We start from the raw sequence: 72,089 nt of genomic DNA on the forward strand, positions 1-72,089 counted from the left end.
GTACTTCTGGAAGTTGTCATTTTCTTGGAAGTCACCTAATCTCCTGGTACAGCAAGAAGCAAGCAACCATTGCTCTTTCAACAACAGAAGCAGAATATGTTGCTGCTGCTGGCTGTAGCACACAAATGCTCTGGATGAAAAGTCAGTTAGAAGATTATCAAATATTTGAGAGTAACATTCCTATCTTCTGTGATAATACTTCTGCTATTTGTTTATCTAAGAATCCTATATTGCATTCAAAAGCTAAACATATAGAGATTAAACATCATTTCATAAGGGACTATGTTCAGAAGGGTGTCTCATCTTTAAACTTTGTGGATACAGACCATCAGTGGGCTGATATCTTTACAAAACCCCTGGCTGAAGATAGGTTTAAGTTCATTCTGAAGAATATCAGTATGGATTTATGCCCAGAATGAGAAGATGAGAAAATCTTATGTATGGCTATCTTCTGAAATGAGATTGGATTAACGTTTTATAAGAAGTTCTGATCTTAAATCAATTAGAAGTAGTGACTCGTTTATTACTAACGTTTCATTGTCTAAGTTGATTCAGAATATCTTTTAAAGCAAATACAGCTGTATCTAGCTTTCCAGATGGTAACACGTGTCTACCCTATTTGGACAAGCATGCGTGCAGTTGAGGAGGCGCCTTTCCTAGGTAACTGTTCTATCACTTCATTTGTCATAATTTCTCTCTCCTCTTGTCACGTAACATTAAATGCCATTCATCATTTCTTTTATTTTTTTTATTTTATATTCTTCAAACGTTTCAGTTTTCCCTCTTTCATTTCCCTTTTTGCGTTCAGTTTTCAACGTTCACCATCTTTCTCTGTCTTTCTGCATTTCTGCATAAACCCTAGTTTACTCATCTTCAACCTAGCATTCATCATGAACCCATCTTCTGTAACTCTGTTTGGTTAATCAATGAAAAGCTTATTCTGCATAACTCTTGTACTTCTGCTTGTCTTATCAATGATTATTTGTTTTTCTTTCCTTTGTCGAATGCTTACATCTGAATCTTTTACATTCTTTTTGATGTTATGACAAAAAGGGGGAGAAATAGTGATAAATGATTTGATTTATATTAGCAGTTGCCGGGAAGAAAGCCTCCACATTACTAACAGAAGCTGCAAGCTTCATATGTTTCTAAGTTGTGTTGTTGCAGGAATTGAAGATTCAAGATCAATAAGCAACAAGATGAATCAAGTTCTTGGATTCTTGAAGCAAGCTGAGTGCTATGAAGCTTCAGAATTAGAAGCAAGAAGGAAGAATGTTCAGATATTCTGATGATAGAATATGTTCTGATACATTCTATATGGCTTATATGGCTCTGATACATATTATGTGTTCTGAAACATATTTTATGTTCTGATTCATTCATGCTGACTTTTGTCGTTTAGTTTTGTTCTGTAACATTTCAGGATGTAGAGATGCTCTGATGATGCTCTGGTACATTCAACAATGTTCTGATACAATCTAGCATGAAGTGATGTAAGAAGAAATTCAATGTTCTGAAGCTGTCCGATGGAAGCAGAAATCAGAAGCTGTGAATGTTCTAAGGATCAAAGAAATTCAAGTTCTGAAGCTGTCCGATGGAAGCAGGAATCAGAAGCTGTGAATGTTCTAAGGATCTAAAGAAATTCAATGTTCTGAAGCTGTCCTATGGAAGCAGAAATCAGAAGCAGTGAATGTTATGAAGTTCAAGCATATGTGAACGTCTCTACTGAAATACTCAGGGAAGTCTTTTATTTATAAAATTCTTCTAGTATTAATTTCAGGGGGAGATTATTCATCTCAGGGGGAGATTGTTAATCTCAGGGGGAGACATATTCACATTATGTTTATATGCTTATGCTATAACTGTGTAATTGTCTTTTGCCGTCTGTTTTTCTGATAGCAAATTCATATCATTTATATATGTTTTTGTCATCATCAAAAAGGGGGAGATTGTTAGAACAAGAATTGTTCTGATCAATAATCTTAGTTTTGATGATAACAATGTATATGAATTTTGCTCAAGATAATGTGGTACTCTAATCCTATGCAATTTCCCTTTCAGGAAATATATAAAGAGTATGCACAAATCAGCGCTAAGAAGCTTTGACTCAGAAGGTTCAGTATGCAACTTCAGCACATGGTATGGCAAGACATCAGAAGATGGTCAAGCAGAATCAGAACATGGTCTATTAGAAGCATCAGAAGAACTTGAGTTCAGAAGCAGAAGCACTGAAGTCATGGAATCACGCTCAGAAGCATATCAAGATCAGAAGATCAGAAGATGCTCTGCACCAAGCTGTTTGTACTCTGATGATTTTCAACGTAGTATTTACAAAGAACAAATCAGAATCAAGTACTAGATGGCAGGCTACGCTAACTGACAAAAGGAACGTTAGAAGCTATTAAAGGCAATGTCAGTAGTCACAGCAAAAGCAAGGCTCGAGGTAGTTGACAAAACAGTGAAACATTAAATGTAATGCTGTACGAAATACGCAAAGCATTAAATGCTCCCAACGGTCATCTTCTCAAACGCCTATATAAATGAAGTTCTGATGAGAAGCAAGGTTACCAATTCTTAACAATTTCTGTGAATATTAACTTGCTGAAACGCTGTTCAACTAAAAGCTCAGAAACTTCATCTTCAACCTCACTACATTACTGTTGTAATACTTTAGTGAGTCTAAGCTTAAATCTGTAAGAGAAATATCACAGTTTGTGATTATCGCTTTTAAGAAGCAATTGTAATACTCTTAGAATTTGTTTACATTAAATTGTAAAGGACTAGAGTGATCGGGTTGTGATCAGTATACTCTAGAGAAGTCTTAGAAGGTCTCTAAGCAGTTGTTCCTAGAGTGATCAAGTTGTGATCAGAAGACTCTAGAAGACTTAGAAGTTGTCTAAGTGGAAAACCATTGTAATCTCGTGTGATTAGTGGATTAAATCCTCAGTTGAGGTAAATCACCTTGTATAGGGTGGACTGGAGTAGTTTAGTTAACAACGAACCAGGATAAAAATACTTGTGCAAATTATTTTTATCTTACGAGTTTTGAAACTACACTTATTCAAACCCCCCCCCCCTTTCTAAGTGTTTTTCTATCCTTCAGAAGATTCACAGAGTTTAACATGTTGTAAGATACTAAGACAAAATCTGAAAGATAAGTAATTCAGTGTGCCATGTTAGTAGACTCTGAACCAGTTAGTACTGAAGAAGCTCTCAAGATATGGGAGTTGATTAAGCTTCAAAAGAATAAGAAAGCCATCAATGTTATATGAGTTTGCATGATAAAGCTAAATCCAAATGGATAAATTAGCAAACACAAAGCAAGGTTAGTTTCTAGAGGATTTCTATAGAAATCCGGTTTAGGTTACTTTGAAGTGTTTGCGCCTGTAGCTAGACATGAAATAATCATATTGGTGATTTTCTATAGCAGCTCATAGGAATTTGCCTCTAATGCATTTAGATGTGAAATATGAATTTCTGAATGGTCCTTTATAAGAGGAAGTTTATGTGTCACAACCTCCCGAATTTGTGAAAAAAATCAGGAAGGGATGGTGTATAAGTTGCATAAAGCATTGTATGGATTCAAACAAGCTCATAGAGCTTGGAATCTAAGAATTGATTCATTTTTCAAGCTTCAAGGATTCATAAAATGTGAGATGGAGTATGGGGTTTATGTTCAACATACCTCTGAAATCAATATGGTTCTGGTGTGTCTCTATGTTGATGACATATTGCTAACATGTAGATGTTCTGATGATATAGTCAAGTTCAAGGTGTTGATGAATAAGTTTGAGATGATTGATCTGGTAAATATGGTATTTTTTATAGGGATAGAGATTCTATACTCTAAAAAAATTATCAATTTTGCATCAGCTTAAGTATGAATTTAAACTTCCGAAGAGGTTTGAGCTAAAAAATTGCGAGACTGCAATCATACCTGCTGAGACGAATCACAAGCTAGATTTTGATGCTGAGAGTGATGATGTAGATGCTACAATTTTTAAACAGTTAGTTGGCTCATCGAGATATCTTTGTAACACCAGACTTGACATTTGCTATGCAGTTGGAATGATGAGTAGGTTTATGAACTAGCCAAAGTGGTCACATTACCAAGCCGCTGTCAGGATACTGAGGTATATTAAAGGGAGTCTGAGGTGTGAAGTGTTGTTCCCTTTTGATGTTAAATCTGACTCAGAGGCGATATGCTAATGAGACTTTGATGGGTGTCGAGACAGAGTTAACAGAAGAAGTTCTTCTGGATATTTCTTCAAGTATATGGGAAGTCCTATTTCTTGGTGCTCCAAGAAGCAATTTGTGTTTGCCTTGTCAACTTGTGAAGCTGAGTACATCGCAAGTGCTTTGTCTGCGTGTCAAGCTGTTTGACTTATGAACTTATTGCATGATCCGAAGATTAGGGTAAGCAAGCCTGTGAGGTTGATGATTGACAACAAATCGGCTATAAGCACTGCCAAGAATCTAATGTTGCATGGAATGAGCAAGCACATTGACACGAAGTATTATTTTTTTGAGGAATCAAGTTCAGAATGGAGTGCTAGAAGTTGTGCACTGTAGCACTCAGAAGCAACTTGCAAATGTGCTGACAAAAGTTGTCAAGACTGGACACTTTATTCATTTGAGGATGAAATTGGTGCTGTAGATATTAGATGGATATGAATTAAGGAATGGTGTTAGAAGTAATTCGTATTTAGAAGTTGTTGTTAGTCAGAAGTAGTAGCTTTTGAGGTTGTTAGTCAAAAGTAGTAGTTTCTGAGGTTGTTAGTCAGAAGCAGTAGTTTCTGAGGTTGTTAGTTAAAAGGTTTTTCTAGAAGTTGTTCTTAGTTGTTATCTTAGCTTAGCATATATTTGTTTGTGCCTATGTGGCAGTTTCATTTTGTGTATTTACACAAATTTGTTACAGTGAAATTATAACTGAATTTTTTCACCATTAAGTGTTTATTACGTTTTTCTCTCTTTACTCTCTTCTTCCATTTTTATCTTCATCTTCATCTTAAACCTTGTGCACCAACAAAATCAAGTTTTTACTCTCATCTTTTTAGCTTTTGATATTTAACCAATAATTTTCTTTATTCTTTATTAAAAAATCATTTAAGTGACTGTTAAAAATGTCTTTCTTTTTTTATATATTTAATTTAGTTTGTGTCAAATATAACTTTTTGTCAAATGTATTTTGTCAGTGTGTTATATTAACTACATTTGACTTCTTGTTTTTTTTTTAATAAGAATTTTTATTGTTTTACTAACTTTTGTTGTTGTGAGGGAATAATATTTTCAAAATTCAAGATATACTAATATCTAAAAATAATATAATTTGACCAAATTATAAAAAAAACAATTTTTTTGTTTTTTTTTTAATTTGGTCAAATTATATTAAAAGAATTTATTGCCATTTAATATTTTTGGCTGGTCTTTTTTTCTTCGTTTATTGACATATGAGTTTTTTCTTATAAATACAGGTATTTGTTCCCTCATATATAGATTATTTTCAAACCCAAAGAAAAAAAATTAAACGAAGGTACAATGTCTCCATTTAACCAAAAAGTTGTGGTGATATGTATGTTGATGCTGTTATCCATGCAGTACGTTCACGGTGTTCATGTGAATGTTGTTAACTCAACTGGAAATCTTTTTAGAGTTCATGTCAATGTTGTTAACTCTTTAGAAGACAATTTAGACTTAACTCTTCATTGTAAATCTAAAGATGACGATCTCGGAGTTCATCTTTTGCATCATGGTGAAGGCTTTAGTTTCAGTTTCCGTCCTGCATATATTATTGCTCAAACATTATTCTTTTGTTCCTTTGCATGGAAGGATGAATTACATTGGTTTGATATATACATAGATGGTGATAAGGCGAGAGCTGATTGTGATAATTGCAATTGGAAAGTATTCAAATCTGGACCATGTAGAACTCCAGAACCAAAGTCGCCTACACCTACACCTATTTGTCTTCCATGGAATAAATCACAAAGAGTGTAGTACATATTTTTAGTTGATATTATAATAAAAGTTGATCTCATACTATAGAGAACTCAATGTGTTGTCTTAAATCTTTGTTTGTTGTAGTTCTATCTCTCATATTAAAATTTTTTTTATTCTGTTATTTTTCTCTAGCGAGTTTTATTGTTTTAGTACCTTAACTTTCTTTTAGACATTGCCTAGTCACAATTATGGAGGTTAAAAAAGTTTTCTGACATTTAAGCGACTTTGATTTGTTTTATATTATGGGATAACTTTCCTTTAAAACTAAGTTTATCCGTGGAATTACTACAATATATATATATATATATATATATATATATATATATATATATATATATATATATATATATATATATATATATATATATAGTTTAAGAAAAAAAAGAGGCTAATATTGTACTTTCCAAAAAAGTTATTTTCTAAAGGCAAGGAAAATTATATAATAAATTCATGTGCTTAAAACGGAAGGAATCCGACGTATTTCATTGTGGGTAATAGGCAGAGCCGTCTTTGAGGGTGTGCAAGGCGACCTACAGCACATGGCCTCACATTTTTTCATGTTTAAGCTATGGCATAAAGGGCCTCCAGTTATATATTTCACTGCTAATTTACGATTAAATAGGGCCCCTTAACAAATTTTCACGATTTAATTAAAAATAACTTCAGCTTCTTACACAGGGCCTCTCAAAAGTTTGAGACGGCTCTGGTAATAGGTTGAAACTATAACAAGTGAAATTCCTTCCAAAAGAGGAATTTGTGCCTTTTTTGGCTTGCAACGGTGTGGATGCTTTGGAACACAAAAAACAACTTCATCTTTAACAATACTAGAATTATTTTAGATGACGTTATCATTAGTATTAAATTAGTTTCTTGGATTTGGTACTCTATCGGTCTGAAAAGTGGCGGTATGTCGTCTTTTTATTATTGGTTACAAGCTCCATTGGAGGCCTTAAAAAGTGGCTAATGTAGTCGTTCTTTGGTTATGTATTGGATTGTGAGTACCCCTAGTACTCACCTCAAATATAAATCTAATTAATCTTGCTTATAAAAAAACAAATTTTTTTTTGAATATCTAGCAAAAGAGAATACACTACTAAAAACATCTTGTTCAGTAACAAAATTAGATATTAAAGAAGTTTAAAAATCAATTACTATAATGTTTAGCGACCAATAAAATCACTGTCAATTTTCAGAATTATATATATATATATATATATATATATATATATATATATATATATATATATATATATATATATATATATATAAAGGGATATTTTTACTCCAAAAGTAAGTTATCAAAACTTACTCTTCATCATGACCATTGATTCTTCTCAATCTAATAATTAAAATTAATTAGTATTATTTTTTTCTCTCCACATTTAATTACTTATTAATTTTAGGGTTAAATATGTTTTTGGTCCCTATAAATATCTCAATTTTGGCTTTTAGTCCTATAAAAAATATATTGACTTTTAGTCCCTATAGAATTACTTTTGCACTCAATTTTAGTCCCTTTACAGGGACTAAGACTCAGTGCAAAAGTAATTTTATAGGCACTAAAAGTCAATATTTTTTTTATATGGACTAAAAGTCATTTTGGGTAATTTTATAGGGACTAAAAACATATTTAACCCTTAATTTTAACCCTTAGATTAAAAAGATTCAATGGTCACAATGAGGAGTAAGTCTTGATAATTTACTCTTGGAGTAAGAATATCCCTCCTCATATATATATATATATATATATATATATATATATATATATATATATATATATATATATATATATATATATATATATATATATATATATATATATATATATATATATATATATATATATATATATATATGAAAATACAACTATGGCACATGTTATATTGTTATATAAGGGTGTCTAATAAAAAAAACTAAATTATCTTCCGGATCATTTAAGTTATTTTAATTGTAACAAGTTACTCCTTTATATTTTTTTTGCTACATGTGGGTCATTTATAAAAAATTAGTTAAAGCCGGTAGATGAAAATCAATTGTTAAAACTTGAAGTAAATCTTTTATACTTAGGGTCTGTTTGGTAAAAATAGCGGTTGACTGATAAGCTAGCTGATAGCTTATAGCTTATGACTGAAGGCTGATGACTGATGACTTATAGCTTATGACGGATGGTTGAGACTGATAGCTTATAAGCTCATTGAAGTGTTTGGTAAAATTAGCGGTTCAATTAACTTATAAATGTAAAATAACATAAAAGATATTTAATATATAATTATTTTAAATTAAATTATAAGGGTTAAAAATGGATTTTAATTAAAATAATAAGGATAAAAAAGGAAGAAAAAATAATAAGCTATAAGACATAAGCTAAAACACTATTTGAAATAGCGTATGGAAAATAAGCTATAAGCTAGTAAAATAAGCTATAAGCTCGTGATGAAAAGACCGTTACCAAACGGGTCTAAATTATCTTATGAGCTTATAAGACATAAGACATAAGCTATAAGCTCGAAAATATGTCTTACAAAACAGAGCCTTACTCTTTGAGTAAATATATCCCTCCTCTCATATAAAATTTGAAATATAGGCTACATTTAAAAAAAAAAGTTTGGAAGATTTTTTAATAGTAATTTTCAATTGGAGATTTTTAATTGTGGTAACTGAATATTATTATTATTATTATTAGGCTAAATTACAGTTTTGGTCCCCCTATTTTAGGTTTTTCACGATTTTGGTCCCCCTATTTCCTTTTTAAACAATTTTGGTCCCCCGTCCCAATTTTGTCCATGAACAGTGCATAAACAGTACATATCCGTACATGAACAATACATTTCCGTACATGAACAGTGCATGAACAGTTGCATCAAAATTGGAACGGGGGACCAAAACTGTGTAAAAAGAAAATAGGGGGACCAAAATCGTGGAAAACCCAAAACAGAGGGACCAAAACTGTAATTTAGCCTTATTATATTATTATTATTATATTATTATTATTATTATTATTATTATTATTATTATTATTATTATTATTATTATTATTATTATTATTTATAATAGTGATAGATGAATATTGTATTATAATTATTACTTATATAGAATAGGAAAACCCTAACGAGTGCTCCAGGAACGCTCTTTATGAGTTTAAAAAGGTATATTTTTGTTTGAAAATACTTGTATTTAATGCATTGAAAATTAAAATAAGTGGTTTTTCTAAATAATCAAAGGTATGTTTTTCTTTGAAAGACTTGTATGCAATACAATATTTTTCTTTATATGAAATCCTTAAAGAGTGCCCTTGGAGCATGACCCTTTATAATATTAGTAGATGAATATTATGTTATAATAATAATAATAATAATAATAATAATAATAATTATTATTATTATTATTATTATTATTATTATTATTAATAATTATTAACGTAGGGTAAATTTAATATTTTTTTCTGGCTTATCACGATTGGTATAGTCCAGTTTGGGAGTCAGTTCTCGCATTAAGTAGATTCAGTCTTCTCTTGATCGTAGTTGTAGGAATCGAACTGTAGTCTTTCCTTCCAAGTCTAGGGCCAATCACCACTGGACAATTGGTGGTCAATTTAATATTAAAGATAAAAAACAATTTGACCAAATTAAAATAAAAATAAAAAATGCTATTAAAAAAATTTATTGCAATTTAATGCTACTATTCTTGATTGATCTTTTGTCTGCCTTTATTTACATGTGTTTCTTTTTATAGATATAGGTATTTGTTTCTTCTTATATCAATTATTTCAAAAGATAAAACAATTTGAACAAATTAAAAAAAAAGTTGCTATTAAAAGAATTTATTGCAATTTAATATTCTTGACTTATATTTTGTCTGCCTCTATTTACATATGCATTTCTTCTTATAAATATAGGTTTTTGTTCCTTCTTATATCAAATTATTTTAAAATCCAGAAAAAAAATTAAACGAAGGTATAATGTCTCCATTTAACCAAAAAATTGTGGTGATATGTATGTTGATGCTATTATCCATGCAGAACGTTCACGGTGTTCATGTGAATGTTGTAAACTCAATTGACGGTCTTTTTAATAAAATTCATGTCAATATTGTTAATTCTTTAGAAGGCAATTTAGATTTAAATCTTCATTGTAAATCTAAAGATGACGATCTTGGAGATCATCTTTTACATCATGGTGAAAGATTTAGTTTTAGTTTCCGTCCTAAATGGTTTGCTAAAACCTTATTCTTTTGTTCCTTTGTATGGAATGGTGAATTACATTGGTTTGATATATTTATAGATTGGGACATGCCGAGAGCAGATTGTCATAGTTGCAATTGGAATGTATACAAATCTGGACCATGTAGAACTCCAGAGTTGCCTACAGATAAACCTATTTGCCTTCCGTGGAATAAGCCACAATGAATGTAGTAATGTTTTTAATTTTAATTAATCATAATAAAAGTTGATCTCATACTATAGAGAACTCAACGTATTGTCTTAAATCTCTGTGTTGAAATTCTCTCTCTCTATCTCTTATATTAAGAAGGTTTTTTATGTTATGTTTTTTGTCCCTAACGAATTTTCTTTTTTTTAGTTCTTTGAACTTTTTTAGATTCTGCTGAACTTTTTTTAGATACCGCACTTATCACAACTATGGAAGTCATAAAAGTTTTTAACATTTAACCTACTATTAGATCATTTTACTTTAAAAATTAAAAAACCGTACATACATATGGGTTCTGGTTTGGTACTGATTTGGTACGCATACTTTTTCTTAGATATAAAAAACTTGGATCCATTTATAAAAAAATTAGGTGAATAATAAACTTTTTCCAGCATATAAACTATTTCCTGCATATAAAAATTTGGTACCCATTAGGATTGACAATGAGCAGAGTTTGTGCAGGTAATATAGTTAGGAGTAACGTGCCACAACTATTCGTTTAACTCGGACCACCTTAAACTCACATATTTTTAGTTAATTATAGTAATTTTAATTCTTGATGGTTTTATTTTATACATTTATTTGATAATATATGAAATATTTTTTAAGTAAATTTTACTAAAAAAATACTTTATAAAAAATAATTTAAAAAAAGTGAAAATCTAATTAAAACGTAAAAAAAACCTATTAATCTATTAAAAAATAAATGTTCGCCTTGTTTTTTTTGGCGGGCATAAGGCGGAGTAGACGGCTCGTTTTGCCACCTCTAATTATAGTATGCGTCCCCATATCCGTGATTTGAAAAAATTCGTGATCCGACTTCATACTTGCGTGGGCACCAATATTTATACTCATACTCGTATCCTATGGGTACCTCAATATTCGTACCCATATCTGTTTATCAGCGTTTGTAGTAAAATTAAGTTAATAGTGATATATATATATATATATATATATATATATATATATATATATATATATATATATATATATATATATATATATATATATATATTTAAATGGATACACATGCATTTTTATATAATTATATAAATAATTTAAATATGTAATGCGGGTATGAGATGGGGTGGGTAGTAAGATACCCGTATCCGCATACATATTTGTTTATTTTAATGAGTAATTACCAGTTCCGTACTCGTACCTATTTTGCGGGTTTTTTCTATCCGCTGTGAATATTTTTTTCCGGATACCTATGCCAAATTGTCATCCCTAGTACTCATGAATTTAAGTTGAATACAGGTATCCCCAGTGCAAATTATATTAAAATTTTAATTTATTTTAAAATAAAATAACATAAATAACATGACATAATTTCAATTTTAGTACTTACAACAATTTTCTTCAAACAATGGTCTTCGTAATATTTTTTTTCCCTATTTTTAATCCCTCCCGTTAGATTTCACTTACGGAGACTTACGTGGCACGCCACGTGTCACGCCACGTGTCACGTCACGTTGGTTAAAGTCAATACAAAAGAAAAAGAGACAAATTGCTCACAAATCAAATACCTCACTCCACCTTCTCTTCTCTAACCCCAACACGGACTCATCATATTCACATCAAATTCCTCATCATATGCACAATTAAAAATATTATGCATTGTTTTATGAATTGCCAATGGAGAAGGTTAATAGGAAGAACTTTATTGAGTATCATTATAAAATCAGGTTAATTAGTTCAAATGATTTTTACTTCTTGTCGTGATTTTAAGATCTTGCCGGTTCAATATTTCAATTCTGAATTTTACAACATTGTTATCCCTATCATGTAGAATATTTAAACTTGTAATAATAGGTTATTATATAATTGTTTCATCTTAACTTGGGATTATGTTCTTCTCATGTATTTTTTTTTACTCAATGAGCAGGTTACATTCTATAAAGTTAAAGTGAGACTAAGCTTCTCTTACTGTTGAATGGGTGAATGTGTTCAATGAAATTTTTTTTACAGAGTTTCATTAAGTCATAAAATATATAGATTTATTTGAGAAATATAGTATTTTTATGGATAGTATATTACAATCCAATCATCCGAACAAACGTTCATTGCCATGAAAACAAAAACTAGTATCTACATTTGAAAAACATTGAAACAACAAGACTATGAGATTTCTATGTAGTTCCTTTGGCAATATTGTAAATAAAATGCTACATTAATAAAACATATCTAAATTACACATGAGAAGTTTATTCTAATGTGAAACTTTAAACAAGATCATAGAATACAGTAGTTAACTGTAGTGGAGAAACTCTTTGTGGAGTTGGTAAAAAAGGCCACAATATATACAAAGGGCCTTGTTGCGCGATATCCAAGTTTTATTCTTGCCTGCTATTTATTGGAAACAGTCTGTTCTGTTTTCAATAGAAGCAAAAGCCTCCAGTCCATTCAGTTGCAACAAAAGCATCGTGGCAAATCCGTATGTATGTCGTACCGTACTAAAACAAAAAATTATTGGTGTGGTGTTGTTATTTAAAACGCTATAATTAAAGTGCAAGAAACTAGCATGACAAATCCAACGTGAAATTGCAAGAAACTAGACAAGGAACAGCACTATCAATACACAGTTGAAATAGAAAGATTGAATTAAAGTTTATCTTAAATATGTGTCTTTAGAGAGAAAGAAAGATTGAAAGAGAGAAAGAAGAAGAAAATAGAAGCGTTGGCTTGGATGATGGAATAGAGTGAGAGAAGGTGGAGTGAGGTATTTAAATTAGTTTTTAAGTTTTTTAAAATCCGGCTCGTGCGGCGCACTGGCCAAGTAAGATTGTTCCGCTTGAGAATCGAACTCGGTATTTTTCGAATACGTCTTTGAACGGGACTCCTTGCCAATGGAGCTAAACCGCTTGGTTTGCTATTGGGTCTATATTTATATAAAAATGTGTCTATATGGTTAGATATTTTTAATAATAGTGTATTAAGATTATTTAATAAGTGTTTATAGAATAGTTGCAGTACAACCACTTTAATATTTAAATATTTTTAATGTTAATAAATAGTATCTTAACCATAACATATTATATTTGTCATGTCACAATTATTGATGCAGTGCATAACAGATATAGAGGAATGCTATACTTACATTTAAAATTTACACCTCAAGCCTACACTGTATATATTATGTGAGAGTATGATACAATTAAATGCATGCACAAACTTTTAGTTGGAAATAAAATATTATAAAAGTGTATATTTTTGTGTAAACTTAGCATTCTTGATAGATATAAAAGATTATAATATAGGCTTAATTAGCTATTCAGGCATAGTAAAACCAGCAGTGCAGGCGGGACATATAAAATGAAGATTGTTATTAGAAGTAATTATATTAAAAAAAATGAAGAGTGTAAGTGACTCATTTATATTATAGATTTAAAAATATACTTTAACAATATAGACAATTATACTAAATGGTAGATTATGACACGTAAATTTGAGCATTTCTTTGTCTTCAAAATCAGTTTGTTAAACAAAATGAGACCAACCTTATAAAATTAGTCCCCTACAAAGCAAATATATATTAATTGTTATTTTATTCAATAAAATATAAAAAACACAATTTATCAATAAACAGGAATGTAAAAAAACATTTATTGAAAAAAACATTTTTTTAACAAATTAACTCATTGTATATATATTTGAAGTTAATTATTAAAAATATTAAATAATATCATAAATACAAATTACTTATTATTTATAATGATCTATTTGTTTTTGTATTTATTTCTAAAATCTTTCGTCTTTCAGACTTGGAAAATAAATTTAAAATTATAAATATTTTTTTAAATTATAAATAAATAATATTGTAATATATTTTGTATATAATTCTTTAAGTGTTGGTTTGTTTTTCTCAAACAAATTTTAAAAAATATGCTATATTAAATTTTAAAAGAGTAAGAGGTAAAAAAATCTAAACAATTAAAATAAAAAATTTTATAATATTAAATGACATATATTAAAATATTGAAAATATGAAATTTAAAATGTATCCATTTGGTTTTAACTATTTAAAAAATTAATAAAGTTTCTAAATAATTATAATTTTAAAGTGTTTTTAAGTAATAATAATTATAGACAAATATCATTCAGTATATTACTTCTATATGGTATCTGTTAAGCCTTGTGCATAAATAGCAAAACAAAAAAAATCACGATCCAAAATGGTGACTACCCCATCGTCCACCTCCACTCTTTCACAATGTATTTCTTCCATTTCAAAAGATCTTATGGAACTGAACACCAACACCCAACTTCCCATCAAACTCAATTCAACAAACTATCTTGCATGACACCGTCAAATTCATTCCCTCCTTGTAGCTCGCAAACTTGATGGATATATCACTGGTGAAACCCCTTTGTCCTTCTCCAACTATAAAAAATGTTGTTGATGGTAGTGAAATCGACAATCCTGAGTTTGACCTTTGGATTCGTCAAGACAAATATCTATTACACATGTTGGTTCTACAAAACTTAACTCATCCCTACCTTACCGTAACCTTGTCCTTAACAATGTCCTTTATGCTTCTGGTATCACCCAAAACCTTGTATCCGTCTCTCAATTATGCAACACTAACAATGTCTCTATTGAATTTTTCCCTTCTTTCTTTAAGGTAAAGGATTTGACTACGGGGGCGTGACTTCTTCAAGGTCTGAATGATTCAAATGTCTACAAGTTACCAACATCTACATCTCCACATGCCTACTTCGTTACTTCCGTTCCTCTGTCTACGTGTTGGCATAATCGACTTGGTCATCCATTATCTCAAATTTTGCATCACATACTTAAATCAAATAATATTCATATCAAAGTTTCTTTCAATAACTGCAACCACGGTATGGCAAATAAAATCCATACATTGCCTTTTCATAAATCCACTATTTTTCAGCTCTAATCCATTAGAAGTTATTTATTCAGACGTTTGGGGACCCTCCCCTTTTATTTCCATAGATAGTTTCAAATATTATATTATTTTTATCAACCACTTTTTTAAATATGTGTGGTTGTACCCTTTAAATTTTAAATCTGATGTGTCAAGTGTCTTTCTTATTTTCAAAAACCTTGTGGAAAATAAATTTAATTGTAAAATTAAAAGTTTCTACTCTGACAATGGTGGAGAATTCATTAAACTCAAATCATATTTTCAAAATAATGGAATTAACACTTAACCACTCCACCCCACACACCAAAACATAATGGCCTTTGTGAACGAAAACATCATCACTTACTTGAAACCACAAGGTGCTGACTTCATCAAGCCTCCCTACCACCTAATTTTTGGTCTTTCGCAGCTCAAACAGTTGCTTATCTCATTAACCATCTTCCAACACCTACGTTAAACATGCACTCACCATTTTTCACTCTATTTGAAACTCAGCCTAATTACAACAAACTACAATCTTTTGGGTGTCTTTGTTTTCCTTGGCTAAAGCCATATACTTCACATAAATTTCAACCACTGTCTGAACCTTGCATTTTTCTTAGTTTACAGTTTGTCTCAAAGTGCATATATATGTTATAATTATAAAACCAATAAATTTTACAATTCTAGACATGTCCAATTTATTGAAAATATTTTTCCATATTTTGAAAAATCTTCACAGAAGCATACTCACTTAAATTCAAATGATATTAACCCCAATCATTCCTCAACCCACCCAATCCAACCTATCCCTTCCTTTAACTCTTATCTTACCTTAATCAACCTCACCACTATCGATCTCCACCCACACATGTTGATAATCATGAACTTATTACCTCACTTAATAATAATGAGCCCATAAATACACAAACTATTCACCATTCTCCTACAATTCAGCCACCAAAAACTGGTCACCAAATGCAAACAAGATCTAAAAAAAGGAAATTTCAAACCCAAACAACGTGAGCAGGTCCGCAGGCTCTTAGTATGGCTTTTTACTTTTCTGATCCGTCATGATAACAACTCGAACTCAACTTCTATTCTTTCAAGAGCAAGAGAAAGGCACCGAGATCCCGCCGTCGTTTGCCCTATGCCAATAGGATCAACTTAAAATAACCTGCGTAGTAAACTCCTTGTTTGTTTTCTTTCCGATAGCTGCCATTTTTAAATTTTTCAAGTCAAGCGAGAAAGCAAGTGGAATAATTAATACTTTACTTTTTTCGGCCATTTCTCAGCAATAGCTACCTGAATGGAAGCAAGCTACGGGGATAAGAAGAAGAGTGTTCGAAGACTACAAGTTGAAGCTAAGACCAATCTAAGCCAATATCCCATATCCTTTGCCTAAAGCAATTGAACCAACATGTGTATCTCAGGCAATAAACTCTACTGAATGGCAACAGGCAATGACATATGAGTTTATGACTCTTATGTGTAATGGTACATGGACACTTGTTCCTCCATTACCTTATTACAATGTAATTGGTATCAAATGGGTTTTTAGATTGAAAATAAATCCTTATGGTTTTATCTCTTGCTACAAAGCAAGACTTGTTGTTAAAGGATTCCATCAAAGGTCGGATATTGATTTCAAAGATACTTTTAGCCCGGTTATAAAACCTCAAACTATCAAGAGTATTTTTTGCATTTCTCTCTCAAAAGGATGGTCTCTCACACAAATGGATGTGAACAATGCCTTCTTGCATGGAATTATTGGTTAAAATGTCTACGTGACCCAACCAACTGGTTTTATTCACTCGTCATTTCAAAATTATGTTTGCAAATTAAAGAAAGCATTATATGGTCTTAAGCAAGCACTAGGTGCTTAGTTTAATGCCTTAAAAACATTCTTACTGCAATATGGTTTTGTCAACTCCAAGAGTGACACGTTCTTGTTCATCTATACTTTCGGTTCTACAACCGCCTATTTTTTAGTGTATGTTGATGATTTATTACTATGCGGTTATAGTTCTTGTTTTTTAGATCAATTAAAACAGGCACTTGCAGATAAATTTTCGCTCAAAGATTTGGGTCCGCTAAGCCACTTTCTCAAAGTTGAAATACTACCAACCAAGACTGGCTTATTCCTTACACAACACCATTATATCAGAGATATTCTTCTCTGAGCAAACATGGGTGACTGCAAACCTGTGTCCACCCCATGGTAACTTCCTTCTTCTCACAACCTAAACCGACTCCATGTCATGTGACAGTAAGGATTTCCGGAGTATACTTGGTGCTTTACACTACCTGTCAATCACACGCCCATATATCATATTCCTGGTAAATAAACTAGCACAAGGGACGCAAGCTCCTACTGTGACAAATTTGCAAGCCTTGAAAAGAGTGATGCGCTACCTCAAATCCACCATCTCCAACGGGCTTCATCTCACGAGATCTTCAAATACACACCCCACTAGCTTTTGTGATGCAGATTGGGCGGGAGACACAATCGATAGGAAATCAATAGGTGTGCTTATTTAATTTATTTGGGGTCCTAATATCATTTCTTGGTCATGCAAGAAGCAACCCCCAGTTGCAAAATCGTCAACCAAAGCCAAATATCGTACTATTGCAACCACTATCAGGAATTAATATGGTTCAATGTTTAATATTTTAAAAACTGATATAAAATATATTAATTGACTGCTCTATTAATTGACTGCTATATTAATTGATCCATTATGAACCGATTATTTATATTTATTTTATTGATTATTGGATAAAAATTATGTCTATCAACTTAATATGTATTAGATTATCTATCAATATAATTAATGTTTGTTAGAGTAGTTATACAAAACTACTCCTACTAAAACTTAGAGTGTGTTTGTTTCAAGGTTACAAAAAATATTTCCAGGAATAGGACTATGAGAATTCAATATTCCTATGTTTGATTCAAGTTTTAAAAAATTATTCCAAGGAACTTTTTATTCCAAGGAATCTTATTTACACATGATTCTTTTATTTTTATTCCAAGGCTTAAAGGATGGGAATAAAACATTCCCATGGAAATAAGTTCAACCAACTATAACTTTCCGCTACAAATTACATTTATTTATTTTTTATATTTTAAATTAAACAAATTTATAATTATTCCGTGGAACCTTAATTTAAACCAAACAAATAAGTGGAAATAATAATCCTTGGAACAATAATCCTGGAAATATTATTCCAAGGAATATAATTTGAAACCTTGAAACAAACACACCCTTAGAGTTTTTCTATCAGCAAAAAAATTGTACAAAGATGCACATGATGTTAAATAAGATAATAAAAAATTATTTTAAAACTCTAACATTGAAATAAATATATAAGAAGAAAATGATAATGAAGAACATGATCTTTAAGATTAAAATGTAATTATCTTAAAAATCGTAATGCATTTAATTAGTAATCAATTAATGCACTAATTAACCCCTTAACCAAAAAAATGAGTAGAATTAATATACCTCAATTTTTTCATTCATTTTATCGGAAAATGAGATAATCATGACACTTTTTTACAAAATTGATACCACATATTTTTAGAAAAATCCAAGCAAATACTCAAGAAATCCTTATCCACATATTTTTAAGATCTATGAGAAAACTGAAATATTCAACTGGTAAACAAAATATACAAAAATATTGTTAGATTAAATGTGAAGACATAATTTCACATTTGTCGAACCGGGAATTTGGACACACTTCCACCCACCTATTATTAAATCAGTAACTACAATGGTCCATGATCACTTTACACACATCAAGAATACATAACTAGTTGTTTCATGTGATGATTTTCTAGGGTGTGCGGTTAAGAATCCTACATACACAACAATAACATGAACACATACATAGCCATTGCTAAAACATCACAACCAAAATAAGCTCAAACCTGAGTCCAAAATAAAACAAAACATGAATGATAAACATTGCAGAAAAATAAAAAAAATGCAGAAAAACACATTAGCTCAAACCTGTGTATAATTGTGATAAATGAAGAAAAATAAACCTTGCATAGTTAAACCTGAATGATAAAAACACAACGTTTGCAAAGCTCAACCAAAATATTTTTTTTGCAATTAAGGAAAAATGGAAAAAATGAGTTATACCAGAATGATAAAAATGCAACTTTTGTAGAGTTAATTTAAACCAACATCTTTTTCTGCATTCAAAGAAAAATGGAAAGAATGAATTAAATCAGAATGATAAAAATGTAACATTTGCACCACCGACAGTGTTTTAAGAACCAGACCGGACCGACCAGTCGGACCGGTCGAACTGGGAACCGGCCAGGTAATCAGTCTAGTTCAATTGTTAGATCGAATATGTTACTGAGCTTGTGTGAACCGGTCAAAATTGGTGTAAACCGCTAAAACTAGAAAAATCGATGGTTTAATTGCTTTTTGAAATTTTATTAATTTTAAAAAAATTAAAATGACGCCTTTTTGATTATTTTAATAAAAAATAAAATTAAAAAAATGAAAAATAAAAATAAAGATGTTGCGGATGCGGTTGATTTTGTTGCAGATGGTTTTGATATTGAAGAAGGAGATCCTAACATTGAAACAATTTTTCCTTCCTTGAAATTAAATTTAGTAGACAATGAAGTTATTTTGTTATAAATTATTCAAATAGATTACGTTGTGATTAAACTTTGTTTGCAATTATACTTTGTAATTTTGTACTATTTTATTATATGTTATATCCATGTTTAAGTTTTGAATTTAAATTATGAACTTGTGAATTTATTTACGATATGATATTTTCAAAAAATTTAAGTGCTAGTTATACTTTCTAGAGACTGAATCATCTGGTTCGACATGTTTTATACCTATATAGTTTTGTTATAACGACTGGTCAATTCAACTAAGTTATCCGATTTAATCCAGTTTAGTCACGTGGTTCGACCAAGAAACTAGTGACCCAGTATCCTCACCGGTTTGATGTTTGGTCTGTTTTTAAAACACTGCCACCGATAATCAATCAATAAATCCAAATAAAAATACTCCAACAATTTCAAAAACACAAACACAAAAACAATTAAAGTTCCGAGAATTTTTATTCACAACAAAACTAAAAAACACCATAAACAACAAATTATAAGGAAGAAGAAAGGAATAGAAACCTTAGTTGGACTTGATGCAGGAGAAATGAGAAGTTTTGAATCGGTGGAGAGCAAGTAGAAATCAAGAATAGTCAAAATAATTGAAAATTTCAACCCATAAACTCAGTTAAAGCTCAATTTAAAAAGAAGTAAAAACAAATACCACTACTAACACAATACCAAAAAATTGATATGAAATCAATAATTAATCTATAATATCAAAACATCCCAATCTAAACCTTTTGGACAAAACAATGAGCTTTACCTTTGGATTTCAACATATATATAATTTAAAACACGAGTCGTGATAGAGGAAAAAAGTGACAAAATCATAAATTTACCTAGCAGATTAATCATGAAAAACCAAAATCCAAAATAGATAAATAAAAGTAAAAATCATGTTTACAAATAGATTAGATTCAACCTCTAAATGTGAACAAAAAATTAACGTGGTTGGTACCCAAAAACATGTTTACAATAGATCTACCACCACAAACCACATACCTCCACAAGACTACCAGAAACGTCAGATCCGCCGTTTTGTCGCCTATCCTAATTGGTACCCAGTTTCTCCTTCCTTGTGATCTTCAAAACGACACTGTGGCAAAGAACATTCCAATCTTACTTTTGGGTAACAATAACTTTTGGAGTTAATCAAATTTTAGTCCTCGAATATAAGAAATACAAAATTGAAATTAGAAGAAACAAAAAAATTCTTAACCTTTATTCATTTGATGAAATTTTATCAAATCAGTGTTCCTCTAGCTCTTACTTTTCATCATGTTTTACTCATATCGAGAAAATCTACGCAAGAGACCCACAAAATTCATTCAAACATAGCGAATAACAAGAAGAAGAAAAGATAATGGAAAGTAATGCATATAGAAAATAAAAATAAAAATAAATTTACTGAAAATAAAAATAAATTTACCAGGTTTTTAAAGTGAATAAATGGATTAGACTATTGAGTTGGGAAATGTGAAGAAGGTATTGTGATGTTTAACGGTTATGAGCAAATACCTTCTTATCCTTGATCTCACCTGACAACATCTTTCCCAAATAATGCATATTGTGATGCATCAAAAACTCCACCTGCTGCAGTTATGTTTTTCAATTTAAATTAGTTGTGTTTTTAAAAACTCTCATCACAAAATCAAAATCCTAACCAAAAAATCACCATATCAACTATAAAAACACTAATCACAAAATCCAAACCCTAATTTTAAACATAAAACCAAACAAAATAGAAGCAGATACAATTTATAAACCCTGACTTTCTACCATGCTATTATTCAAAACCACAGACACAATAATCTCTAACAACTCATCCAACAAACCGATACAAATAAAAAAAATTCATAACAAAAAAAAAATCTCTTACCACATATGAGTTTTTCTAACAATACCATACTTTCTCCACAAATGAGCCACAGACGCTTTCTTCCCTCTGTCCAAATCTGAAGCAGAAAGAAGAGATAAGAAAGAAGAAAAGGAAGAAATGGAAGAGAGAAGAAAGAAGAGGAAAAGGAAGAAAGGGAAGAGAGAAGAAATATGAAATAAGAGGAAGAGAAAGATGATTTTGGGAAAAGAGAATGACATGAAGGAGGGAAGATAAAATTGGAAAGGTGATGTTATGAAAATTGGTTTCTATGAAATCTGAATAAAGGAAAACAAAAGGTTGACATGGCTTAATATGGAACCAACACAAGGGTAGATAGGTATTTTCCAGAACCATCAAAGTTCTTATATGATAGATAAGTTTAACAATGAAAATAATACTACATATGCTAAGTAAAAATGTGAATTGAATTTTTGATTTTTTTTAAAGTTTATTTTAAAGGCGGCGAATACATAAGAAAAGGTGAAAATATTGAATAGTTTCATGTGTCCTAAACAAGGGGAGACTAGGTCAAAACTCTCTCAAGAGAAAGTAAAATCTAAAAAAGGCATACCTAGCCTATTCTTTACATAGTATTATCTAATGTCCAATGGTAAAAAGTAAAAAAAAAAAGTGAAGGATGTAGATGTACGACCTATATTAACGAAAAATCCACACAACTATTTCCTTCTCTAAATATATGAGTAATTAAAAAGGAAATGTTTAAAATAATCTTTGACAACCTAGCCACCTAGGTCTAAGTTGCCAAGGAATCAAATTAACAAAAGAAGAGACAAAAGCTTTAATCACAAAAAGAGAATCGAATTCAATCAAAAGCTTGCTTTAACCCTTATGTTTGGCTATTTCCACATATCTAATGGCTGCACAATACATAAGAGAGAGAGAGAGAGAGAGAGAGAGAGAGAGAGAGAGAGAGAGAGAGAGAGAGAGAGAGATACTAGCATCTAATGGTTCAATAAAAGCCAAGAGAAACAATCCTTTGTTATTCCTGAAAATACTCCCACTTCCAGCAGTAGTAGGATTTGTAGTGAAAGCTCTATCCACCTTACATTTTATCCAATTTCCATTATGAGGAGACCAAATAACCTCCTTGATAGAGGGATCTCTAGGAGGGTGAATAGTGACATCAAAGGCCTTGATATTAGAGAATTCATCCAACCCTAGAGGGATCCGTAGAAGGGTGAATAGTGACAAATAAGATTTCACATTATTTTCATACAAAAGTTAAAAAAATCACAAATACGAAAATGAATATTGGCTAGTCAATAATAAAGAAAAAATGAGGAGATTTTTGTAATTAATAATATTTTTGAATAATATAATATTTAATCAATATCTTTAAATTATACCTTATATATTTTACTTAATGAAGTAAAAAATATTTATAGAGCTGAAGTATTTCTTATAAAATTAGTATCAAATATTTTTTAAATAATGTTTTAATTCTATACAGTAAAATATTTTAAAGTAATAGGTATTTTAAGCCTATTTCTTAACAAATTAAACACATAATGTAATTAAGTTTAAAAATATAATCATGTTCAATACAATCAATTTTTTTTTGTGTAAGCAGAGATTTAATATAAGGGAGAACTAAGAGTTCTCTAACCTTTTTACATGATAAAACGGGCAATACCCGACAAAAGAGAAAAAATTACCCATCAATTACACTACGAGAGAAAAGAAATAGGATCTTTGCAAAACTCATAGAAGGAATAATTGGGATGGGTAATTTTGCCACAAAAATACCACCTCCATGCCAAAATCTTTATGTTCTAAACCGTGTCGTTTAAACTCCATCCCTCTCCCCGGAAACACCATTTGTTCCTTAACAACCATAAAGACCAAGAAGTGGCAAGCCAAACAACATCCGCCTTACTAATCTTGACTCTATGTAACCAGAAGAAGTAATGTTGTTCCATAAAACTTGACAAACATTCCTCCTCCACACTAACCAATTTTCCCACCCAAAGCGCAACTTCGGACCAAATACGCTTCATCATACTACAAGCAACAAAGAATGGTTCCTATTTTCTATACCAAAACCACAAAACATACACTTGAGATTATCTAATTAAAGAAAAATACCTCTATACACCAAAAGCTCCTTAGTGGGAACACTATCTAGAAAGAGTCTCTAACTAAATGCCTTAATTTTGAAGGGCACTTCCACTTTCCAAAGAACCCGAAACGCTTTCTCATACTTGTTAATGGGACCAAAAGGAATTAGATCATTCGAATAGAAATCATAGCATGATCCCACAGAGAAAAAATGAATAGAAATCTTAATTATAGTATAATATAATATAATATAAATATGTTCAATGCCATAAATTTATTATAGTATTACTGAGTATTATAAAATATATCCTTCTTCTCATACATTCCGTTTCACGTGACAAACATCTAAATCTTCGACAATATCTAATTGATCCATAATATTGAACAAAAATAGATAAATATTAATATAATTCTCTTCAATACAATCAACTGAAAAAGTGAATTAAAACTTAAAAACTAATATGATATAATCAACTTCAATATTATGAATTTATTATGGTAATACAATTTTTATTCATTAAATTGATTTATACCATATCAACATTAATTATATTTAAATTAGTAATAAACTCAATCACATTTTATTAACAAAATATATAATATTTTTTATTATAAATTCAATCTTAATTAACAAAAAAATCACAATATTGGAAGGAAGGGAAACTCCTATCCCACGATATTAGCAAATATTAGCAAATGAAAGAAAATTTTTTTTTAAAAAAAAAGACAAAAAAAAAGCTGAAAAAAAATTATAAATAAAAATTTAATTCATGAAGTTATGTATTTGTTTTGAAGTAAATATATTTGTTATTATTTATGCTTAAAATATCATATCTTCGTTAAGCATGCAAAAACATATAAGGTGTTTTATATGAAAATAGAATAATTGAATATGAAATTTAATAATAAGATAAATAAATATGCAAATAGTTATTAGAAAAAAAATCTCTTATTGATTGAAGTTGTTATATATCAATAGCATACATTGTAAAAATCCAAAAAAATAACAAATAGGTGAAATTGGTAGAAAAAGAAGTGAATAAATAATAAACATAGGATTAAGGGTTGTTATAACCAGTGCCGAAGGCCCGTTCTAATTTTAAAAATGGGCCTAAATTTGGAATAAAAAATACAATTATAATAAATAAAAGTGGCACATATAAAATATATAATTGTATTAATAAAACAAATTTAATTATAATTATTTGGAATTTGATCAATCTCATTTTTTTGATTGTATTGAATTTTTATTATAACAATATTTTTTATTTATTAAATTTTTTATATTTATTTACATATTTATTATTATTAATGCAAAAAAATTGAATTTTTTAAAAATTTAGCACCCTTTAAAACTTAGGACCGTGTGCTGTAGAGCCTCTTTCTCATGCCCAGGGTCGGGCCTGGTTATAACACTGTGTAAGAATATAAAAAGATATAATATTTTATCATTGTTTTCATATGCTATTATTTATATTATTATTATTATTATTATTATTATTATTATTATTAATTCCTATTGTTTTTTAAAAATTTATTATCCTACGAATTAATAGAAAAATAGTAATTGATAAACAAAAATAAAATATTGAATAAAATATTATTTTTATGACAGTCGGAAAAACTGAAAAATTAAAAAGTAGTATGTTATAGATTTATAAAAAGTAGTTATTATAAAGTAGCAGTAAATCTATTAAAAGACTTAATAAAGTAGTTGTTCATAAAAAGAGTTATTATAATCTATAAAGAGAATTAGAGTAATATTAAAAGAGTAATTATTTTAATAAAGTACTATCTAACTATCTACTAGAATTAAGGTAATATTAAAAGAGTAATTATTATAATAAATCTATAATAAAAGTAGTAGAATAATATTTAGAGTAATTATTATAAATCTATAACTATCTACTTGAATTAGAGTATAACTATATACTAGAATTAGAAGGAAATAATATATTTAGATATTATTATAATTTACACCAAAATATATTATTATTAGAATTAGAATAATATTAAATTTTAAAATTAAATTAAATATAGAAATATTAATATTTTTTTTGAGTTATTATTTTATAATTGATTTAATATGTTGTCTTTATTATAAGGATAAGTAAATTATTTATATAAAATATATTATTTAATTGGTCTATGTAGTATTTATGATTCTAAATAAATAAATGTGACTAAATCTTTTTTAAATAAAGTTAAAATATAGAAATATTAATAGTTTTCTAAATTTTAGTATTTTATATTTTAATATATTGTCTTTATTATAACCTAAAAATGTATTTTACATAGGAGTATCAATTTTTTTTATCTTTCCTTAATAAAAATGAGGGGAAATGAGATAATAAAATAATGTCAAAGACAAATATAATTTTATGGTACATTATAATATTTTAGAATAAGAAGTATTAAAAAGATTTTTTTTATTTTTTACATTTAAATTTATTTATGTAAATGATATTATTTTTAAGAGTGGTAATTTATATATATATATATATATATATATATATATATATATATATATATATATATATATATATATATATATATATATATATATATATATATATATATATAACTGTTATCAAATAAGAATATTATTTTAAAAATATTTATTTTACAATCAAAATTGAGATATTTTAAGTAAAGAATGAAAGCTGTTAATTTTGTTTAATTTACCTCCTCCTTGTATTGAGTTTCTTTTGATTAATGAAAGCTGTTAATTTTGTTTAAAATAAAAAGTTATTATTACAATGCTAAAATGTAACTGATTTTTTAAATTTCTATTAAGTGTCACAATCAATTGATGATAAAAAATAAAAAATAAATATTAAATTATAAATCTTGACTGATCTTTTGTCTGCATCTATTTACATATGTGTTTCTTCTTATAAATATAGTTTTTGCTCCTTATATCAATATCAATTATTTTCAAACTCAAAAGAAAAAATTAAACGAAGGTACAATGTCTCCATTTAACCAAAAAGTTGTGGTGATATGTATGTTGATGCTGTTATCAGTGCAGTATGTTCACAGCGTTCAAGTGAATGCTTTAAACTCAATTGACGGTCTTTTTAATAAAATTCATGTCAATATTGCTAACTCTTTAGAAGGAAATTTAGATTTAACTCTTAATTGTAAATCAAAAGATGACAATCTTGGAGTTCATCTTTTGCATCATGGCGAAACTTTTAGTTTTACTTTCCGTCCTAAATGGTTTGCAAAAACCTTATTCTTTTGTTCCTTTGCATGGACGGGTGAATTTCATTGGTTTGATATATTTATAGATTGGGACAGGCCGAGAGCTGATTGTCATAATTGCAATTGGAATGTATACAAATCTGGACCATGTAGAACTCCAGAATCAAAGTCGCATACACCTACACCTATTTGCTTTCCGTGGAATAAGCCACAATGAATGTAGTACATGTTTTTAATTTTAATTATAGTAAAAGTTGATCTCATACTATAGAAAACTCAAGGTATTGTATTAAATCTCTGTTTGTTGAAATTCTCTCTCTATCTCTTATGTTATGTTTATTGTCCTTCAATGGAACAAAAGAAGGTTTTTTATGTTATGTTTATTGTCCCTAACGAATTTTCTTTTTTTAGTTCCTTGAACTTTTTTTAGATACAGCTCTTATGACAGCTATGGAAGTTACAAAAGTTTTCAACATTTAACTTTATTATGAGATAACTTTACTTTAAGAATAAGTTTAGCAGTGGAAATAATACTACATATGCTAAGAAAAAAAGGGTAATTGTATTTTTCAAAAAAAAAAGTTTCTTTAAAAGGAGGCGAAAACATAAGAAAAAGGAAAAAAAATATTGATTATTTTATGTGCCTAAAACGGGAGGAATACATGGTATTTCACTTTGAGTAGCATATTCGAATTATTATAAGTGAGATTCCTTTAATAAAAAGGTGGAATACATAGCAAAATAGAATAAGTAGTGCAAATAGGACCCTCACGTTTAAAAGAATCAAAAGCCTAAGTTCTAATGAAATAGTTTAATCCTTAATTTGAAAAGAATTGTTTGTATGAAATGTGTAGTACAAAAAGTAAATTTTCATAAAAGTAAATTTCACTAAGATTGAAATAATGATTTCACCACGGGTATAGTATGTGATGACGATTAGTGTGATACTAAGTGTACTAGTTTTCATTACAGACTATAGGTCATGATAATAAATTGGATAACACATTATTTTTTACCATGGTTGAAATATCCAACCATAGTGAAAAGTCGAAAGATAATGGGTTTGATGCAAGAGATGTTTGACAGAATTGAATTTCAGCCATGAAAGTGCATGCTAAAACAATGTCATCGATATAAACAAGTAAAACAGTAGAGCCAATGTGATTAGATTTAACATAGAGAGAATGGTGAGCTTGTGATTGAGAATAGTCAATTGATATTTGAAAAGAAGAGAGTTTGGAGTACCATTCTCTACTGGTTTGCTTTATGCCTTATAAAGACTTATGAAGCTTGCAAACCTGGGATGAATTAGAAGTAGACAAGCAAGGTGGAAGAGTCATGTAGACCTCCTCATATAAATCACCATGGAGAAAGGTATTAATGACATCAAGTTACTCCAAATGCCAACCTTTAATAGTTGCAATAGACAATAGAACTCTAGTTGTGGTAAGCTTAGCAATAAGGAAAAAAGTGTCAAAATAATCAGTGTCTTCCATCTGTGTGTACCCTTTGGCAACCAACCTAGTTTTCTATCTCTCAATGGAGCCACCTTCTTTATACTTAATATTGTAAACCCATCTACACCCAATGGGATGTTTTCTAGAAGGTAAGTCAACCACATCCCAAGTATGATTCTCTGTTAGGGCATGTAACTCAACATCCATGGCATGCTTGCAACAAACAAGCTTAATGGCTTGGTTGTATGTTTTGAGTTCAATGTGAAAGGATATAGAAAAACAAAATTGTTTATATGAAGGTGTACAATTATTGTAAGAGATGACAAAATATAGAGGATATGCAATGAATATTGTATTAGTAGAATGCAATAAAGATGAGTTATGAAATGCAACATAGCAATGATAATCAGTAAAATAACTTGGGAGATGAGACACTCGAGTAGATTGTCTTACGGGACTAATAGGCGTGTCTGCGGGAGAACTGTTGAGTAAAAGGGGATCAGCAGACTCATTTTGGGCAATAAAAGTAGGTGTAGGAGGGGATTGAGATAAATTGTCATTGGAAGAACTGTCGGGTAAAGAAGAGGAAGTAGTACCAGGAAAAATGGGCTGGTTAGGAGAGGTAAGATAAAAAGGTGATGTAACAGGTAAAATACGTTCATTAGAATGAGGTGTACTAGGTAATGACTTGTCAAGTCAGGAATTTCCTAAAAAATAGTATCATATGGATTATTGATATTGACAGTGGTTGGGTGAGAAGTCGAATTATTTTTGAAAGGAAAGTGAGTTTCATAGAATATGACATTTTCTTGAAAAAAAATTATGATTGTGCAGGTCATAAAAGATGTATCCTTTAGTACCATCCTTGAAATCACGGAATATGAATTTTCTAGCTCTAGGGTCAAATTTGGTCCTGTGAGCATGTAATGTAGTGAAAAAAAATTAAGCAGCCAAATTTTTTTAAGTGTATCTGTAATGCCCCGATTATTTAATTATTTATTTAATTAAATATTATTATTTTATATTCGAAAATTATCGGTTGAGGAGTATATTTTGGTGAATAAGTATTTATGTCGGCAAATGGATTATTATATCGACGGATTATTATTAAAAGTGATGTATTGATTATTTCGGGTTATTTATCTTATTGGACCTAAATTGGTTTGATTGGAATAATAAAGAGGAAGTGTTAAAGTCCAAGCCCAATTAGAATGATAAAATTAGGGTTTTAGAGATGAGAAGTATAGTATGTCATTTTGGAGAGAACAAGATTTGAAGAGAAAGAGGCAAGTCTTGGAGAAGAGGAATGAGCTTGGAGATTTCCATCCATGGTGCCAAATTGAAAGTGCATTGGAGACCCATCAAGTTGCTTCAAATGATAAGGTAAGGGTGGGGTTCTCTTCCTATAATAGGGCCTATGAAACCTTGTATGTTGGAGATTAGGGATTTAGGTTATTGTTTTGCGATGTTAAATTGTTACTGAAACTTAGAAATTCTACTTGTTGCTGTTGTTGATGTTTGTGACTGTTCGTGTATACTGGAAATGCTAACCACGAGTCTGGAAATTGAATTTACGTGCGTAATGGAAATGATTGGAAAAACGAAAGAAAAGGAACATTGGTCCAGCCCTTGACGGGCGGTACTGCCTTAACGGACGACATGGAAAGCCGCGACGGGCGGCAAGGAACCATGGCAGGGTTGCCGATCGGCACCCATATGCTATGATTTTGTTTTCTCTTCTGGCGCTATTTCATTGTGTATGGTTGGTTTTAGGTATGATTCACATATTGCCGGTTTTGTTGATTGTTTCACACTATTAATTAAGTACATATATAATGATATAGTGTTATGAGAATGAAACAGGTTTTTGTTTCACAATATAAATGAAATAGTAGTGGAAATTAATATAATATGATTGAATTGATAACAGTAAGTTATAGGAAGAATAAAATGCAAAACAGTCCCGTTTGATCGAAATAGCCAAATTAAGCGGTAAAATTAGTTGTCCGGAATTTGATGAAAATTTACGGGGTAGCTAAGTTTAATTAGTACATCAACATGGTGGTGTTATTTTGTCGAAATTGTAATATTAATCGTTCGATTAATTTAATAGTTAAATAAATGTTCAATAAGCCTATTTAATTGGAATAGACTAGAACATAGATTAATTATTCGGTTGGTCGGTAAATGACGGTATTTTGAGAATTTGACCGTAATCATGCTTTGGGATTTAGTAATTAACTTAGGAACTATGGTATGATAGTAAGTAGTGAGTTTAACCGAATGAATTGGATAATCGGCGAATTAATTGAATTGTGTCCGATTAACCGGTATCGAATTATGATCATACCTTATGAATTGTTGTGGATATATATGTGATTGTTTATTAATGGTATTGACCGTTGATTATGTGAATTATTGGAATTTCTCCGTTGTTTATATGAAGTTGTTGTATTATGTGTGAAGTGTTAATACCTTTTATGATAAATGATAATTGTGATATGGGTGTGTGCCTTGTGACGAATATTTTGTGAAGTAAATGATAAATGATGATTGTTGTGATGATTTAGTTAATATGTGAAGTTCTATGTTTACCGTAATATACCGAAACATGATGATAATGATGTCGTGATGAGTTTATTTCTATGTGAAGATGAATGATTAATTGTGACGTTGAATTACCTCTAATAATTGGTAATTATCAGTGACGTAGGCGTATGCCTAGTGATGACGTTTGATTGTGAAGAGTATGTTGTGTATGTCTTATTTTTCGAGTCACATTTCATGTGCATACTCAGTGACGGCCTAGATTGGCAAAAAAGTTGGGGACGAAGGCTTATGCCCTGAATTGGCAATTAGTGACGGGGGTGGAGGCTCCGATTGGTACCACATGCATATACATGAGTCATGTCCCATGTGTCTTATGTGATTCATAATTGTGACGTTTTGTGAATATATCGTGATTGGATTTCGTGACTTGTTAAATGATGGAAGTATGTGAAGATGTGAATTGATGATTTTATGAATAGTATGATAATATCAATATTTGTGAATGCGATTAACTGAATATGTCTGGTGTGACTTATATGTGATGTTTTGTGATTAGATGTATATGTGATGTTTTGTGACTCGAGGTATGACTTATGTGCTGTGACGTTTTTGGATTGAAATTGTGATTTATACTTGTGATTTATATTTGTAATGTATCATGACTTGGCTTATAAAGTAAATGAAGTATATGTATAATCGATGTGAATATGAAGTGTTGTGACTTGTTGTGCAATGAAAAGTATGTGAGAATCGTGAATTAGTGAAAGCATGAAGCGTATAGCAATATTAATACTTGCGATGTGATACCTATATATGCTTGGATCCTAATATACAATTTATCATGCGCTCATTTATATGATTTGATATCTCACCCTTTTCTCTTGTTCGCCGTTGCCTTTATATTGGTAACATGCAGGTATTCGAGTATGAAGATTTAGTTGTCGTTAATCGAGTCGGTTGTCGCTCTGATACGTAGCACTCGGGGGGGATGATTTATGATGTTTATGATGTTGTTGTTTATTGTTTTATCTGAGCTGAATAAGATGTTATTGATTCAAAGATTCAGAACTATGATTCCACCATGTTCTAACAAGAGAAGTTACTCCGTTTTGAAAAGTATTACATGCTGAGTATTTGTTTAATTGATCAAAGAATGTGCTATGTATCCGCTAAATGCGATGAAGTGATTCAATTTAAGTGAAAATGTGACGCCTCATTTGTTTGTTGAGAAATTTTGAAACTCTGATTCTTGAATAACTGTCGGGTAGAAATGGGGTGTTACAGTATCAAAGATGGAGGTTATGAAAATAGGACATCATATGGACTTTTTGATTTTTGAACTGAAAAAATCCACATGTTCAAAGGTATATTGGGATGAAAGTATAAGGATTTAGCTACAATTAGAATATGCTGGTGTTTTCTTTCAACCATCCTATTTTGTTTGGGTGTTTCAACACAAGATTTTTGGTGAATGATTCCTTTGGCTAAGAGAAATTCAGATAAGGCTAAAAATTATGTACCATTATCTGTCCCAAGGCATTTAAGTGAAATGTGAAATTGGTTTTCCAAGTAAGCTACAAACTGGATAATAATATTGTTGGTTTAATCTTTTGTTTTAAGATTACCCCAGCTATATCTGCTATAATAATATACTAATGTTTTGAAGTATTTGTGTCCTAACCTTGAAATAGTAGAAAATGGGTCCCATACATCAGCATGCAAGATATAAAAAAGGGTAGAAGAATGAGTTGCACTATTTGGGAATGGTAATTTTTTTTGCTTTCCAAAATGGCATGAATCACATGGATTATTGTCAGATTTACAAGGTATAATAGGAAACAATTTTAAAATAGTTTTCTATCCTATATCAGAAATATGGCCTAATATCAAATGCCAAATAGTACAATAGGGGTTATAGTGGAATTGTAAACTAAGGATTGGTTGGTAGTGTCAAGCACATAGAGTCCTCTTTGCAATTTAGTTGTACCAATCATTTTCTTGGAATGATTATGCAGGATTTTATAGGCATCAACACTAAAATGCATAAAAAATCATTATTGTTAGCAAGTTTAGCAATGGAATTCAGGTTAACTTGAAAATTAGGGATATAAAGGACATCATGTAAATGTGGAAGATAAGACTACACTACCATACATGGATTCTACAATGTGAGAGCCATCAAGTAAATTGATATGCACAAGGATAATATTTTTGCAATTGACAAAAAGAGCATTACCATATGAAATGCGATATGTGGTACCAGTGTCCAAAATCCAAAGGTTAGGACTCTTATCATTAGTGGTAGATGAGTGTGAATGCATGAAAAAAGGTGAGGTAGAAATTGAATTAGCTTGAGAATTAAGCTTGGACTGCTGAAGCAATTCAATAATGTTGGTGTACTGCTCTTGAGTAATACCATATGGAGATGTGGATGAGCCTTGTCGAGAAGCATCTAAAATGGCATTAACTGTGGCAGTTGGAGTAGTATTACTTGAAGCCTTTTCTTTTCCTTTGCCTTTGAAGCCTGGTGGATAACCATGCTTGAGGAAGCAAGTTTCAACAATGTAATTATTTCTGCCACAGTGTGTACAAACTCGATTTTGACCTCTGGGACCATTGGAGCCATGATTCTTCCCTTTGAAGGCATTGTATCCATATTTACCATTAGAATTACCTGAATGAATTTGAACTTGACAAACTGAATTAACAGTGTCTTCAACATTAGCTGAAGATTAAGCCTTAACTAATGCAGAGCTATTCATTTCCCGATCTTGTTGAATGATGAGAGAAAATGCTTTGTCAATATCAGGCAAAGGTTTCTTCATCATTATCTTTGACTTAGAGTGTGTGAATTTCTCATTCAAACCTTTAGGAAATCAAATAACTTGATCCTGCTCACGATACTTAGCAGAAATAATAGCACCACTTGAACAAGGTATTGCATAAGCACATGCAAGAGTTAGTTTCAAAATACCCATCCTTGCTTCTCCTAAAAACTCTCCAAATACCCAATACTATTGCAGCCTCGCCGGATTAGTTTCCGGAAGGTTATCCAAATATGTTCTGCCGAAACAACGGATAAGGATAAGAAACTGACTTTATGTTTGGTGTCAATCTAGCATGTGGTGGTCTAACTATGTGGAACTTGTGTAATAATAATGTTATTAGGTAAATGAAATTCCGATATGTAATACTAATATCTCATTAAATCTTTAATGCAAAAATATAACTCATCTATGATCCATCCATATAGTTTAGAGATATGCTACGTTTACACCCGTTTTTCACACCATATACGTTTACACCGTATTATATGTAGGGGTGAAAATAGGTCAGGCTGATAATAGGGGCTATAGACTAGCCTACACAGATTCAGGCCAGACCATACATTTTTTTAAATAGAATAGGCTTGCGCTTTTTTATAAGCTTATTTAGTTAAAAAGGCTAGGCCTCAGGCCCCCAAAAAAGCTTTTTAAGCCTAACAAGTCGGCCTATTTTAATAAATATGAATAATTTTTCACTATCATTATGTTATGTTTTTTACTTTGAATTAAAATACATTAATAAAACTTGATTATCTTGAAAAACTTGTGAAAATAAGATGAAAATACCTGATAAACATTGTTTTCATAAGTTCTCTTAAACAAATAGTTCACATAACTTATGCTAATAGGTAAGTTAAAATATGTAAATGCAAACAAATTTTTAGTCTCTTGATTTTTTAGCTAGTTGGTCTATTTAAATATTTTTTTAATTGCTTATTTACTTATGTCTATAACAAATAGGCTTTTATGTAGGCTAACCTGACATTTGAAAAGGCTAGGTTCAGATCTAAAAATAAACCTACAACATACTACAGGCTAGACTTAGGCTTCCATTTTTTTGACAGGCCAGACTCAGGCTTGACAAAACTTAGCTCGACTCGGCCTATTTCTACCCCTAATTGTATGCAATGGATCAAGTGTTGCACGAATTTCAAAGTTAGACAAAAAAATATTAAAAAATTAAAAAGTATGTATTCTTGGTAAATAATAAGGTGTGGGTGTAAATTTGCACTTTGGATCCTCTCCTTCTCTCATTCCTTCTCCTTCAAACAAAACAAGTGTGAGAAGAAAGTGAAAATGAATAAAAAATCATAAATCAAAGAAGAGAGATGAAATATAAGAGAGTGATAGAGAGAAATTAGTAAAGGAGAGAATCCAAGTCCGTAAATTTGAGTGTCATAGAAGCATTTCTCTATAGTTTATTAGTTGTCGTACTTATCAAAAGATAATATTACATCAAAAACATTACATTGATTTAACCAGAAAAATAGGCTAAACGGAGGAGTTGATTCCTAATGTAGTGCAGTAGTGGTAGAAGTTCCTTGTCCTTAAACAAACACCGGTCGAAATCTATCACTAAGTTATAATACTGAAACTCATCATATGAATATAACCTCAAAATATATAAATTAAACAGCATAAGTTATTGTGTGACTGATGAGTGATGGAATTAAACCCAAAGAGCTCCAGCTTTTTTAAGCATTGGAATCAAAGTGCGGTTAAGATGAAGACTCATTACTTGATTGGCTCCACCAATAAGCTTACCACCAATGAAAACAGTTGGAACAGATGGAGAAGAACCAAGTCTTGAAAGTGCTTGTTCAATCTCTCTCCCTCTTGATATCTCATCAAGTTCATAAACTGCTGGATTCACACCAAAGTCACAAAAAAGTGTCTTTATGGTATGACTCATGCAACATGAACTCTTGCTGAATATTACAACTGGCCTCTCTGAAACCATCTTTGTTACTCTCTCCATTGCGATACAAAGGTTGATATGTGAGGAATGTGTATAGTTTTAATTGAAGTTTTTGAGCTGTGTTGATGAGATAAGCTAAATGTGGCATGCATTATATAGAGGATTTAAAGGGAATAAAATTAAGCCTTGTTGGGAAATAAAAACGTAGAAAAGTGAAGAATATTTGCGTCTCTATTGACAGGGCCGTCTTGATTAATTCAGAGGCCCTGTTCTAATATAATTACGTCGTTAATAAAAAACATAAAAAATTATTTTAAAAATTACCATTAATTTAAATTATAAATAACAAAAAAATCTAACTATTTCTATCTTTTTATAATTTTATTTTTATATAAAATTTACTATATTTTATAAGTTATATAATATAGTAAAAACGAGATATAATTTAAAGCTTTCATGACTAATTGGTATTAGACTATTTTTGAATTTATTTATTTTAGTATATTTAACTAGTTAATGGCTAAATATTATTACCGAATGCGTCGGAGGACGTGTCACAAACTTCAGAAATGCAAGGAGGCATGTCATAAGCTTATTATTATTACTATCAATTGTTACTTTACATTTGCATCAATATCTATTATTTAAACTGAGGTTGTAAATCATTAATGGGAAGCCCTTTTAAACTGAGGAACTAGATCATATTAAATGGAGGCCCTGTGCAAGGGCACTGCTTGCACAGCCCCTTCACCGGCCCTGTCTATTGAAAATCGGCCCTGTCTATTGAAAATCGGTAAAGGGAATAAATTAAGTATACTTTCCGCAACTAGCGAACAAACAATTCCTTGTCTTTGTTCAACTTTCACCATATATTAAAGAATACATATTTTTGTATGAAAAAGATAAATTCTCAAGGATTCTAAAAAGTAATAGTTATTAATAGAGTGAAAAGGATAAAATTAAAAAATATTTAATAGGGTGAAAAACATAAAATTAAAAAAAAATTATGTAGGAACTTTTTTTTTTTTTTTCAATACGCAATTTATAAGATATCGCACTAGGGGTGCAACCCTTACAAAAACAAAGACTAAACTGAGAGATTACAAGAAAGCGGTATTTTGTACCACTCGTAGAAACTATTATGGTACGAAGAATGACATAGAGTCATCCATCTCCAAGAGAGGAAAATGACATTAGAGAACACCACATCAAAGCTATAAGGCTTATTCTCAAAGATAATTGCGTTTCGCATGAGCCAAATGCTCCAAACGGTCGCCACCCAAATCGTGTTGGTCTTAATTTTGCTCTTCACATCCTTGATTTTGTCTTGAATGTAACCAAAATCCAGCAACTCATCTAAGGACATTTTGGAATCAACCCCAATCCAACACAAAATACTACTCCAAATTCTTCTAGTGACTACACACTCAAAAAACAAATGACACAAATTCTCCTCACGGGCTTGGCAAAACATGCAATCCACCGAATTTAAATTCTGAACATTTCTAAAAGACAATTGTTCTTTCACCGGCAATTTGTTCGAGAATAATCTCCAAGCGAACACCTTTATCCGTAACGGTAAGCTTAAATTCCAAACGACATTCATATGACTTACCGTAGCATCCGACCACGCCATATCCTTGCTGTCAGCCTCCAAACAAGATATGCTGCTGACCGAAAAAGCGCCCTCACTGTTCAGCAGCCAAGTGAAGCCGTCATCCTCGCTGCTGTTCAAAACCGGAAGCTGGAGAAAATCGTGAAAGCTGCTCCATCTTCTTGCAGCAGAACCGTTAGCAGCAGGCGCTGCTCCTTCAATGGCAACAGCATGGAAAAACTCCTCAGACAGCATCAGTAAATTATTCCACCGAGCCTCCCCGTTATGCCAAGTAATTACATCCTTGAGAGAGCATAATTTGTTGGCCGCAAAAGCGTACAGATCTGGAAAAAGGACGCACAGAGATTGACTTCCCATCCAGTTACTATGCCAAAACAGAATATTTTTACCGCTTTTTGGAGTGCACTTAATGCAACCGGAGAACCCTTGCTCAAAGGATGTCAAACACAAGTCGTTGTTGATAATATCCCTCCACCAAATGGAGTCCTCCGAAGTTGTAACAACCTCTCCCGTTACTTGAACCTTGAGCTTGGGATTTAAGTACCTCAATTCGATGAACTTACTCCATATTGAATCATTTTCGGTTAAAATGCGCCATTTCCATTTTAAAAGAAGAGCTCTATTCACCTCACGGACATCCCTAATCCCCAAACCTCCCTTCTCTTTGGGTTTGCAGGCTATCTCCCATCTCACCCAATGAATACTCCTTTTGTTGACATTTCCGCTCCACAAGAAATTACTTTGAATACTTCTTATTTCTTTTATGATTTTTGTCGGTGCTTTGTAGAAAGAAAGAGTAAACGTTGGTAATGCATTTAACACTGCATTGATTAACGTGATCCGGCCTCCAAAAGAAATGTTTCTACCTTTCCAAGCCGACAATCTAGCCTTTATGTTACTCAGGACCTCCTTCCAAGCCTTGATGTTCCTAGGGCAAACTCCCACCATAACACCTAGGAATTTGAAAGGAGCAGAACTTTTCTTACAAGAGAGGAACCAAGCTGCCTTGTTCTTAAACCAATCACCGGCATGCACCCCTATAACATTGCTTTTCACGAAATTAATTTTCATTCCCGAAACAAGCTCAAAGCCTCGCAAGATCACTTTCAAGTTCCAAAGATTGTCACAAGAGGTATCACCTAGGATTACGGTGTCGTCCGCGAATTGAAGGATATCAACATGATCCTCTTCCCCAAACATGAACGGTTTGAACTCCCCTACCTCCACCGCCTTTTTCACCAAAGCCGTTAGACCCTCCATAACAAGGACGAAGATGAAAGGCGACAAAGGATCTCCTTGGCGAAGACCTTTGTTAACCGAAAAGTCTTTGGTAGCACTTCCGTTAACCAACACGAACATATGGCTAGTAAACACACACGCTTCCATCCATTTCATCCATCTCTTACTAAACCCCATTCTAACCATCACAAATCTAACGAAATTCCATGAGACGGAATCGTAAGCCTTTTCAAAATCTACCTTTAACAAGAAACACCTCCTTTTCTTCCTCCTCGCCCAATCAAGAATCTCATTCACCAACAAAACACCATCCATGATATTTCTTCCCGGAACAAACGCGGTTTGATTCGGGGACACCAATTTACCAACTACCCTTTTGATTCTAGCACATAAAAGCTTCGCAAGAATTTTATAGATACTTCCAACCAAGCAAATTGGCCGATATTCCAATAAATCTTGCGGATTTTTGTTTTTTGGAATCAAAGTCAAAAAGCAGGAGGTTATAGATTTCACAAGAGATCCCTTATTATGGAAGTCGTTGCATAGAGCCATCAAATCATCTTTTATAAGAGACCAAAACCTCTTAAAAAATTCAATAGTATAACCGTCCGGACCGGGGCTTTTATTCCCATCACACGACCAAACCGCCTCCTTAACTTCTTCTACCGAAAAAAGTTTTTCCAACTCCAAAGACTCATCTTGAGACAAAGAATTAAAGCTATCTCCACTAAGCTCCGGGCGTCTTTCCACATCTTCCTTGAAGAAGCTTTTAAAATGGTTGAAGACGAAATCTTTGATTTCTTGCGGTTCTTCCAATCTTCCATTACTAGAATCAAGGGAACACATAAGGTTTCTTCTTCTTCTATCCCTTAACGAGTTATGGAAAAAACGAGTATTATTATCTCCTTCGGAAAGCCAAAGTTGCCTAGATTTCAACCGGAGCAAACCTTCCTTCTTATTTATGTTGTCCCAAAAGACCTCCACCTCCTTAGTTCTCTTTGAAACCACCTCTTCCGGAACATTACCTGCAAAATGAACAAACATGTTATCTAAATGTTGCATCTCCTCTTCGGCTTTCCCTATGTTCAAGTCTATCCATCCGTAAACATTTGTGTTCCACCATCGAATGCGCTCCTTAAGAACCTTCAACTTCTCTACCAAGCAAAAGTCTCCTCTCCCCTTACAATGAATATTCGCCCACTCTTTGGTCACGAACGGAATAAAGCCTTCGTGGTTGAACCAAAGGTTATTGAATCTAAACGGTTTCGGCCCCCAATCTTTCCTATTGTTTTGAATCCAAATCGGTGCGTGATCGGAAATGTCTCTCTTTCCAATTCTTTGACCATCCACTTTCCACTCTACTATTAATTTGTCCGACAACAAAAACCTATCGATCCGACTCATAGATTTGCCATTGCTATTAAACCAAGTGAATTTGCCTCCTATGGTAGGAACATCCACCACCTCCATCTTCTCAATGAAGCCATTGAATAACTCCATCTCTTTTTTGTTGTTGCTTTTAGAACTTCCTACCCGTTCATCACTAGAGGTCACGGAGTTGAAATCCCCTCCTATGCACCAAGAACCTTCCTTGTTTTTATCTTTTATCTCTATTAGCCTCTCCCATGTCCTTCTTCTAATGCTCCTATCACAAGAAGCGTAGATGTTAACGAAATAAATGAGATTTCCCATTTTTTCAACGCAAAGGCCAAGAAAGCCTTCCCCTCTGAAACTGTACAGCAGCTCGAAGAAACCTTTCTTCCACATAGTTAAGATACCTCCCGACGCCCCTACCGAATCCGAAACCGACCACTCAACATTTGCATCTCCCCACAATTCCTTTATCACCCTACTGTTTAAACTACTAAGCTTTGTCTCTTGAATGAAACATACTTCTGCTTCCCCTTTTTGAATAGTAAGCGCCACTCTCTTCCTCTTTGCCCTGCTTCCTCCCCCTCTCATGTTCAAAGAGACCACTATCATTTTTCACAGTTTGATAATTTCCCCTTCTCCCCTGATTCCCTTTTCCTATCCCGGTTTTCTATCTCTTCTAGTTTGGCAATTGGATCAAAATCACAAGCTCTGTTTATTATTCCCAGCTTATTAATGGAATTCCACAGGCCTATGGTTGCTTTTCCTAAAGCCCCATTAGTAATTCTTGAGTTGCACATTTTCACATCAGAATGTGTCAATGATTCGGCAGACAAATATAACCCACCCAAAGAATTACTCTTATTACAGGGAATTGGAAAAGAACCTGGTTGAAGCTCTGGAAATTCTAATCTCGGTGGGCCGCACTCCTCCGCTGGGTAGCAGTAGTTTTCCACCTTCAAACCAAGATTGAGAACTTCCCTCATCTTCTTTCTAACCTTCTTTGTGTTCAGAATCTTGGTATTTTTTCCTTCCTCATTCGTCGGAACTTTTCTCCGTACCTCCATTCCAGTAGAACCGCTAGCATTACTACCCTGATTCACTATGCTCGTGTCCACTAATTTGCTAACAACCGGTCCACCCGTATCCTTTCGCAAAGGCCCAGAAAAAAAATAATCAGTTTGGTGCAATTTGGGCCCAGCAGAGATATCTCCGACTTTTGGGTAATTAACAAAAACTCCCGCAGGCCCCACTACACTTGCCACGTCATCCTCTTTTTTTTGGGAGAGGAAACCGCTTCTAGGCTGCACAAGACTTTGCTAAAAGATGTGGATGAAATGCTATCTTCTGTACAGCCTTTCTCTTCCCTAGCTTGACCTTTATCCTCTTTCATGTAAGAACATTTAATGCCCTCACTACTCCCCATTTTCTCCATCCTCAATTTCTCTATCTTGTCTGCAAAACCCTCTTGCTGTCTCCTTTGAGTTGACCCATCCCTTTCATCATTCCCCAAGTACTCTGATTCAGAAAAAGCAGCTATCAACTCTTCTTCTTCTTCCCTCCCACTTCCCAGCGCCGAAGAGCTCCCCTTGACTGAACCGTCGGATGAACTTGAATCAAAGCCACTTGCACACTCCTCTTCACCCGTTGACCACTGAGCTTCTTCTATTAGAAGAATATTCGTCCACATACCATCTAAACAAACTGAGACTTTGTTTCTGATTATTTCGGCCTCTTTAGAGAACACCATGATTTTTACCACATCTAGTCTGCTTGAAGCATGCTGAATCCATTCATAGTTCGCCACTGTTCCAATATCGGAGAATAATGTGTCAATGAACCGCTTATTCCTCACGTGGCAAGGAATGCCATATGCCGATATCCACACCGCTCTAGCACATTCAACGTCAGAAGGTTTCCATTCCCTCACCTCTTTGAACCACCTCTTGATCCATTCCCCTCCCTCAGCTAAGAACATATCGAGATCTTCGGCAACCACCTCTTCTAGGAGACACAGATTTGGCCCTAACGGCGTAGCTTTCACCGTGAAAATACCCTCTTCAATCAAACCCTGCTTGACTCCAAAAGCGAGCCCCGGTGCTGCCGCTACCCCCATTTTTGCCTTACAAAACATATTCTTTTCTTCAAGACTTGTTTGATAGAAGAAGGCCTTATTGTCCTCCTTATCCACCCTCTTCACTTCAGATACTTGTCCCTTCAGCACATCAGTGAAGCTCTTCGAAGGTCCAGAGTTCGAGGGGAGCGAAACCTTCGGATTGCTGCGAGTAGTGTTGAGTTTCCCACGGGTACCACCATACTTGCCCCTCCCTGAATCATTTTTGCGACTGACCTCCTTCCTGTTATATTTGGTTATGTTGGCACTGATCTTCTTTTCTCCCAACCACACATTATCCAATTTGGTTTCCAGTATCCTCGCATCTTCAACATTGAAAAACCTCACGAAACCATATCTTGTTCCTCTCCAATCTTTTTTTGGAGGAATAACGATCTCTTCAATACTGCCAAAGTCTTTGAGTTCATAATATAAGTCTTTAGCTCTCCAACAATCATCAAAATCAGTTATAAAGAAAGAGATAACTGAGCCGTTGCCCTCTCCCGAATCGCTCTTCCAAATATCCCATCTTGATGTAACAGTACTTTTTCCCTTGTTTCTGTTAACCATTTTCCACCCATTGCCGTTGTCTTTAAAATTTCGTTGCATGGTGAGAATGCTTGGAAGACAAACCCTAGCACTCTTTCTCTCTCTAACTTTCTCTCTCTAACCCATTGAAAACATTGTGTAATTTACATAAAATTATGTAGGAACTAGAATTGATCATGCATATTTATTTATTTGGTCCTAAAATTTTACAAATTAGTTTCATGTATGGTTATTTGAATCTCAATACCAATTCAAATATGTTAGTGTTTTTGTTTTTCTTTTGAGAATGTAATTTCCATCCATGAAATAATAATGAATCGTGTTAAGTTGAACTATAAAGTTATATTAAAATATTTTTTTAAAAAAAGTGTTCTTTTAATTGCTTTAACCAAAAACAAATATAATATTCCCTCGATCAATTAATAATTGTTGCGTTTGTGAATAAAATAACATAAAAAAGATCGTCAAATTATTATATGAAAGATCATTAATTTTTTTCTTCTAATTGTACTATCTAATTAAAGATCTCATTTGATAGTGACATAATTGATTTCTATTTTTCTATGGAACTAGAATTGATCGAAAATCGCAGGTTGTAGTTTACAATGGTGGATCTAAGTTTCTGGTATGTTGCAAGATGGACTGACATGCAATGTTAGCACTTTAAGACTCAAATCAGTATGGAAGTAACATGAATGATTGAAATTTGAATTTGAATTGTACTTAAAAATGGTGTGCTTCCACTTTATATAGGCAAATGATTATAACGATTTACTGAACTTCATTCGTAAGACAAAAATTTCTTCCAAAAAATCCTAAGCCTTCATTATCAACCAAGCAAAGCCTCGCACCGAAGGAGAAAAGGAAAGGGAGTTAAAAGCACTCACAACAAAAACCACAAAGGAAAGGGGAAAGAAAAGAAGGGAGGGTCATCTTTTATTGGTCACGACACCCTAAGTTGGTACTTTTGTTTTCTTATACCTCGGAGCATATGCCTGAACATTGCGCTTGATGTTAGTTAAAGTTTATTGTTGTTTGAGTTTTGGTTTGATTGCGTGTTCGTCCTTTTTTATTTCAATTTTGCTATTTGTTTTTTTGTTCTGTCTATGATCGATATATCTCTTTTTATTTTATTCATGCTTTTTTTTGTTTGGTCTATTTTTGCCCTCGTGCGTCAAAATATTTTCGTAAATTAAAAATAATCAATAAATACTTGTTTTCAAACATGAACTACAAGACTTTGAATTTTCCATTGTATTTGGAAATACATAGGCACAAGATTTCAAAATCTTGCCGAGTACAATAATAAAAAAACTAATTTTTTCGCTCTTTTATTCCTATTGTAAATATCTAATAAATAAGAAAATAAAAGCAAGCATTAAGAAGAAACAAACATTTAGGCACACATTCAAACTTAGTTAACTAAATGGTTCCTGTAGAGTACAACGGATGTGTGGGGTGTTAATAGTTTCCCCTCGCATAACCAATCAATGAGCCCTTATTTGTCTGATGACCATCTTATCGTCATCTCTTAGGGTCTTATCGTTATTTTCCCTTCCATATAGGAAAAAAATTCAGTGGCGACTATGTGTTTATTTCGAGCGTTTAAAGACTCGAGTATTTTTCGTGCAGCGGCACATATCAATAAAATTTTAAAAGTCGCTAAATTGGTCACAAAATAAAATTAGCCATTGAACTAACTGAATATTCAATCTCCAAAAACTTTAATATATAAAAGTTAATTTAAAAAAAAAAAAACAAAGCGACATAAATTCCGGTCTCTAATAACTTTTGTTTTTTTTCTCTCTCTATTTTTCAAATTCCATTTATTAAGTTACTATTTTCCTCCTAATTTTTAATTTTCAGTAAAAATTTCACATTTTTATAACTTTAAAAAATAAAATATATGTTTTTATAAAAATATTTGTTAGTACAATTTTATTAATTTTATCAAAATGTAATTTAATTGAAATTTTATTTGAACCTCTTTATTATGTTAACAATATATATCAATTTTAATACACTTTTGAACAAATAAAATGGTATGTCCGAGTGGTCAGATGCTAAGTCTCACTTGTTAAGGCGCTTGATGTTAAACACAACGACACGGGTTTGAGTCCCATATGTGCTGAATAATTTTAATTTATTTTACGCGATTTAACTTTTATAAGTCACATTACTAAGTTAAATAGTAATAATTCTACACCTATATAAATTATTCATTTTAACACCCTTTAAGAAATATGTCAAAACTTTGGTAAGTTAGCACAACAATAACAACAATGGACATTCAATCTCAATAACAACAATAGCATTAAACTTTCATCCTTAACAACAACAGTAGTATCAACAGTAGTAGTATCAACAACAACCACAACAATAATATACCCTCAATCTCAAAAACAACAATAACATTAAATCTTAAATATCTCAACAACAACAACAACAAAACAAGATTACTGATAATGTCGATGAGAAAGTGTATGTGTATCGAAAACGTGATGAGAGTTACAGAAATGAGTTGGTTTGACTTTCTTGTTTCCTTTAGGAGCTTCGTTTGAAAGAAATAAAATCTTAAACATAAGTTGTTGGGATTCAAAGTATGCCTCTGAGGTACTTTTCCCCTTGGTTGTTAGCCCAAGCGGGGAAATTGATGACTTCTATTGCAAACCAAGAAATGTAAGGAATATCACTTAAAGCTTCTTATCATTCACCATTTTCACTTTGGGTTGCAATATCTTCTCAGTATGATTAGGAATTTGTTTCTCAATATTTTCAGTCAAAAAAATCAATAAATCATTGAATTTTTGTCTTGGATGACAACTTTGAGAAATTATTCCTAAAAATAACAACTACATCAACACAACAACAACAACAACAGAACAACAACAACAACAACAACAACAATATAAAAATCAACAACAATAAAACAACAACAACAATAGAAAAATCAACAACAACAACAACAACAAAAAACAACAACAATAAGAACAACACCAAATAGAGTTTGGTTTAGAGAATAAATATGAATTTATAAATCAAAAGTGAAGTTTCGGGACAGAAAAATGAATTATATATAAGGAAAAAGTAAAAGAATTTGATTCTTTATATAGAAAATTGAAAGAAAAAAATTTTCCTCAATTTTACCTGTTGTGAAAAACGATGTCAAGAACAAAGTATAATGCAAGGGAAGAATAAAGAACAAGGAAGAAGAAGAACACAAGAATTGGTTATAACTGCTATTCTTTTAGTTTCTCTTAAACAAGATTACAAGTTTACAAGAATAACAAATAACCTCTCTCACCCTAAATTAGGGTTTGCAGCTTAGCACTGATGAGAGACTAGTATGTTATTTATAATAAAACCTAACATACTAACTAATGAGCTTTTTTAGCAAGGCCCATTACACAAGCTAACTTAACAAATTAGGGTTTAAACACTAAAACCTAATTTAACATGCTAACAGTAAAATCTAACATACTAACTAACGGGCTTTTTTAGCAAGGCCCATTACACAAGCTAACTTAACAAATTAGGGTTTAAACACTAAAACCTAATTTAACATGCTAACAACCCTAGCATCTTCGATACAAGCATGTGAACAACCTTCGACTTCATGCTTAATCCTGTCGAACCAAGAAGCTACCCTTCGGCCATACTAGAGTTCTATCCAATATCTCACAAATCTCCACCTTGGATCTAACTCTACAACATCAAGGGAACAAACTAGCTTTCTTCATGCAGCTTTATTAACTGCATGCAGTGGAAAAACTTGCAACTCGGCAATGTTTTGGTGATCATATCAGCAACATTGTCTTTAGTCGAAACCTTCAGCACTTGGACTTCTCCATGCTCGATTACTCCTCTGACAAAATGCAACCTCGCATCAATGTGCTTAGTTCGCTCATGATAGGATGAATTCTTCAACAGGTGTATTGCACTTTGACTATCACATTTAACAGTGATACCTCGACCTTGAAGTTTCAGCTCCTTCGCAAAACCTTCAAGCTACAATGCTTCTTTCACAGCTTCAGTTAGGGCAATATACTCCGCTCCAGTGGTTGATAGAGCAACAACCTTCTGAAGTGTTGCTTTCCAACTAATTGTAGTGCCAAACATAGTGAAAACATATCCAGAAATAGATTTTCTGGAATCCATACAACCTGCATAATCAGAGTCGACATATCCTTCGATTACTGCTTTACTATCTTCACCCAAGGCTCCACCATAAATTAGGACTCTATTCAGAGACCCATTTATGTACCTTAAAATCCACTTTAATGCTTGCCAGTAAGCCTTTCAAGGATTCTCCATGTACCTGCTTACAGGACTTACTGCATATGTTATATCGGGTCTAGTATAGACCGTAGCATATATCAAAGAACAAACTATATTAGCATATGGGATGCTATTCATATAGGCTTTTTCGACATCAGTACTGGGACACTGATCAATACTTAGCTTGAATTGAGGGTTTGTTGGAGTCACAACTGGCTTCGAATTCGACATACCAAACTTTTCGAGAATCTTCCGTAGATATGCCTCTTGAGATAAGCATAACTTCGACTTCTTTCTATCTCTTCGAATCTCAATTCCAAGAATCCTGAAAGCAGCTCCCAGATCCTTCATATCGAACTCATTAATGAGTTCAGCCTTCACCCTCGTCACATCTTCAACATTGTTGCTTGCTATGAGAATATCATCCACATAAAGCAACAAAATAACAAATGAATTACCAGGTCGAAATCTGAAGTAAACGCAATGGTCGAACTGACTTCTAATGAAACTTATGCGTGCCATGAACTTGTCGAATCTCCTATTCCACTGTCGAGGAGATTGTTTCAGCCCATACAAAGATCTCTTTAACTTGCACACACAATCTTCCTTCCCCTTTTCGACATACCCTTCAGGTTGCCTCATCGGGATCGTTTCATCTAGATCACCATACAAGAACGCGGTCTTCACATCCATCTGTTCCACTTCAAGATCGAACTGTGCCACCATGACAAGCAACATTCAAATGGACCTATGCTTCATAACAGGAGAAAACACATCATTGAAATCGACACCTTTTTTCTGAATGAAACCCCTTGCAACTAACCTTGCCTTGTATCTTTTCGACGTCACTCCTTCAATTCCTTCCTTAACTTTGAAAATCCATTTACAACTGACTAACCTTGCCCCAGCAGGTTTCTTGATCAGTTCCCAAGTATGATTGTCATGAAGAGATTTCATCTCATCATCCATGGCCTTCAGCCATTCAGTCTTATTTCGACTCCTCATAACTTCCTTATAGTCTCTAGGTTCTTCGTCTAGAACCTTACTTGCAGAGATTAAGGCATAAGCTATAAGATCTGCATACCCAAGTCTCCGAGGTGCCTTGATGGCTCTTCTCGACCTATCTCTTGACAATAGGTAGTCATCGACAATTTCCTCAAATTCCTCAGCATCTTCTGCTTCTTCTTCGACTTCATCAGGGATATGCAATTCAGCATCAACATGCTCCACCTCAACAGGAATCTTTACTTGTTCCAGCTCTTCGTCTGATGTTTCTTTTTGACCAACATCATCAATTTTCTAAAAATCCATTTCAGCTTCATTGAAAACTACATCTCGACTGGTGATACACCTCTTGTGACCTGGCTCTAGGCACCATAGCCTATAAGCTTTGACTCTTTCAGGGTATCCCATGAACATGCATTTCAGAGCTCTAGGATCGACCTTGTCTTGCCTAATGTGAGCATAGGCTACGCAGCCAAATACTCTCAGTTTGTCGAGATCTGGTGGATGTCCCGACCAAACTTCTTCAGGTGTCTTCATATCTAACACTGTCGAGGGACATCTGTTTATCAGATATGTTGCTGTCAAAACAGCCTCAGCCCAGAACATCTTCTTTAACCTCGCACTAGTCAACATGCATCTGACTCTCTCGAAAATAGTTCGATTAAACCTTTCAGTCAAACCATTTTGCTGTGGAGTACCTGCAGTAGTTTTGTGCCTAGCAATACTAGAGGCCGCACAAAAACTGTCAAACGCCTCATTGCAAAATTCAAGGCCATTGTCGGTTCTCAACCTCTTGACCTTTTTGCCAGTCTAATTTTCAACCAGAGTCTTCCAACTTTTGAAATTCTCAAAAGTTTCATCCTTAGTCTTCTGGATGAATACCCATAATTTTCTGGAATAATCATCTACTATGGATAGAAAATACCTTGCTTCTGAATGTGATGGACACCTTGCAGGCCCCCAAAGATCAGCATGGATGTAATCAAGGGATCCATGTGTTCTTTGTTGAACTTCACTCTGAAAGATTTTCCAAATACACAGGTTCATAAACTTCAGTCTTTCGACTTTGTCTCCACTAAGCATATTTTGTTTCCCTAATTCGATCAAACCCCTTTCACTGACATGGCCCAATCTCATGTGCCAGATTTCTGTCTTCGATAAAGGTTTCGTGGATGCAACATTTTTCGAACCACTTACAACTTCAGCCTCAAGGGTATACAAGCCTTGTTTCTTCACGCCTCTCAAGACTTCCTTCGAACCCTTCATGACTCTTAGGATAATTTTCTCTCCTTGGAAAACATATCCTTTCTTGTCAAATTCACCAAGAGAAAGTAGATTTCTCTTCAAATAAGGAACATACCTGACTTCAGTCAACAACCTTATTGACTCATCATGGAGCTTGAATCTCACAGATCCAACACCTGCAATCTTGCAAGCTTTGTTGTTTCCCAGCAGTACTGATCCACCATCTTGATCACATAATTCCTCGAACAAGTCTTTGTTTCGAGTCATGTGCCAAGTGCAACCTGAATCCATAATCCACTCTCTTCTTGAGTCACTGCTTGAAACCACAATAACATCAGATAATTCTAAATCATCTTGAACAATGGCTGCATTGTGTTTACGGTGATTTCCGGTAAACAACCGCTAGTCTTCCAAACTATAATAAATATGATTTGGTTACTTGCAGGATCGACTAGATTGATCCTAGGACACATAGTCAAGAAGATTGTCATCAATGTTTATTCGAATCATATTCATTATTTGTCTTCTTCAATAGGCGTTGTTCGATTAACAGAACAAATAGTCTTGACAATCACTTTGTAACATATAAATGTGACTTCAACGAAAAGATAAGTGACATAACATAGAAAATTAAAAGGACAATTGAAACGTAAAGAATCTTAAACTGCAGAAATGTAAAAGACTTTGAAAGTAAATAGCATGAAAGTAATTCGAAAGTAAATGACGTTAAAGTAAAGATACAGAAATGTAAATGACAAGAAGTAAACGAAATGCAGTAATTCTGAAAGATATTTAAAAGCAAAGGATAATACACATGTATTAAAATGGTGGTGTCATACGTACATTTTCTCAGCGAACTCTTTCTCTTAACCTTGATACTTGAGTAAATATGTGAGTGATTTGTACAAAATGAACACACGGAATCCTAACATTAAGACTCCTATTTATACTAGTTTCGACCTTAACGGTCATATACTAATCTGCTGCCACGTTTCTCATCAGAACTTCCAGCGAAGCCATCTGTTGTTGAACGGTTACGAAACCGTCTTCGAATTTCAAATCTTCCCGCCTGAGTCCGTCTTCGACGCGTGGCAGTGTATTAAACAAACACTACGAAAACACGCTAAGTAGTAATACTTAAATACATATTCTATGAATTTTGTCTAAGTCCCGAAGACATATGCTTTCATTAATCTTTCAGCGTTCACTATCTTCATCGAACTTAGAAGTCTTTATTTTTCGAAGCATGACCATCAGTAGTCATTCTTTTACTTTTTAAGGGATGGCCATCAGTAACCATCTTTCCTTCGATTCTCAACTCCTTCGAAGGACAAATAATATAAAACGAAATCTTCAGCTAACAAATTGCCCCCAATAAATGCCTGTTTCGAGGATCAACAGAAATAGGCGTTTCTTGTCATTATAAGATTTCGTTTTTATGATCTTTGAAAGTTCCAAGACTGCTGACTAACGTCATAATCACTGATAACACTGTTTCCGAAACGTCTTGTCATTTTCAAAGATGTCTTCTCATAACTTACATTCCCACGTTTTAACCTTACTTCCTGATCATTACTCCTACATACTAGGAGTGAAGCTAACTCATCCGACCGCCGTTGGATTAAATCACCAGCCGCCACGTGTCTCTCGGGTTTTACCCAAAAAGATTTAAAAAGGTTTCCGTTAAACCTTTAAATACTTGATCTTGTGCCTCTATACCGCCTTTCATTCATCTTCTTCACCGAAAAATTGAAACATCTTCACTCTTTTTAGAATCTTGTTCTTTTAATAAAAAATTTCTCCATGGCTTCATCTTCAAATGTTCTTCAACCCGCTTTGAAGCTCCAATCAACAACACGTTCTGGGGAACGAGAGTTCATTCCAAACCCTAACACTGAAGAAATACGCGCTATCTACGCTTCCCAGGTAATCATTCCCTTTGAACTCTCTGGAAAAACTCTTGCCTTTATGGGTCCGTTACCGAGTGAAAATATCTCATCTCTGAATAAATTCTTCCCTGCTTATTACAAGACTAGACCATTAGTTAGCAAAGTTAAGATAGATGAAGACGGTCGTTCTCCTTTAGGCAAATCTGCTAATGTTGAGGAAACTTCAACTGCAACCCCTTTAGTTTTAACCAAAATTAGGTTAAACTATATGACCAATTCTGTAAAAGTGTTTAGGTCAATCCCTTTAGCCAAAGATCCTGACTTGTACTATGCCTGGCTAGAAAAGGTAGAGAAACAAAAAGGATCCTTCTGGAAAACATTAGGAATATACGATTTGATTCAACTGTCAAGAACGGGTTTAGAATACAACCAACCCATGTTAGTAGCAGCGGTTCATTTTTGGGATGCTTCTCACAACACCTTCCATCTCCCATGTGGAATGGTTACCCCCACGCTTTTCGACGTGGCCGCTATTACAGGACTTCGACCAACTGGTGAAACCTTCGATCCCAATGAAATGGATAATGACACTATTGGTTTTAATGACTCACAAGTCACTTATACTGCATTCATCCAGAAGCATCATATTACCACTGAAGCGACAATATCTGATGAAGAGCATATTGCTTTTCTAGCATTATGGCTTTCACGATGTGCCTTCTATTCAAGGTCTATCCAAGTTGCAACTGTAGACTCTAGCGACGAGGAAGATATTCCCAGTCTTCTTCGACAAATAAAAGAAAGATTCTTTGGGGTCAATCTTGTAGATGTCCTCAACCGGGAACCTATTAAGAGTCACAACTTAAATCAACTTCTAAAGAAGGTAGATTTGCTTCAAGTTTCCACAGAAGTTTCAGAGGTAATTGTTCTGTTAGGCTCTCTACTCGAGCAACTCCAGGCTAACATCCTTCGAAAGCAAAATGTCGAAAAGGAATTATCTGAGACAGTGGCCTCTCATGACTCTTCATGGAATTCTGCTATGGACGCAATGAAACAAGGTGAGGCCCTCAGGCTCAAACATTCAGAAAATCAGAAGGCCATTGATGATTATGAGAAGAAAATCAGCTCTTGGAAACAAGAAATTAAAGTACTTGAGGGCAAGATAAAGGAGGCTGAAAGTTGTCAAGCAGTCCTACAAAAGTCTAATCAACAAGACTTGCTCGAAGTGGTGCAGTCAGGAATGAAACATTTCGAGACTGCACAAAAGTTAGTGCCAGAAATCGAAAGGTTGAAGAAACACCGGGCACTAATTGAACTTCGCATGTCTTCATGGGAGACTCAATATTTGAAGATCAAAAAGGATCTTCCTGAGGATTTCAACTAGATGTTTTCGATCCTGTTACTTGTTGCACCTTTATTTTGTAATTGAGACCACTGTAGACATATAATATTTGTACGCTTGACTCCCATTTATCTCTATCATATTTGCCAGTGTTGATTTAGCAAATCTTTCAATTTCTTGTCAAAATATATCTTTAGATTTCCTACAGTGCTTTTATTAAATGCAACATGTAGAACCTGAACATCCTTCGCAGCACTCTTGCCTCTAGACTTGACGTTTCCACTTCTTCTAGCCATAATCATTATTAAAAAGTGACGTCACTTTCTCCAAAACGTCGGTTTTAAGACGTGCGTGCATCAGTTTAATGATTACTTCTCAACTTCCAAGGGCGGGAAACGGCGGAAGCCATAACTTCTTTCTTTGGAAAACCAACCGCAGTCCAATCACTCATTAAAAATTGAAACCCACCCTTCAGTATTCCCCTTCTATATAAAGGGTCCAATATCACCTTTATTTCTTCATTCATGCGTTTTCTCTCCAAACCAAAACACAGAACAAAAAGAAAACCCACAACTTTTTCTCTCAATACCACTTTTCCTTGAAATGGCTGGAACTCTCTCTTTCAACGATATCAAAACTCTCATCAAGGGTGAGTTCAGACTCTGTGAGGAAGAACTCGTTCGTCACTTCATTAATCTTGAAACCCTTTTTGCTAACCAGGAACTGAACTTCTACTTTGAGGAAGTCCTGGAGGGTGCCATCTACCCTAATATGGTGGCAGAGTTTTGGATGAATGCGTCTTTACGCATAGACCCTGAAGGTAGAGCCACCATTGATTCATCCATTCGACATGCTCACCTTAGCATCACTCCCACTACTATTGCCAATCTCATAAGATGCAATAACTCTGGAGTAACTTTTGATGATAATGTTTTCAGCATGACCACTCATATCATGTTGAGAACACTCATGGACAATGATCGCTTCAGTGCAAAAACCATCAGGATCTGGCACCAAATGCTCGTAGGCAACTTCCAACCTCGGGTGATCGATGAGAACAATATCATGGTTGAAGATCTGGAGTTCATCCTCTGTGGTCTTCGAGGGAGGAAAATTAACATCCCTTTGATGATCTTCAAGGGACTTGTTAAAGCTGTCTCTATCGGTGTTGACCGTCGAGGGAGTGTGACTTGTCTTCCCTACGGGAGACTCCTCAGTTACATTTTTCTGAAGAAAGGTGTAGTGAGGCGGATGCGAAGCTCTGGAGCCACGGACATGTTCGAGGCTGAACCTTCTCCTGTGTTGTCTTTGGACAATTTAGACCAAAGGATTGACTAGCAAGTTTTTACCTTAGGTTTAATCTTTTTATATATATATATGCCTTCCTTTCTTTTTGTAACCTCAGATCCTATTCTTTGGATCTTTTTGTAATGAATGTACTTCTATGCTTGAAATGAAAAGAATATTTTGGTGTCTTCTTTGATTTTTCTTTCCATAATTCTTTCTGATTGTGAAGCCATTTTGATCAATGTGAAGTATATTTTTTGACACATGCCTGACCATTTTGGCTTTTCGTAGTACCCTGAGTATCTACGTCTTTGCAATCTTTACTTTATGCATGCTAGGTTTATATCTCTTCAAATATTTCCCGTTTACTCTCAAGATCCTATGATCTTCTGCTAATTCTTCAATTTCGTAAGCATTGTTCGAGAATACTTTTAAGATTCGAAAGGGTCCTTCCCAATGTGGGGACCATTTACCAAGTGCCTGATTCTTTCGATCTATAGGTAAAATAACTTTCCAGACTAAGTCATTATTAACAAAAGTTTTACCTTTCACCTTTTTATTATATGCTCTGGACACTCTTTCCTTTTGCCTTTTTATCATTTCCAGTGCTCAAAGTCTGTCTTCGTCCAAATCTACTAACTCATTCATCATTAACTCCCAGTATACGTTGGGAGGAATGTCTGCTTGTCTTTGTATTCTTACTGATTGCAAACATATCTCAATTGGGAGTACTGCATCATGTCCAAACGTCAGCTGGAAAGGAGTTGTATTTGTGGCTTCTTTTGGAGATGTCCGACAAGCCCAGAGCGCTTGATCTAAAGTCTTATGCCAATTCTTAGGTTTCTTTCCCACATGTTTCTTAATAAGGCCAATTATTATTTTGTTTGCTGCTTCAACCTGTCCATTTGCTTGGGCGTAATAAGGTGTAGAAGTAAATAACTTGAAACCTATTTCTCTGGCAAAATCTTGCATTTTTCGTCCAGTAAAGACTGATCCCTGATCAGTTGTTATACTTTCTGGGATTCCAAACCTATATATAATGTGTTTCTGAATAAACTCAATCACAGCCTCTTGATCTACATTTACCAGTGGTATTGCTTCGACCCATTTTGTGAAATAGTCTATTCCTACCAAAATGTATCTTTGACCTTTAGATGACTTGGGGTGAATTTCTCCAATCAAATCTAGTGCCCATCCTCTGAAAGGCCATGGTTTTACTATTGTACTTAATTCGTTTGCTGGAGCGTGTTGGATACCTGCATGTTCTTGGCACTCTTGGCACCCTTTCGCGAACTCTATGCAATCCTTTAACATCGAAGGCCAATACATCCCATAACGAAACAAGAGCCATTTCATTTTGTGCCCTGCTTGATGTGCACCACATGCCCCACTATGTACGTTCGACAGAGCCAAGTATGCTTCTACTTCTTCCAAGCATTTCAACAATACCCCTTCAGGAGTTTTCTTGAATAATTCATTTCCCATCAAAAAATATGACAATGCTCTATACTTGATTCTCCTGTCTGTATCCGTCGAAGGGTCTTTTAGGTAGCTAATAATTGGACTCCTCCAATCTGTGTCTGCCAATGAGTCTATATTTAGTACTTCGAATTGTTCTTTGTTGGCATAACCCAATTGTGAATCCTCCAGATCACTTGGCGAAAGTTTAGTAAACATTGCTCTTCCTCTTACTTCAATCAACTCTTCCAACTTTTCTTTTGATACTTTATATCCCGAAGCTAATTGTGCCAAGTCGTTTGCTTCCTGGTTAATCACCCTTGATACGTGTTTTAATTCCACGTATTCAAATTTCTTGAGTAGCCTATTTGCGATGATAAAATACATGATCAAATTCTCTTTGATGCACTTGTACTCCTTTGTCAATTGTTTGATGACCAATTCGGAGTCTCCTTTAATTTCGACTCTGGTTGCCCCCAATTCTAACAAAGCCTCAAGTCCAGCAATTAATGCTTCGTATTCAGCTTCATTGTTGGAGCATAATGGACCTTCGATTTTATACTTGAGCTTTGTTGGAATTCCATCAGGAGAAATTATCAACATTCCAATGCCAGTTCCCTCTCTATGCGTTGAACCATCGAAATATAACTTCCAAGGTTTCAAATCCACACAATGCTGATGATTCTCAACCACCGCATGGTCGACAATGAAGTCCGACACAATTTGACCTTTCATTGCCTTGAGAGGCTGAAATATTAATGAATATTCAGTAAGGGCCAAAGCCCATTTGCCAATTCGACTGTGTAGTATTGGCTTAGATAACATATGTTTAATAACATCACAATGAGATGAAACGTAAACATCAACTGGCTTTATATAATACTTAAGTTTGGTACAGGAGAAATACAAACAAAGGCAGAGTTTTTCTATATCAGTATATCTAGTCTCTGCATCATTGAGTACTCTACTTAAGTAATAAATGGCTCTCTCGATGCCATTCTCATCCTCCTGGGCAAGCATGCTGCCTATTGTTTTATCTGATGCTGAAATGTATAGGCGCATGTGCTTCTTCCCATTTGGGGGAGATAGAATTGGTGGACAAGTCAAGTATTGCTTTATCTGATCGAAAGCTTCTTGATGTTCAGCACGCCATTCGAATTTTCCTTGCTTAAGCCGAAGTAGTGGTGAGAAAGCTTGCGTGCGTCCACTCAAGTTAGAGATAAATCTCCTTAAGAAATTTATTTTGCCTAATAATGATTGTAATTCTTTCTTCGTGGATGGAGACTTGGTTTCCATAATGGCTTTTGTCTTGTTTTGGTTGATTTCTATCCCTTTTTTGTGGACTACGAAACCCAAGAAATCACCTGCCTGCACAAAGAAAGCACATTTAAGGGGGTTCATCTTCAAGCCATATTTCCTCATCCTTTCGAATGATTGGCTCAGATGATCGAGATGACTCATACCCGAGGTAGATTTTACCACAATGTCATCTATATACACTTGCATGAATGTTTCTATGAAGTCGTGAAATATAGAATTCATTGCTCTTTGATAAGTTGCCCCTGCGTTTTTTAAACCAAAAGGCATCACAACCCATTCGTAAGTGCCTATTGCTCCTGGGCAACGAAATGCTGTCTTGGATACATCATCTTCTGCTATAAAAATTTGATTGTATCCCGAATATCCATCCAACATGCTCAAATACTCAAAACCTGCGGCTGAGTCTACTAGCATTTCTGCTATAGGCATGGGATACTCGTCTTTCGGAGTAGCTGCATTAAGGTCTCGAAAGTCTATGCATACTCTTAATGAGCCATTCTTTTTAATTACAGGTACTATATTAGCAATCCACTCAACATACCTTGTAGTTTGAATAAATTTACAACGTAAGAGTCTTTCGACCTCCGCTTTAATCTTCGAGTGAATCTCTGGCGCGAATCTTCTGGGAGTTTGCTTTATTGGCTTCTTCCCTTCTTTTATTGGTAACTTCAATTCGACTAAATCTCTTCCGAGACCAGGCATCTCATCATAATCCCAAGCAAAACAATCTCTATTGTCTTTCAACATTTTGATGACCGTTGCTTTCAATTCTGGTTCTAGTTTCGCGCTGATATATGTTATTCTCTTTTGATCATTGTCTCCAAGATTTACTTCTTCAAGTGGATCTTGGGCCAACATCTTTATGTTCGACGCCATCGGGTCTTTTTCGAATCCCAAAGGTTCTTCGTCGTATATTGCATCTAACTTTTGACTTGGTTCTTCTCTTATGATCTCTTCAACTGGAACCGTATCTTTAGGGAGTTCGAAACTCGTACGTATTTCCAATTCTGATATTCCTTCTTTGGTTAGAACTGTATCTATCTTTGTACTTGATAGTTCGGCTTCGAGAGCCGTTTTTCTTTTGTTCTCGGCCACATAGGCCGAAATCTTTTCGAAGAACGAAGACTCAGACATGATTAATGTCATCGTCCCAGCCTGTTGGCCGTACTGTCGGATAATTCTCCAATGGTGCTGTATCTGGTGGACCATCCATGATCTCTCTATCCCATTGGAATCCATTTGGGTGTAAAGTTAAATAGTACAATGCATTTTTGTTTGGGGTATACATCTCTTCAGCAGCATGACAAGGGCCTATGTTTGCCAGATTTCTATCGAAGTTGGTTTTATTCACCTGGTTGACTTCAGCCATGTAGTAACTCTGATCACCTTCGATATTCTCCACTATACCATCTTCTCTCCAAATTGTCACCCTCTGATGCATTGTTGAGGGTACAGCTGCTACCCCATGAATCCATTCCCTACCAAGAAAAAGGTTGTAGTTTGCCTTTGCTGGTATAATCATGAACATGGTTGGCCTGGTAACTGAGCCTACTGTTAAGTTGACTTGAACAACTCCCAGTGTTTGTCCTATTTTTCCTTCGTAGTTAGATAAAACCATGTTATGTGGCCTTATATCCGTATCGAACATACCAATTCTCTTTAGCATGTATTGAGGCATTAGGTTCACTGCTGCTCCCCTATCAACTAGGACTTTATTTATGCCCACGTTCTCAATCTTAGCCCTGATATAGAGTGGCTTCAAATGATTTCGCATACCCTCATCAGGCCTTTCGAAGAAAGCATTCTGTTCTTCTACTGCACCATTGTTCAGCACATAGTAACACACAGGTTTGTGTTTTGTCATTTCTTCGATATCAGCCTCTTCACAGTCTTCTACTTCAGTTTCCTGATTAAACTCGTGAGGGAGTACGGAAACAACATTGCAATTCAAGTTTATAGATGACACTCCATCAGAATCGAAATCATTTGTCATTCTATCCTCTTCTTTCTAAGAGTTTGAACGCATCTTTTCTTCTTCATCCAAGAGTTTTTCAGCTTCGAATAATTTGCGTTCTACCGGAGGTTTGTTTGACTTTGCCCCCTGGTATGGGACTTGGTTGCTACTAGATTCTCCAGCTTCTCTTGGCCTGTATTCCTTCTGAGCCTTTTTTATTCTCTGATGCCTTCTCCACTGGGACCGAGACATAGGATTTTTTCCTTTATAATTCTCCAATCGATACGCCTCTCGATTTGATCTTTGAAATTGTTTCCTATATGCCATTGCAGTTCTACCACCTTGGTCCCAACTTCGCCATTTGTTGGTTCTTGCATCAGCTTGTACCCACCTATCCCTTGGCGCATCTGCAGGGATTCTGAAGGTTACCCTTCGAGTTCTGGGGTGTGGGCTATCAAGCCTCTTTGTTGGAGTCTGTATGTCGAAACCGTACAAGTTGGGACGTAACCCCTGAGTTTCTTGACTCATGTAGCAATACACACGTTCGAATGATCGTGCTAGCATTTCGTCATAGACTGCCCCACATCTTGGGCAGAGAGCAACTTCAGTGTTTTCTTTGTGGCATCTGACCAAAAATCCTACCAAGCTTTCCTCCATCTTTGGGTATAGTTGTAGTAGGGGATTTGGCTCTCTTCCTGGGTGTTCCCACCTTTCGCGTCGAACCCTTTCGAAGTTGGCTTCGACCCTTCGATTCAGCATGATCGAACACCTTGGACACATCCATTGCTTACCACCATTTTTCTCGTGGCAATTCCAGAGATATTCTTTGAGGCTTTCGGTTCTTGGAGGAACTTCGATGCCCCCATTTCTCCTCGTCAGCCATGTCTCTAGTTCGCCAAATTCAGACACTGGTCGTCTGGCGCCAACCATGTTAACCGCTGCTGGAGGAACTTCAGAGATCTGGATTTTCTGGAGTTTCATCCTGAGGTCTTCAGTGGCCTCACTATTTTCTTCAGCTATTTCTGTCTTGGGAGATTCTTCAACAACAGTGTTGAAGACTATTTCACCTTTTAGGCTTTCAGTAGCCTGCTTTCCATTGAACATTGCTTTAGTCTCCACAACTTCGACTTCAGAAGCCTCCACCATGTTGATATCTTCTACCTCGCAGAGGCTAGCGTCAGCAATGTTTAGGGGATTGGTATCGACCCTCATATGACTCTTGGTCTTGTCAGCAAACTTCAACCTTCCATCATTGAGAGCATTTTGAATTAGATCCCTGAAAAGAAAACATTGAGAAGTTTTATGGCCTAAAAACCCATGATATTTACAAAAACCTCTTTTCTTCCGTTGTTCCAACGGAGGAGTTTTTGAATTTGGAGGTAGTATCATTTGGCCATCTTTTACCAATAAATCAAATATTTCATCACACTTGGTAATGTCGAATGTATACGTTTTCTTAGGGAACCTATCATTCTTATCGTTTTCTACTGGGTTTTTTCCATTGGCAGGATTTAGCAGTTTGCAGGCGTAAGGTGGCGCTTCTTTCAATTCAGCCAAGTCTATTTCGACTTCTTCAGGGCTATATGAGTCATCGAAAGACTCATCCTCAGCATCCTTGGCTTCGACGTATGCCACTCTTTCTTTCTTATAACTTTTATTTGCCCTAGCTTTTTCTGCCTTCAGCCGTTCGACTTGTCGAACCCTATCTGCTAATTGGGCCATGTCCCTAAGGTATTGGGTATCTAGTTTCTTTCTTATTGAATAATCTAGACCACCTGCAGCCATTTCAACAAGTTCATGCTCTGGGACTGTTGTAAAACACCTTGACTTCAACAGACGGAACCTATTTAAATAATCATCAATTGTTTCTGTGAATTTTCTTTTAACACTGGCCAATTCTTTCAAACTTATCTTAGTTTGACCCATGTAGAATTGCTCATGGAAAAGTCTTTCCAAGTATGCCCATGCATCTATCGAATTTGGTGGCAAAGTAGTAAACCAAATGAAGGCATTTTTTGTCAGCGAACTAGGGAAATACTTGATCCTTAAATCCTCGTTTCCCGCTAAGTCTCCTGCTTCTGTCAAATATCTAGCAATATGTTCCACGGTTGACTCATTAGTTTCGCCTGAAAATTTTGTAAATTTGGGAACCTTAGTTCCCCTAGGCAATTCTGTCTGCATGATATAGTCTGATATAGGGGACGTATAATTTGGACGTCTAAGTCCAGTACTAAGGCCATTATTAGCCATAACCCTTTCTATCATGGCAGTTAAATTATTTTCTGTGGCCAGATTTTCTCTTCTGACTCTTGGAACAACCTCATCTGGGTGTTTGTTCCTACCCACAATCCTTAATCTGGGTTGCTCCTCCTCCGTTTCTTGTCGAACGGGGACGGTTCTTTGATTTGAAGCTTCTAAGTTAATTATTGGAGTTCCTTCGAACATCTCTGTTCTTCGTGAGGGGCCTACATCCCTAGTAGCTGTTCTGGGTGGCGGGACTATATCTTGTACACGCTCCAAAATAGGCCTCTCTTCTTGATTCATGGGCTGTTTGTCTTTCCTTTTAGGTGGTGGTACTCCCATGAATTCTGCCATTCGATTCATTTGAGATGATATCTTTTGGAAAGTCTCCATGTTTTCTCTATTTGTAGTAGTAACATTTTCCATTAGTGGGCTTAAAACTGAAGTCAATTCTCTGGCCAAAACCCCTACCATATCATGGTTGCTTGCATCCATTTCTTGTCGAAATGCTGCTTGGTTATTTGTGGTAAAGTGAGGCATCTGGGTAGAGAAACCAGTGTTATGTGCACTTCGACCCACTAAACTAACATTCGGTGAAAATGTCGCATTGTTAGTTGGGGCATATATAGGTCCTACCCCTCGTACACCTGTTCCATATTGGTATGGCATTCCGTATGGATTATTTGGTCTCCATTCGAAAGCAGAATTCGCGCCTTGACCAAACGAATTGTTTGCAGCATTTGTCGAGGCAAACAATACGTCCTTTGCGCTTGTGGATGAGGGTGCGGTTGTCGACGCTGAAACCAGAATAGTCCCTGAAGGCCCTGTATTATTTTCAGGCAAAGCCTGGGAATTATCTGCAGGTCTCGATCCATTTGGACCCGTTGCATCTCGTGTTTCTTGAGTAGAAGTCGAATTTGCCGCTCCTGATCCTGAACCTTGTGGGGGATCTCGATCACCCCCTGCACTGGCCGTAACGACCATTTTCTTGTTGTACCTTCGTTTGGGAATCGGTTGTGCACTGTTCTTTAATTTACCGTTCCTAAGGTTCATACAAGATCTTGATTTTGTCTAGACAAAAATAAAGCACTTGATTAAAATAATCTGCTTGACACGGTCCCACCGGGTGTGCCAATTTGTTTACGGTGATTTCCGGTAAACAACCGCTAGTCTTCCAAACTATAATAAATATGATTTGGTTACTTGCAGGATCGACTAGATTGATCCTAGGACACATAGTCAAGAAGATTGTCATCAATGTTTATTCGAATCATATTCATTATTTGTCTTCTTCAATAGGCGTTGTTCGATTAACAGAACAAATAGTCTTGACAATCAGTTTGTAACATATAAATGTGACTTCAACGAAAAGATAAGTGACATAACATAGAAAATTAAAAGGACAATTGAAACGTAAAGAATCTTAAACTGCAGAAATGTAAAAGACTTTGAAAGTAAATAGCATGAAAGTAATTCGAAAGTAAATGACGTTAAAGTAAAGATACAGAAATGTAAATGACAAGAAGTAAACGAAATGCAGTAATTCTGAAAGATATTTAAAAGCAAAGGATAATACACATGTATTAAAATGGTGGTGTCATACGTACATTTTCTCAGCGAACTCTTTCTCTTAACGCTTGATACTTGAGTAAATATGTGAGTGATTTGTACAAAATGAACACACGGAATCCTAACATTAAGACTCCTATTTATACTAGTTTCGACCTTAACGGTCCTATACTAATCTGCTGCCACGTTTCTCATCAGAACTTCCAGCGAAGCCATCTGTTGTTGAACGGTTACGAAACCGTCTTCGAATTTCAAATCTTCCCGCCTGAGTCCGTCTTCGACGCGTGGCAGTGTATTAAACAAACACTACGAAAACACGCTAAGTAGTAATACTTAAATACATATTCTATGAATTTTGTCTAAGTCCCGAAGACATATGCTTTCATTAATCTTTCAGCGTTCACTATCTTCATCGAACTTAGAAGTCTTTATTTTTCGAAGCATGACCATCAGTAGTCATTCTTTTACTTTTTAAGGGATGGCCATCAGTAACCATCTTTCCTTCGATTCTCAACTCCTTCGAAGGACAAATAATATAAAACGAAATCTTCAGCTAACACATTGCCATTATCCTTACCTCCATGATCTTTCAGGCGTTCAGGGTACACCTTTCTCGTGTGACCCTCCTTCTTACAATGATAGCATCGAATATCAGATGCTTCGCCACTATAAGACTTCGACTGGCTTTTGCCCTTCTTCTTGTCGAACTTACCATCCTTTCGCAAGAATTTTCCTTTAACGGACAAACCTTCACCAACAGTCGAAGGTTTATGCTCCTTTCGTTCATTCAAGTCCTTAGAATACAAGGCTGGTTGAACTTTTTCAAACGTCAGGGACTCCCTTCCATACAAGATAGTTTCTTTGAAGTGAGCATGTGATCGAGGCAAAGAACATAGTAGTAATAGTGCTTGATCTTCATCATCGATCTTCACATCAATATTTTCAAGATCAAGAATCATCTTGTTGAACATATCCAACTGCTATGCCAACACTTTATCTTCAATCATCTTGAATGAATACAAAGCTTGCTTCAGATAGAGTCGATTTACCAGTGATTTGGTCATATACAAACTTTCAAGTTTCGTCCATAACCCTGATGCCGTCGTCTCCTTTGATACCTGTCTGAGAACCTTATCACCAAGGCTCAACAAAATTGCGTCGTGTGCCTTCTCGATCATAGTCATCTTCTCCGCTACCGTTAATGTTGCATTCATAGCTACCTTTCTCTTCAACGCTTCCAAACAACCCTGCTGAACCAGTAGGGCTTTCATCTTCAAGCGCCACAGACCGAAATCATTCACTCCGGTGAATTTTTCAATCTCATACTTTGTTGAAGGCATCTTCTCCACGCTCACCGCACCAATTTGTTGTGAAAAACGATGTCAAAAACAAAGTATAATGCAAGGGAAGAATAAAGAACAAGGAAGACACTACAACGCGCAAGGCTTTTAAAAGCGCTTTTTTTGGCCTTTAACAGCGCTTTAAAGCGCTGCCAAAGCCAGCGCTGGCATAGGCTACGAAAGCGCTTTTAAAAGCGCTCTGGTAGGTCCCCCTATAAGAGCGCTTTTCTGGAAAAAGCGCTCTTGTAGGCCCCCCTTTAAGAGCGCTTTTCAAGAAAAAGCGCTCTGGTAGGCACCCCTATAAGAGCGCTTTTTTCAAAAGCGCTTTCGTATGTTGCGTTTTTTTTTTTTATGCTTTTTATTATTTCTAAACCTGCACTTTTGGCAGCAATATTTTAGAACCTGTAATTTACTATTTTTTGGCAGTATTTTTTCATGAACCTATAATTTATCATTTCAAATCGATAAATACCATTATAATCGATATCGATTATATACAAAAAAGTATTATATTATATACCATTAATGTAAATCAAAATACATATATACATATTTATAAACCAAAACAACTAAACCAATTCACATATTTCTAAACCAAAACAACTAAATGGGAAACAACTTCCGAGTTCTTATGCAACCAATGTACGCTTCCTGTATTATCTGGAGCTATGTTGTATTGATGCTTTAGTGGAGAACCAGTAGTCACCTGAGCTATGTTGTATTGTGTCACAGAATATGAATCAAATAACTGTACCCCGAACGATCCTGCCACAGAAGACTTAGCTTCGGGGTACATTACTTGATTCTTATTCTGTGGAACATAATCGACAGGGGCACATTGTGTTCTATCCTTTACCAGTCCATCCACTGTTTGAAGCTCAACCTACAATAGAAAAACGTGATTATTTACACAACATTCACATTCTCAATATTTTCTCTATCAACCAAAAATTTCCTCATCTCCGAACAAAAGACAAAATAGTTAATAAAAATAGTGCTATACCAGAACAGAAACCAATTTATAAGAAATCAATTAACAACCACATGCACATAAAAATAGTTTTTGATAAAAGAACAAGTCAATTGAGCCAACAACCAAAAACCCTAAAAAAAATCAGCCGTAGAGCCGTAGAGCCAACAACCAAAAACCCTAAAAAAAATTCTGTTCATCATCTTCGAAAAACCTCTCCAGAAACTGTAAATACATTGTTCATATTCATCCAACAACAATCACAATACACAGCCGCAAACACTAACCAAAACCCTAATTGTTCATCTTTCTCATACACGCAAACCATTCATCAGAAACAAAACCATTCACAAATCATCATCAAACATAACCAGACAAACATTCATCAAACCCAAACATTTGTTCATCACTTTCCTAATCAAACAAACCCTTCAGAAATTTGAGAGAGGAAGAGAGAATAAGAAATAAACTCAGAAAGGTCTCACCCGGTTTTGGTTTGTAGATTCAGAATCGAAACCGAACTCAGCAACAACACGAACCTCAACTCACCATAAACTCGTGTGTTTTGGATCTGAAAGGAAGAAGAACGGCGGAGGTTGCTCGTGGTGGCTGGCGACGGAGGGACGAACGGTGGTGGCTGGCGACGGAGGGACGAACGGTGGTGGCTGGCGACGGAGGGACGAACGGTGGTGGCTGTGGCTGGCGACGACGGAGGGTTTTTCGGTTGCAGAGAAAGTGAGAAACAGTAATAAAAAGAAAACGAAAGAGAGAAAGTGAGAAAGTGAAAGCGTGTTTTTGTTTTTAACTTTTACTAATAAAGGCTACTAAAGCGCTTCTGAAAAGCGCTCTCATAGCCTGGTCTATACCAGCGCTTTTTAGCAAAAAGCGCTCTCATTAAACCCCCCTATAGCAGCACTTTGAAAAGCGCTCTCATACCCCCCCCTTACCAAAGCGCTTTTCAAAAGCGCTCTCATACCCCCCCTTACCAAAGCGCTTTTCAAAAGCGCTCTCATACACCCCCCCTACCACAGCGCTTTTCAGAAGCGCTCTCATACCCCCCCCCCTTTAAGAGCGCTTTTTTAGCGTGTTTTTTATTTTGTTTTTAGTGCAACCTATAAGAGCGCTTTTTACTAGAAGCGCTTTAGTAGGGGTGCTGTTAAAGATTAAATTTGGCGTAGTGAGAAGAAGAACACAAGAATTGATTATAACTACTATTCTTTTACTTTCTCTTAAAACAAGATTACAAGTTTACAAGAATAACAAATAACCTCTCTCACCCTAAATTAGGATTTGCAGCTTAGCAATGATGAGAGACTAGTATGTTATTTATAATAAAACCTAACATACTAACTAATGGGCTTTTTTAGCAAGGCCCATTACACAAGTTAACTTAACAAGTTAGGGTTTAAACACTAAAACCTAATTTAACATGCTAACAACCCTAACATCTTCGACACAAGCATATGAACAACCTTCGACTTCATGCTTAATTCTGTCGATTCAAGAAGTTACCCTTCGACCATACTAGAGTTCGATCCAATATCTCACATTACCAATTAAACAGAGAAAATGGTTGTTAATTGAATCGATATGAAATTTATTTATACATTACCAAATCACTTTTTTTTTCTTTTTCAAAAATTTAGATAATAATACATTTTTATTCAATGTTTTCATGATATGAAACTTTATTGAAAACAATAATATTAAATATTTATACTTTTAATTTTAGGTTTATGTTATTTTTAATTATTTTAATGTATTCTCTCCACAATTTAAAAATTCTAGATGCGTCTTTGAATGTTAGTGTTGGGAAACAAAATTTGTCATTGAAGAATTTTTTCCGTTAATTTTATTTAATAATTAAATTTAAATAAATTCCTCATACATAAAATAGATTTTACCTCGACTCTTTATTTATTTGAGATAAAATTTTGTTAAAAGATATAATATATTTGTTGTAGTGATTGAAAATTGTGTGGAAAATGCTTCATAAATACATATAATAGTGTGGTCGACTATCGACGACATGATTGATTTTGATTCAAATTAACTATCTCTCATTTTTCCTCTTAATGTTTTATGTTTGAATGATGTTAAGTGCTAATAATTCTTGTGATAGGACAATTTATACAGAGTTTCGCTCTCTAACTTTTAACAGAATCTCCGCTAATAGAAGGTGAAAATGATCTTTAGAAATTAGTCGGTCGCAATACCAAATACTAAAATTTCAAAAGAAATATATAAAAATTATTCCTCATTTTTCACATTTTTCTTTTCTTAATTAGCTTTCAGGAATATGAGATTCTTGCACTCAGTTAACAAAAGGTAAACTACTTTTCAAAAACTAAAGGTCAAATAAATATGCATGCACAGATTGATGGAATAAATGCATACTGCTTCGGTGGATTACAAATTCGTCCATACCGTTATATTCGGAAAACAGACAATGTTGGAGGCATTTCAACAGTCTCCATCTAACAACACGAGGAGGCCACACACCTTATCTCCGTATACCTAACTATTCCATTCCGTGATGAGATAAAAAAGAATCATGTTACAGTACATTTATTCTATGTAGATTTTTTTAGCAAATTACAACACAGCTTGCACCAGAATCACATACGCTATACATGTTATTGTCTTCACAGATATATTATATATCTATCAAATAAGAAAACAAATGTATCTGGAAATACCAAATCTGTCAATTGTTTTAAATCTTCCACATCTTCTTTTTGGGGTTAAATTTTGTCTTAAAAATGCTTTTTTCTAACTAATTGTCTGTTTGGTCCAAATATTACTACTACTTTGTTGATGTTGGTGTTTTTCGTTAGCAATTTGGCCTTCATATGAGGCTTGAGACTTCAAATGAAACCAAACGACACTTTATCACCTTCCTAATGCAGACTTTTTTGAACTGCTTTCAGAAAAAGCAAGCATCACTTCTGCCTCTGTCCACTGCTTCTCCCAATAACATCAACACTTTCTCTCTCTATCTTCCTTTCTCTCTCGTCATTTCTCTCTCTCTCTCTCTCTCTCTCTAACTTCTTCCATCTTCCTCTTCTTCTCTCTTCTCTCTCTTCTTCTTCATCTTCTTCAACGTTGTTTTGTAGGAAGAGATACAAATAGGGGTGGGTGCTCGCGGTGCGGTTTGGGCGGTTTTGATGAAAAAAATCATCCGAACCGCAAGAGAAAAAATAGTGCGGTTTAGTTTGGTTCGGTTGGCTTTTAAAAAAAATCCGAACCAAACCAAACCAAACTAATGCGGTTTGGTTCGGTTCGGTTGGTTCGGTTTCTTAAAAATATTTTATTGAGCCATACATACATATATATGACAACATAATTTTATATTTAGACATTCATACACTAACAAATAACAACAAAACTCGTCATATTTTGACAACAATTTTTCATTTAATATGTAAAAATTAAATTAGAAAAAAGTGGAATATTAAACATAAAATAATAGCATAAAACAATATAAAAATTATTATAATGAAACAAAAAAAATAGAAGAGACGAAAGATTAGTGAAGGTGAAAAAGAAAAAGAAAAAGTGTTGAGAGATTAGAGAAGAAGATGTGCGATAAAAATGAAACTGAAATACGGAACATTTACATAAAAATGAGAAGGTGAAAAAGAAAGAATATAGGAGAGTAAAGATTATAGAAGAAGAGGGAAGATGTATGTGGCAAAGAAGGTGAAATAATGTTATTAGAGATTTGAGAAGATCAGGACTGAAATTATATGTGTAAGGATGAGAAAATTGTTCGTAATTATAAGGTTAATGTATAATAGATTTAATTTTGAGTTGGATGTGAGTTAAGTAAAATTTAGGTTGTAACATAATGCGGTTTGATTCGGTTTGGTTTGGTTTACAAAATACAAACCACAAACCGAACCGAACCGTGCGGTTTTGTTAAAAAATGACCCAAACTAATCCGAACCAAATGCGGTTTTTTGCGGTTTCTGTTTGGTTTGGTTTGGTTTGGTTTGCGGTTTTCTATTGGGTTGGTTTGGTTTTGAGCACCCCTAGATACAAATGATCCCTCACAACTACAACCACTACAGCACGGAAGGGCTTCTAAAGCGCTTTTTTTGGCCTTTAAAAGCGCTTTAAAGCGCTCTCAAAGCCAGCGTTGGCGTAGGTAACGAAAGCGCTTTTAAAAGCGCTCTGGTAGACCCCCCTATAAGAGCGCTTTTTACAGAAAAAACGCTCTGGTAGACCCCCTATAAGAGCGCTTTTGCTGGAAAAAGCGCTCTGGTAGCTCCCCTACTAGAGCGCTTTTCCAAAAGCGCTTTGGTAGGTTGCGTATTTTTTTTCTTCTTATTTTTAATCTTTGGCAGCGCTTTTTGTAACAAAGCGCTTTCGTATGTGGACCTTTAAGAGCGCTTTTTAAAAGCGCTGTCGTTGCTAAATGAGATATTTTAAAGTGCAGCCTATAATTTCAGCCTCCCAGATCGACCTGTAATATTTTCGACCTGTAATATATTTTCAACCTGTAATATTTTTGACCTGTAATATATTTTCGACGATATATTTTCAACCATAGGTAGGTCTATATATATACTAATATAATACCATTATAATATCCAAAATTATATATATACATCATTATGTCAATCAAACTAAATCTCTAGCATCAACAATATTATACTTCAAATATTAATTGGCAACAATATGAACAAAGTTAGTAACCATATATCCTAGAGTACTATAATAGTCTCTTCAAATCGACACAAATCCTACTACATGAATAGCTGATGAATATAAAATTGACACAATTCCTCTTTGATTTCTTCCAACTTAAGTCTCGTGTAAGTAGCAGCACGGAATTCGTCAAAGTACTATAGAATAAAAACATAATATGAATGATTTAGTTAAATGTAATAAATTATAAGAAGTTATCTAATTAAGTTATAAATCCATACCGTGATTGGAATCTTTAATTGATTCATTTGAAGGATTTCTTTCATAAACCTCAAAACAAAGTATCCGCAGTCTGAACTGTTCCGCTGTATCAGAAGCAATAAAATGCAAAGGATACACGGAATGAATCAGAAGCAATAAAACGCAACATATTACTTTGGCGAGAGAGAACAATTAATTACCTGTATAGTAGTAAGCAACTTCTAGACCCACACAATGTAAGATTCTTGAATGAGATCAAACTTTCACTCTTCACAAGTAACCCCTATCTAGCAAAGATATTCCTAAAAAATATAAAATAAAAAACTTAATTGAAGAGTATAAAAATTAGGTCATAATCCATAGCTTAAAAAAATCAGCATTGTATCATTATGTCAAATGCATTCAAATTCAAGTAAACTCACAAACTAACACAATTTTCAAACCAAAAATGAAACAAGATGCAAGAAGTCACATTGTACCATGAGAAATTGGGTTCAAAACAAGTTCTAAATCCCTAAACCAACATCCCGGACAGCCATGATATACGTATAAATTGGCTCTTAAAATTCACTTCAAACAAGTTCAAGATGAAAGAAAGTAAACTCAACCATAGCCAAAAGATCTATCGATCAACCAAAATCATGCATATTCAAATATCAAAGCTCAACGATGTCTTTAGAATCAAAATCAAATAATATCAATACAAAATATGACTTAATTCCACTTCAAAACATGAGATCAATTCCAACCACCTTTGAATCAATTATCTTAGAAACCAGGAAGCCACTACACCAACCTATTAACGCATACTTAAGTTCACTTCAAACATGTCTTACACAACGAACTCGGGCAGCCATGAACATGAACCAAAACCAAAACTCAAAGAGAAGCACAATATCATTCAAACCCAATCTAATACAATATATGGATTATCAAACACTTAGCAAAAAGAACCACCAATAGTTATACTCAAACCCGACACATAACTATGCTAATGTGAGTATTAGCATAGAAAACGATTGCATTCATCTTTTAAATGTCAAAAACAGTGCCATTATCCAATGCCCAGTTACAACATAGAAGCAGAAGAGAACACCTAATATAATATACTCAGGAAAAAGCACTTCGTTTATTCGCGATGTGGAATCATAAGGATTTATATAATCAAATTCAAGAGAAAACTACAATATTAACTGTAAAAAAATCACAAACACAAACAATATTAAGGAGAACACAAACACAACCAAATTCTTTACAGTTACACATTCCTAGAGAAAACTACAAAATCACAAGAAAACATATTGGCGATATCGCGAATAACCAATCAATCGTGTACCTTCGTCTTCGTTTTCTTGGCAAGGGTTGTTCTTCGTTCTAGCTTCGTCTTCTCTTCGTATTTGTTTTTCTGGGTGGTTTTGAGGATGAGATACTGTCTTCTCGAATTCGTATTCGTTCTAGCTTCGTCTTCGTCTTCTCTTAATAGATGGCAGCGTTTCTATGGAGTTTCTATGGTGTTTCTTCGTTCTGGGCAGCGATGGCAGTGAAAGAAAATTAGGGATTATGAAACAGCTATTATTTGGATTTTAAAAATTTTAATTGACGAAACAACTATGAAAGCGCTTTTAGAAAGCGCTCTGGTAGCCCTGCCTTTACCAGCGCTTTTTAGGGTAAAAGCGCTTTCGTACCCCCCTTTAAGAGCGCTTCTGAAAGCGCTTTCATAAGCCACCTATAAGAGCGCTTTTTGAAAGCGCTTTCGTACCTCCCCTATAAGAGCGTTTTTTGAAAGCGCTTTCGTACCCCCCTATAAGAGCGCTTTTAGAAAGCGCTTTCGTACCCCCCCCCCCCTTTAAGAGCGTTTTTTTTGCGTGTTTTTTTATTTTGTTTTTAGCGAAACCTATGCCAGCTGTAATACGGTGAACTGACTTTTATTTTTAATATGCAACCAATGTTGCGGTGAGCATGAGTCGCCACCGACTTTTATTTTGTCCAATTTTAGGAAAGGTAAAAAGTACAGAAAAAGACCTTTTAAAAAGAAAACGGGCTCGGGGGGTAAGTTATGAAAAGGGAAGGTGCAAGCACCCTTTTCATCCGTAGTTACCTACGGGCTCTTAGTTTGCTTAGCTCATGTTTGTTTTTGTTCGTTTGAAAAGAGTTTTTTTGAATAAAAGGACTTTAGCTTAAAAGCGTAGCCTTTGTTTTTTAAAAGGAGTGTGAAAGTAGTTTTGGATTTGAGCAAGCAATCTAAGAGCACTACCCTAATAGTTGGTCTTTTTCTATGCTTTTTAAGGTTCCTAGGACTATCCGTACTATGTAGAAGTAGGTAGTCCTTGTTTATATTGGACGTGCGGATCATCGAAGGGTCATCGAATGGTCGTTGAAGGCAACAAGTAGAGGTACCCTTAGCAAGGGACGATCGTCACTTTTTCGTAGGCAACAGTCGAGGGTCATCGAGGGACTTAGTGACGATTTTATATCGAGGGACTTTTGCTAGTGGGCACCTCTACATTTCGAGGGACACGACCT

General features: G+C 34.1%; 5 protein-coding genes across 5 annotated transcripts; 3 read left to right on the plus strand and 2 right to left on the minus strand.

Moving 5' to 3' along the window:
* Positions 1 to 5,516: 5,516 nt before the first annotated feature.
* Positions 5,517 to 6,068, plus strand: LOC131603127 (S-protein homolog 2-like). The gene has a single exon (XM_058875389.1). The coding sequence runs from the start codon at positions 5,539 to 5,541 to the stop codon at positions 5,995 to 5,997; it is 459 nt and encodes a 152-aa protein (XP_058731372.1). The 5' UTR covers positions 5,517 to 5,538; the 3' UTR covers positions 5,998 to 6,068.
* A 3,944-nt stretch (positions 6,069 to 10,012) lies between these two features.
* Positions 10,013 to 10,405, plus strand: LOC131595887 (S-protein homolog 29-like). Its single transcript, XM_058868438.1, has one exon. The coding sequence runs from the start codon at positions 10,013 to 10,015 to the stop codon at positions 10,403 to 10,405; it is 393 nt and encodes a 130-aa protein (XP_058724421.1).
* A 16,476-nt stretch (positions 10,406 to 26,881) lies between these two features.
* Positions 26,882 to 27,334, plus strand: LOC131595971 (S-protein homolog 29-like). Its single transcript, XM_058868540.1, has one exon. It carries the CDS (start codon positions 26,882 to 26,884, stop codon positions 27,332 to 27,334), a length of 453 nt encoding a protein of 150 aa, XP_058724523.1.
* An 8,003-nt stretch (positions 27,335 to 35,337) lies between these two features.
* Positions 35,338 to 35,976, minus strand: LOC131603136 (monothiol glutaredoxin-S2-like). Its single transcript, XM_058875400.1, has one exon. It carries the CDS (start codon positions 35,925 to 35,927, stop codon positions 35,619 to 35,621), a length of 309 nt encoding a protein of 102 aa, XP_058731383.1. The 5' UTR covers positions 35,928 to 35,976; the 3' UTR covers positions 35,338 to 35,618.
* Positions 35,977 to 41,344: 5,368 nt separating this feature from the next.
* Positions 41,345 to 42,814, minus strand: LOC131596144 (uncharacterized). Its single transcript, XM_058868758.1, has one exon. The coding sequence runs from the start codon at positions 42,812 to 42,814 to the stop codon at positions 41,345 to 41,347; it is 1,470 nt and encodes a 489-aa protein (XP_058724741.1).
* Between the last annotated feature and the right edge of the window lie 29,275 nt (positions 42,815 to 72,089).

The sequence above is a fragment of the Vicia villosa genome, linkage group LG1, assembly GCF_029867415.1.
Source record: "Vicia villosa cultivar HV-30 ecotype Madison, WI linkage group LG1, Vvil1.0, whole genome shotgun sequence".
Lineage (NCBI taxonomy): Eukaryota > Viridiplantae > Streptophyta > Magnoliopsida > Fabales > Fabaceae > Vicia > Vicia villosa.

What these genes read in the sequence shown, in the direction of transcription:
- LOC131603127 (XM_058875389.1), top strand. Translation starts at nt 5,539, where the DNA reads ATGTCTCCATTTAACCAAAAAGTTGTGGTGATATGTATGTTGATGCTG.
- LOC131595887 (XM_058868438.1), top strand. Translation starts at nt 10,013, where the DNA reads ATGCAGAACGTTCACGGTGTTCATGTGAATGTTGTAAACTCAATTGAC.
- LOC131595971 (XM_058868540.1), top strand. Translation starts at nt 26,882, where the DNA reads ATGTCTCCATTTAACCAAAAAGTTGTGGTGATATGTATGTTGATGCTG.
- LOC131603136 (XM_058875400.1), bottom strand. Translation starts at nt 35,927, where the DNA reads ATGGAGAGAGTAACAAAGATGGTTTCAGAGAGGCCAGTTGTAATATTC.
- LOC131596144 (XM_058868758.1), bottom strand. Translation starts at nt 42,814, where the DNA reads ATGCAACGAAATTTTAAAGACAACGGCAATGGGTGGAAAATGGTTAAC.